The 72,089-nt window shown below is 42.8% G+C and overlaps 1 protein-coding gene across 1 annotated transcript; it reads right to left on the bottom strand.

The window, feature by feature from the left end:
• Positions 1-26,073: 26,073 nt before the first annotated feature.
• Positions 26,074-46,589, bottom strand: LOC141786438 (uncharacterized). The gene is made up of 12 exons (XM_074665083.1): positions 46,515-46,589; positions 37,821-38,080; positions 37,579-37,681; positions 37,380-37,483; positions 37,013-37,285; positions 36,780-36,873; positions 36,552-36,619; positions 36,231-36,452; positions 36,004-36,138; positions 35,856-35,918; positions 35,664-35,732; positions 26,074-35,564 (listed from the first exon to the last, which is right to left on the bottom strand). The coding sequence occupies exons 3-12, from the start codon at positions 37,679-37,681 to the stop codon at positions 27,228-27,230; spliced, it is 9,468 nt and encodes a 3,155-aa protein (XP_074521184.1). The 5' UTR covers positions 37,821-38,080; positions 46,515-46,589; the 3' UTR covers positions 26,074-27,227.
• Positions 46,590-72,089: the final 25,500 nt, after the last annotated feature.

Genomic DNA, 72,089 nt, shown 5'->3' with positions numbered 1-72,089 from the left:
TCAGTAAACAGCAGTGACTGCAAGCAGAGTATTTAATCCTAAGGCGTAAATTAATACAAGACCACATCTCTAACAAAGACATAAAAATTATGATTGCTTCGCATTATGTTGAAGAGATATAGTGTACTTTATAGTGGACGTGAGAGATTAAGTGTTGGTGAACGATAACCATGTGTGAATGATACAGCATTCATTTACAGAAGTCTGTGCTTCAGTGTAAGGGGGCCCCCAAATGAAATTTGCCTAAGGCCTCATACTCACTTGGGCCCTGTTGTATTATTTGGTTGCAAAGGTAAACTGATATCACGCAACCAAAAATATGGCCCCAATATTGTGCAGATCTACTACTCATGCTTAGCTAAACGGGTGATTCAGATAAATGTGAGGGAAGAAAAAAGCATTTCAAACAGGAATAAAGATATCGCCTCATCTTAGAAATAGAATGGACCTTCAGAGGTCTAGAAGTGTACCAAGTGTAACACAGAGATCAGTAGCTTTATACATACTATGTAGTCTTATGTGTATATACAGGAATTTTTTGGGAAAATTGTTTCAAAGTGTGCTTTTTAACAAGGATTGGAGAATGGACCCTTGTATGTCTGTTGGGGTTAAAATCAAGAACACCTATAATGAAAAACTGTGGAATGTTGACCTATGCTGCAAGAAGCCTATTGTTCCTGCTGTGTTTCTTTTTAGGGTCCTCGGCCTACGGAAGAGGGCACTTTCTAGCAAGCTAGAAAGTGCCCTCGGCCGAAGGCCGAGGGCACTATTGTTCCTGCTGTGTTTCTTTTTTCTTATTAGGGCCGAAGGCCGAGGGCACTATTGTTCCTGCTGTGTTTCTTTTTTCTTATTAGGGCCGAAGGCCGAGGGCACTATTGTTCCTGCTGCGTTTCTTTCTTATTATTAGGGTCCTCGGCCTGAGCAGAGGGCACCTTCTAGCAAGAGCTAGAAGGTGTCCTCCGCCGAAGGCAGAGTACACTATTGTTTTTCGTCCGTTTCTTTTTAGGGTCCTCGGCCTGAGCAGAGGACACCTTCTAGCAGGGCTAGAAGGTGCCCTCCGCCGAAGGCGGAGGACACTATTGTTCCTGCTGCGTTTCTTTTTTCTTATTAGGGTCCTCGGCCTGAGCAGAGGGCACCTTCTAGCAAGAGCTAGAAGGTGCCCTCCGCCGAAGGCGGAGGGCACTATTGTTCCTTGTCCGTTTCTTTTTAGGGTCCTCGGCCTGAGCGGAGGGCACCTTCTAGCAGGGCTAGAAGGTGTCCTCCGCCGAAGGCGGAGGACACTATTGTTCCTGCTGCGTTTCTTTTTCTTATTATTATTCCGCCCTACGCGTTTCGTCTAATTTGAACCCCTAAACATGCTCCAAAACTCACCAAAATTGGCACACATATTGTATAGCTCCGAAAATTTTAGAAAATAAAAAAATTAACCCCCGACATCCCATAATAAGCTCTGTAGCGCCACCTAGGCACACGCTAAGGGCCCTAGCTCGGGCCAGGAATGTCGTAGAGAGATGAAACCAACACCAAAACGCTTGTGTCATCGAGACGCAAAAATCATACGCTGCTACCCTGGACCTATCTCCAACAGGAAGCATGCTATTTGCCTCACAAAATAAAAAAAAAAAAATTTTAACCCTTTCTGCAAAAATTTTCTCCTCTGAAACCAAAAATGGTACAGGTTTGAGACTACCATCACATGACAGACCAGACCCTGCTCTACAAAAGTTGTGAAGGAAGTTGTTGTTTCGGGCCCGGTTTTCGAATGGCGAGCCCTCAAAGTCGCCGACCGCTTTTGGCCAATTTAGGATTTCTCCATGTTAGCAGATGAGGAGAACAGATTTCAGGTCAAAACACTCACTACTAGTACTTCTACTAGTGCCGCATTTGGGCCTCTAGACAAAAAACTAAAAGTCATAGAGCTTTAAAAATTACATGGTTGGATTCCTGACAAAATTCTCTACAACCATATGATATTTTTACACAGATTAAGCCAACATTGTGGCCTACAGGACAAGTAGTTGGGAAGTTTCTCTAAAATACAAAATCCATTTCTAGTACTTTTCCACCGGTGTTGTGACGCATTTGTGCTTCTAGTGAAAAAAGTATAACTCGTACTGCTTTAAAAATGCCAAAAATGGATTCCTCACAAGCCCTTCTATCAAATATGATATTTTTGACACAGATTGGGGTAAAATTGTGGACTCTGTGAGGATTTTTTTACATTAGATGGCTGATAAACTCTCCCTCCAGCCTGTAGTCACACTCGTGTCACGCTAATTAGAATTCCATGCATGCAGGTGGTGATGTCATTCAGCATAGCAGAGGATACGTTGCCATGGTATCAACTGATTCCCTGACATCCCATAATATTCTCTCAGAACCACAAGGCTCACTTCCACCTATGCACAGCAAAACAGCCCTAACTGGGGCTAGGAATGTCCTAGAAAGATGAAACAAATGCCAAAATGTTCGTCTCAGTTTGATGGACACATTGGAGGGAAAACCGGCAGGAGCCCGAGGACCCGTCTAACGCTGCTTGCAGCTTTAATTTCTTATTATTCCACACCGTCTTTGAATGCAATTTTGACCCCCTAAACATGCTCAAAAACTCACCAAAATTGGCACGCACATCAGGATCACCAAAAAATTCGATAAAATACCAAACATGACCCCCGACATCCCATAATACTCTCTCTAGAGCCAAAAAACCTCTAAAAAAAAATAAAAAAAACACACAAAAACGGCCCTAGCCGCCACTAGGAATGTCGTAGAGAGATGAAACCAGCACCAAAATTTTCAGCTCAATGAGACGCAAAAATCATACGCTGCTACCCTGGACCTATCTCCAACAGGAAGCCGGCTATTTTGCCTTTCAAAATAAGAGTTTTCTGCATTTTTTCCCTTTCTGCAAAAATTTTCTCCTCTGAAACCAAAAATGGTACAGGTATGAAAATTGCATCACATGACAGACCAGACCCTGCTCTACAAAAGTTGTGAAGGAAGTTGTTGTTTCTGGCCCGGTTTTCGAATGGCGAGCCCTCAAAGTCGCCGACCGCTTTTGGCCGATTCAGGATTTCTCCATGTTAGCAGATGAGGAGAACAGATTTCAGGTCAAAACACTCACTACTAGTACTTCTACTAGTGCCGCATTTGGGCCTCTAGACAAAAAACTAAAAGTCATAGAGCTTTAAAAATGACATGGTTGGATTCCTGACAAAATTCCCTACAACCATATGATATTTTTACACAGATTAAGCCAACATTGTGACCTACAGGACAAGTAGTTTGGACGTTTCTCATAAATAAAAAATCCATTTCCAGCACTCTTCCATCTGTCTTGTGACGCATTTGTGCATCTAGAGAAAAAAGTAAAACTCGTACAGCTTTAAAAATGCCAAAAATGGATTCCTGACAAAAATTCCTATCAACATGATATTTTTGACACAGATTGGGGTAAAATTGTGGACTCTGTGAGGATTTCTTTACATTAGATGGCTGATAAACTCTCCCTCTTCACTCTGATCACACTAGTGTCACGCTAATTAGAATTCCAAGCATGCAGCAGGTGATGTCATTCAGCATAGCAGAGGATACGTTGCCATGGTATCAACTGACTCCCTGACATCCCATAATATTCTCTCAGAGCCAGTAGTCTCAGTAAAGCCTATTCACACCAAAACAGCCCTAACTGAGGCTAGGAATGTCGTAGAGGGATGAAACAAACGGCAAAATGTTCGTCTCATTTTGTCAGACACATTGGAGGGAAAACCGGCAGGAGCCCGAGGACCCGTCTAACGCTGCTTGCAGCTTTAATTATTATTATTCCGCACTCCAGTAAATCGCTTATTAGGTCCTCTTAACAAATTCGAAAACTCACCAAAATTGGCACACACATTATGGGCGCCCAAAATTTTCGTTTAATACCAAACATGATCCCCAACATCCCATAATAAGCTCAATAGCGCCACCTAGGCACACGCTAAGGGCCCTAGCTCGGGCTAGGAATGTCGTAGAGAGATGAAACCAACACCAAAACGTTCGTGTCATCGAGCCGCAAAAATCACATGCTGCTACCCTGGACCTATCTCCAACAGGAAGCCGGCTATTTGCCTCACAAAATAAAAAAAAAAAATTTTTCCCCTTTCTGCAAAAATTTTCTCCTCTGAAACCAAAAATGGTACAGGTTTGAGACTTCCATCACATGACAGACTAGACCCTGCTCTACAAAAGTTCTGTAGGAAGTTGTTGTTTCTTGCCCGGTTTTCGAATGGCGAGCCCTCAAAGCCGCCGACCGCTTTTGGCCGATTTAGGATTTCTCCATGTTAGCAGATGAGGAGAACAGATTTCAGGTCAAAACACTCACTACTAGTACTTCTACTAGTGCTGCATTTGGGCCTCTAGACAAAAAACTAAAAGTCATACAGCTTCAAAAATGACATGGTTGGATTCCTGACAAAATCCCCTACAACAACATAATATTTTTACACAGATTAAGCCAACATTGTGGCCTACAGGACAAGTAGTTAGGCCATTTCTCTAAAATAAAAAATCCATTTTGAGCACTCTTCCACCGTTGTTGTGACACATTAGGGCTTCGAGAGAAAAAAGTATAACTCGTACAGCTTTAAAAATGCCAAAAATGGATTCCTTACAAGCTCTACTATCAAATATGATATTTTTGACACAGATTGGGGTCAAATTGTGGACTCTGTGAGGATTTCTTTACATTAGATGCCTGATAAAAACTCCCTCCAGGCACAAGTCACACTCGTGTCACGCTAATTAGAATTCCAAGCATGCAGCAGGTGATGTCATTCAGCACAGCAGAGGATACGTTGCCATGGTATCAACTGACTCCCCGACATCCCATAATATTCTCTCAGAGCCATTAGACTCACTTCCACCCTATGCACACCAAAACAGCCCTAACTGGGGCAAGGAATGTCGTAGAGAGATGAAACAAACACTGAAATGTTCGTCTCATTTTGTTGGACACATTGGAGGGAAAACCGGCAGGAGCCCGAGGACCCGTCTAACGCTGCTTGCAGCTTTAATTATTATTCCGCCCTACGCGTTTCGTCTAATTTGAACCCCTAAACTTGCTCAAAAACTCACCAAAATTGGCACACATATTGTGTAGCTCCGAAAATTTTAGAAAATAAAAAAATTAACCCCCGACATCCCATAATAAGCTCTGTAGCGCCACCTAGGCACACGCTAAGGGCCCTAGCTCGGGCTATGAATGTCGTAGATAGATGAAACCAACACCAAAACGTTCGTGTCATCGAGACGCAAAAATCATGCGCTGCTACCCTGGACCTATCTCCAACAGGAAGCCGGCAATTTGCCTCACAAAATAAAAAAAATTTTTTTTTAACCCTTTCTGCAAAAAATTTCTCCTCTGAAACCAAAAATGGTACAGGTTTGAGACTACCATCACATGACAGACCAGACCCTGCTCTACAAAAGTTGTGAAGGAAGTTGTTGTTTCGGGCCCGGTTTTCGAATGGCGAGCCCTCAAAGTCGCCGACCGCTTTTGGCCAATTCAGGATTTCTCCATGTTAGCAGATGAGGAGAACAGATTTCAGGTCAAAACACTCACTAATTGTACTTCTACTAGTGCCGCATTTGGGCCTCTAGACAAAAAACTAAAAGTCATAGAGCTTTAAAAATTACATGATTGGATTCCTGACAAAATTCCCTACAACCATATGATATTTTTACACAGATTAAGCCAACATTGTGGCCTACAGGACAAGTAGTTCGGCCATTTCTCTAAAGTAAAAAATCCATTTCTAGCACTTTTCCAGCGCTTTTCCAGCGTTTTTGTGACGCATTTGGGCTTCTAGACAAAAAAGTATAACTCGTACAGCTTTAAAAATGCCAAAAATGGATTCCTGACAAGATCTTCTATCAAACATGATATTTTTGACACAGATTGGGATAAAATTGTGGACTCTGTGAGGACTTCTTTACATTACATGCCTGATAAACTCTCAGTCTCCACTCTGTTTGGGGTTCTGTCACGCTAATTAGAATTCCAAGCATGCAGCAGGTGATGTCATTCAGCACAGCAGAGGATACGTTGCCATGGTATCAACTGACTCCCAGACATCCCATAATATTCTCTCAGAGCCATTAGGCTCACTTTCACCCTATGCACACCAAAACAGCCCTAACTGGGGCTAGGAATGTCGTAGAGGGATGAAACAAACGCCAAAATGTTCGTCTTATTTTGATGGACACATTGGAGGGAAAACCGGCAGGAGCCCGAGGACCCGTCTAACGCTGCTTGCAGCTTTAATTAGGGTCCTCGGCCTGAGCCAGGGCACCTTCTAGCAAGGCTAGAAGGTGCCCTCGGCCGAAGGCCGAGGGCACTATTGTATTTCGTCCGTTTCTTTTTTTTTCTTATTATTCCACACCGTCAATGAACGCTAATTTGACCCCCTAAACATGCTCGAAAACTCACCAAAATCGGCACGCACATCAGGATCGCCAAAAAATTCGAGAAAATACCAAACATGACCCCTGACATCCCATAATACTCTCTAGAGAACCAAAAAACCTCAAAAAAAAAACCAAAAAAACACACAAAAACGGCCCTAGCCGCCACTAGGAATGTCGTAGAGAGATGAAACCAACACCAAAATTTTCAGCTCAATGAGACGCAAAAATCATACGCTGCTACCCTGGACCTATCTCCAACAGGAAGCCGGCTATTTTGCCTTTCAAAATAAGAGTTTTCTGCATTTTTTCCCTTTCTGCAAAAATTTTCTCCTCTGAAACCAAAAATGGTACAGGTATGAAAATTGCATCACATGACAGACCAGACCCTGCTCTACAAAAGTTGTGAAGGAAGTTGTTGTTTCGGGCCCGGTTTTCGAATGGCGAGCCCTCAAAGTCGCCGACCGCTTTTGGCCAATTCAGGATTTCTCCATGTTAGCAGATGAGGAGAAAAGATTTCAGGTCAAAACACACATTCTACTAGTGCCGCATTTGGGCCTCTAGACAAAAAACTAAAAGTCATAGAGCTTTAAAAATTACATGGTTGGATTCCTGACAAAATTGTCTACAACCATATGATATTTTTACACAGATTAAGCCAACATTGTGGCCTACAGGACAAGTAGTTCGGCCATTTCTCTAAAGTAAAAAATCCATTTCTAGCACTTTTCCAGCGCTTTTAAAGCGTTTTTGTGACGCATTTGGGCTTCTAGACAAAAAAGTATAACTCGTACAGCTTTAAAAATGCCAAAAATGGATTCCTGACAAGCTCTTCTATCAAATATGATATTTTTGACACAGATTGGGATAAAATTGTGGACTCTGTGAGGATTTCTTCACATTAGATGCCTGATAAAAACTCCCTCCAGCCCCTAGTCACACTCGTGTCACGCTAATTAGAATTCCAAGCATGTAGCTGGTGATGTCATTCAGCATAGCAGAGGATACGTTGCCATGGTATCAACTGACTCCCTGACATCCCATAATATTCTCTCAGAGCCACAAGGCTCACTTCCACCTATGCACAGCAAAACCGCCCTAACTGGGGCTAGGAATGTCGTAGAGAGATGAAACAAACACCAAAATGTTCATCTCATTTCGTTGGACACATTGGAGGGAAAACCGGCAGGAGCCCGAGGACCCGTCTAACGCTGCTTGCAGCTTTAATTTTTTTTCTTCTTCCCTCCTCCAGTGAATCGCTTATTAGAACCCCTAAACATATTCAAAAACTCACCAAAATTGGCACACACATTATGGATGCCGAAAATTCTCGTTTAATACCAAACATGACCCCCGACATCCCATAATAAGCTCAATAGCGCCACCTAGGCACACGCTAAGGGCCCTAGCTAGGGCTAGGAATGTCGTAGAGAGATGAAACCAACACCAAAACGCTCGTGTCATTGAGACGCAAAAATCATACGCTGCTACCCTGGACCTATCTCCAACAGGAAGCCGGCTATTTGCCTCACAAAATTAAAAAAAAAATTTTTTAACCCTTTCTGCAAAAATTTTCTCCTCCGAAACCAAAAATGGTACAGGTATGAAAATTGCATCACATGACAGACCATACCCTGCTCTACAAAAGTTGTGAAGGAAGTTGTTGTTTCGGGCCCGGTTTTCGAATGGCGAGCCCTCAAAGTCGCCGACCGCTTTTGGCCGATTCAGGATTTCTTCATGTTAGCAGATGAGGAGAACCGATTTCAGGTCAAAACACTCACTACTAGTACTTCTACTAGTGCCGAATTTGGGCCTCTAGACAAAAAACTAAAAGTCATAGAGCTTTAAAAATTACATGGTTGGATTCCTGACAAAATTGTCTACAACCATATGATATTTTTACACAGATTAAGCCAACATTGTGACCTACAGGACAAGTAGTTTGGACGTTTCTCATAAATAAAAAATCCATTTCCAGCACTCTTCCATCTGTTTTGTGACGCATTTGTGCTTCTAGAGAAAAAAGTAAAACTCGTACAGCTTTAAAAATGCCAAAAATGGATTCCTCACAAGCCCTTCTATCAAATATGATATTTTTGACACAGATTGGGGTAAAATTGTGGACTCTGTGAGGATTTCTTTACATTAGATGCCTGATAAAAACTCCCTCCAGCCTCTAGTCACACTTGTGTCACGCTAATTAGAGTTCCAAGCATGCAGCTGCTGGTGATGTCATTCAGCATAGCAGAGGATACGTTGCCATGGTATCAACTGACTCCCTGACATCCCATAATATTCTCTCAGAGCCACAAGGCTCACTTCCACCTATGCACAGCAAAACCGCCCTAACTGGGGCTAGGAATGTCGTAGAGAGATGAAACAAACGCCAAAATGTTCGTCTCATTTTGTTGGACACATTGGAGGGAAAACCGGCAGGAGCCCGAGGACCCGTCTAACGCTGCTTGCAGCTTTAATTATTATTATTATTCCGCACTCCAGTAAATCGCTTATTAGGTCCACTTAACATATTCAAAAACTCACCAAAATTGGCACACACATTATGGGCGCCCAAAATTTACGTTTGAAACCAAACATGACCACCGCCATCCCATAATAATCTCTCTAGAGCCCAAAAACCTCTAAAAACCACTCAAAAACACACAAAAATGGCTCTAGCTCGGTCCAGGAATGTCGCAGAGAGATGAAACCAACAGCAAAACGTTGGTCTCATTGAGACGCACAAAAAATATGGGAGGTATTTTTGCGTAGCTCCAACAGGAAGCCAGCAATTTGCCCGCCAAAATAAGAGTTTTCAGAATTTTAAGCCTTTCTACAAACATTAACTTGTCAATAACCAAAAATGGTACAGGCTTGAAAATTGCCTCACATGACAGACCAGACCCTGTTCTACAAAAGTTGTAGGGGAAGTTGTTGTTTCGGGCCCGGTTTTCGAATGGCGAGCCCTCAAAGTCGCCGACCATGCAATGTTAACAGATGGGAGAGCAGCCCTCCCCGAGCAGTTGGGCCTCTAGACAAAAAAGTAAAAGTCGCACAGCTTTAAAAATGACATGGTTGGATTCCTCGCAAAATTTCATACAAGACATATATATTTTTACACAGATTAGGTCAACATTCTGGCCTACAGGATGAGAAGTTTCTCCTTTTGGGAATTTGATCCTCCTGCACTTCTGTGATAATGTCACACACTGATTAGGGGTTCCACACAGCTGGTCACATGACTCAGCAGAGGAAACAATGACTCTCTCCTCCATTAAAGTGCTTATTAGACCCCCTGAACATGCTCAAAAACTCACCAAAATCAGCACACACATTTCAAGCATCAAACTCTTCAATAAAATACCAAACATCCCATAATATTCCCTCTGTCCACATTCTGACACATTAAAACAGCCATAGCGGCCAGTAGGAATGTCCTAGAGAGATCAAACCAACATCAAAATGTTCATCTCATTAAGACGAACAAATTACTTGCTGACACCCTGACCTTTCCCAGACAGGAAGTTGGCTATTTCTCTTCAGCATAGCAGAGGATACATTGCCATGGTATCAACTGACTCCCTGACATCCCATAATATTCTCTCGGAGTCAGTAGGCTCACTTCCACCTATGCACAGCAAAATAGCCCTAACTGGGGCTAGGAATGTCCTAGAGAGATGAAACCACCACCAAAATGTTCGTCTTATTCTGTTGGACACAGTGGGGCCAATACCATGATAGTAGGGCAAAACCGGCATGAGCCCCGAGGACCCGTCTAACGCTGCTTGCAGCTTTAATTAGGGTCCTCGGCCTGAGCAGAGGGCACCTTCTAGCAAGAGCTAGAAGGTGCCCTCCGCCGAAGGCGGAGGGCACTATTGTTCCTCGTCCGTTTCTTTTTAGGGTCCTCGGCCTGAGCCAGGGCACCTTCTAGCAGGGCTAGAAGGTGCCCTCGGCCGAAGGCCGAGGGCACTATTGTTCCTGCTGCGTTTCTTTCTTATTAGGGTCCTCGGCCTGAGCCAGGGCACCTTCTAGCAGGGCTAGAAGGTGCCCTCGGCCGAAGGCCGAGGGCACTATTGTTCCTGCTGCGTTTCTTTTTTTAGGGTCCTCGGCCTGAGCCAGGGCACCTTCTAGCAAGGCTAGAAGGTGCCCTCGGCCGAAGGCCGAGGGCACTATTGTTCCTGCTGCGTTTCTTTCTTATTAGGGTCCTCGGCCTGAGCCAGGGCACCTTCTAGCAGGAGCTAGAAGGTGCCCTCGGCCGAAGGCCGAGGGCACTATTGTATTCCGTCCGTTTCTTTTTTCTTATTATTCCACCCGCCCCGAGAACGCAAATTAGACCCCCTGAACATGCTCGAAAACTCACCAAAATTGGCACGCACATCAGGATCGTGTGAAATTGCGATTTGATACCAAACATGACCCCCGACATCCCATAATAAGCTCAATAGCGCCACCTAGGCACACGCTAAGGGCCCTAGCTCGGGCTAGGAATGTCGTAGAGAGATGAAACCAACACCAAAACGCTCGTGTCATCGAGACGCAAAAATCAAACGCTGCTACCCTGGACCTATCTCCAACAGGAAGCCGGCTATTTGCCTCACAAAATTAAAAAAAAATTTTTTTAACCCTTTCTGCAAAAATTAAACCCACTGAAACCAAAAATGGTACATGCTTGAAAATACCATCACATGACAGATTAGACCCTGCTCTACAAAAGTTGTTCAGGAAGTTGCTGTTTCGGGCCCGGTTTTCGAATGGCGAGCCCTCAAAGCTGCCGACCGCTTTTGGCCGATTCAGGATTTCTCCATGTTAGCAGATGAGGAGAACCGATTTCAGGTCAAAACACACATTCTACTAGTGTCGCATTTGGGCCTCTAGTCAAAAAACTAAAAGTCATAGAGCTTTAAAAATGACATAGTTGGATTCCTGACAAAATTCCCTACAACCATATGATATTTTTACACAGATTAAGCCAACATTGTGGTCTACAGGACAAGTAGTTCGGCCATTTCTCTAAAGTAAAAAATCCATTTCTAGCACTTTTCCACCGCTTTTCCAGCGTTTTTGTGACGCATTTGGGCTTCTAGACAAAAAAGTATAACTCGTACAGCTTTAAAAATGCCAAAAATGGATTCCTCACAAGCTCTACTATCAAATATGATATTTTTGACACAGATTGGGCTAAAATTGTGGACTCTGTGAGGACTTCTTTACATTACATGCCTGATCAACTCTCAGTCTCCACTCTGTTTGGGGTTCTGTCACGCTAATTAGAACTCCAAGCATGCAGCAGGTGATGTCATTCAGCACAGCAGAGGATACGTTGCCATGGTATCAACTGACCCCCAGACATCCCATAATATTCTCTCAGAGCCATTAGGCTCACTTTCACCCTATGCACACCAAAACAGCCCTAACTGGGGCTAGGAATGTCGTAGAGAGATGAAACCCACGCCGAAATGTTCGTCTTATTTTGATGGACACATTGGAGGGAAAACCGGCAGGAGCCCGAGGACCCGTCTAATGCTGCTTGCAGCTTTAATTATTATTCCCTCCTCCAGTAAATCGCTTATTAGGTCCTCTTAACATATTCGAAAACTCACCAAAATTGGCACACAGATTATGGATGCCCAAAATTTTCGTTTGATACTAAACATGACCCCCAACATCCCATAATAAGCTCAATAGCGCCACCTAGGCACACGCTAAGGGCCCTAGCTCGGGCTAGGAATGTCGTAAAGAGATGAAACAAACACCAAAATGTTCGTATGATCGAGACGCAAAAATCATACGCTGCTACCCTGGACCCATCTCCAACAGGAATCCGGCAATTTGCCCCCCAAAATAAAAATTTTTTTTTTTTTAGCCTTTCTTTAGAAATTATACCCTCTGAAACCAAAAATGGTACAGGTTTGAGACTACCATCACATGACAGACTAGACCCTTCTCTCCAAAAGTTGTGAAGGAAGTTGTTGTTTCGTGCCCGGTTTTCGAATGGCGAGCCCTCAAAGCCGCCGACCTCTTTTGGCCGCTTTAGGATTTCTCCATGTTAGCAGATGAGGAGAACCGATTTCACCTCAAAACATACATTCTACTTGTGCCGCATTTGGGCCTCTAGACAAAAAACTAAAAGTCATAGAGCTTTAAAAATTACATGGTTGGATTCCTGACAAAATCCCCTACAACAACATGATATTTTAACACAGATTAAGCCAACATTGTGGCCTACAGGACAAGTACTTCGGATGTTTCTCATAAATAAAAAATCCATTTCCAGCACTCTTCCATCTGTCTTGTGACGCATTTGAGCTTCTAGACAAAAAAGTAAAACTCGTACAGCTTTAAAAATGCCAAAAATAGATTCCTCACAAGCTCTACTATCAAACATGATATTTTTGACACAGATTGGGGTAAAATTGTGGACTCTGTGAGGATTTCCTCACCAGAACTTTTCTTAAACCCCCCTCTCCACTCTACTTCTCCTCTGTCACGCTAACTAGAACTCCACGCATGCAGCTGCTCATGTCACTCAGCATAGCAGAGGATACGTTGCCATGGTATCAACTGACTCCCCGACATCCCATAATATTCTCTCTGAGCCATTAGACTCACTTCCCCCCTATGCACACCAAAACAGCCCTTACTGGGGCTAGGAATGTCGTAGAGAGATGAAACAAACACCAAAATGTTCGTCTCATTTTGTTGGACACATTGGAGGGAAAACCGGCAGGAGCCCGAGGACCCGTCTAACGCTGCTTGCAGCTTTAATTAGGGTCCTCGGCCTGAGCAGAGGGCACCTTCTAGCAAGAGCTAGAAGGTGCCCTCCGCCGAAGGCGGAGGGCACTATTGTATTTCGTCCGTTTCTTTTTTTTTCTTATTATTATTCCCTCCTCCAGTGAATCGCTTATTAGGTCCTCTTAACATATTCAAAAACTCACCAAAATTGGCACACACATTATGGATGCCGAAAATTTTCGTTTGGTACTAAACATGACCCCCGACATCCCATAATAAGCTCTATAGCGCCACCTAGGCACACGCTAAAGGCCCTGGCTCGGGCTAGGAATGTCGTAGAGAGATGAAACCAACACCAAAACGCTCGTGTCATCGAGACGCAAAAATCATATGCTGCTACCCTGGACCTATCTCCAACAGGAAGCCGGCTATTTGCCTCACAAAATTTAAAAAAAATTTTTTTAACCCTTTCTGCAAAAATTAAACCCACTGAAACCAAAAATGGTACATGCTTGAAAATACCATCACATGACAGATGAGACCCTGCTCTCCAAAAGTTGTTCAGGAAGTTGTTGTTTCGGGCCAGGTTTTCGAATGGCGAGCCCTCAAAGCCGCCGACCGCTTTTGGCCGATTCAGGATTTCTCCATGTTAGCAGATGAGGAGGCCGGATTTCAGGTCAAAACACACATTCTACTAGTGTCGCATTTGGGCCTCTGGACAAAAAACTAAAAGTCATAGAGCTTTAAAAATGACATGGTTGGATTCCTGACAAAATTCCCTACAACCATATGATATTTTTACACAGATTGAGCCAACATTGTGGCCTACAGGACAAGTAGTTAGGCCATTTCTCTAAGGTGAAAAATCCATTTCTAGCACATTTCCAGCGGTTTTGTGACGCATTTGTGCTTCTAGAGAAAAAAGGATAACTCGTACAGCTTTAAAAATGCCAAAAATGGATTCCTCACAAGCCCTTCTATTAAATATGATATTTTTGACACAGATTGGGGTAAAATTGTGGACTCTGTGAGGATTTCTTTACATTAGATGGCTGATAAACTCTCAGTCTCCACTCTGTTTGGGGTTCTGTCACGCTAATTAGAACTCCACGCATGCAGCTGCTCATGTCATTCAGCACAGCAGAGGATACGTTGCCATGGTATCAACTGACTCCCCGACATCCCATAATATTCTCTCAGAGCCATTAGGCTCACTTCCACCCTATGAACACCAAAGCAGCCCTAACTGGGGCTAGGAATGTCGTAGAGAGATGAAACAAACACCGAAATGTTCGTCTCATTTTGTTGGACACATTGGAGGGAAAACCGGCAGGAGCCCGAGGACCCGTCTAATGCTGCTTGCAGCTTTAATTTCTTATTATTCCGTCCGCGCTTTGAATGCTAATTAGACCCCCTAAACATATTCAAAAACTCACCAAAATTGGCACCCATCCCAGAAACGTGAAAAATTTTCGTTTAATACCAAACATGACCCCCCACATCCCATAATAAGCTCAATAGCGCCACCTAGGCACACGCTAAGGGCCCTAGCTCGGGCTAGGAATGTCGTAGAGAGATGAAACCAACACCAAAACGCTCGTGTCATCGAGACGCAAAAATCATACGCTGCTACCCTGGACCTATCTCCAACAGGAAGCCGGCTATTTGCCTCACAAAATTAAAAAAAATTTTTTTTAACCCTTTCTTTAGAAATTATACCACCTGAAACCAAAAATGGTACATGCTTGAAAATACCATCACATGACAGATGAGACCCTGCTCTCCAAAAGTTGTTCAGGAAGTTGTTATTTCGGGCCCGGTTTTCGAATGGCGAGCCCTCAAAGTCGCCGACCGCTTTTGGCCAATTTAGGATTTCTCCATGTTAGCAGATGAGGAGAACAGATTTCAGGTCAAAACACTCACTACTAGTACTTCTACTAGTGCCGTATTTGGGCCTCTAGACAAAAAACTAAAAGTCATAGAGCTTTAAAAATTACATGGTTGGATTCCTGACAAATTTCCCTACAACCATATGATATTTTTACACAGATTAAGCCAACATTGTGGCCTACAGGACAAGTAGTTCAGACATGTCTCTAAAATAAAAAAATCCATTTTGAGCACTCTTTCACCGGTGTTGTGACACATTAGGGCTTCTAGAGAAAAAAGTATAACTCGTACAGCTTTGAAAATGCCAAAAATTGATTCCTCACAAGCTCTACTATCAAATATGATATTTTTGACACAGATTGGGTTAAAATTGTGGACTCTGTGAGGATTTCTTTACATTACATGGCTGATAAAAACTCCCTCCAGGCACTAGTCACACTCGTGTCACGCTAATTAGAATTCCAAGCATGCAGCTGCTGGTGATGTCACTCAGCATAGCAGAGGATACGTTGCCATGGTATCAACTGACTCCCTGACATCCCATAATATTCTCTCAGAGCCATAAGGCTCACATCAAGCCTACACACACCAAAACAGCCCTAACTGGGGCTAGGAATGTCGTAGACAGATGAAACCAACGCCGAAATGTTCGTCTTATTTTGTTGGACACATTGGAGGGAAAACCGGCAGGAGCCCGAGGACCCGTCTAACGCTGCTTGCAGCTTTAATTATTATTATTATTCCGCACTCCAGTAAATCGCTTATTAGGTCCACTTAACATATTCAAAAACTCACCAAAATTGGCACACACATTATGGGCGCCCAAAATTTACGTTTGATACCAAACATGACCACCGCCATCCCATAATAATCTCTCTAGAGCTAAAAAACCTCGAAAAACCACTCAAAAACACACAAAAATGGCTCTAGCTCGGTCCAGGAATGTGGTAGAGAGATGAAACCAACACCAAAACGTTCATCTCATTGAGACGCACAAAAAATATAGGAGGTATTTTTGAGTAGCTCCAACAGGAAGCTGACAATTTGCCCGCCAAAATAAGAGTTTTCAGAATTTTTTGCCTTTCTACAAACATTAACTCCCCTGGAACCAAAAATGGTACTGGCATGAAAAGTGGCTCACATGACAGACCAGACCCTGTTCTACAAAAGTTGTAGGGGAAGTTGTTGTTTCGGGCCCGGTTTTCGAATGGCGAGCCCTCAAAGTCGCCGACCACGCAATGTAAACAGATGGGAGAGGAGCCCTCGGTGAAGCAGTTGGGCCTCTAGACAAAAAAGTAAAAGTCGCACAGCTTTAAAAATGACATGGTTGGATTCCTCACAAAATGTCATACTAGAAATCAATATTTTAACACAGATTAGGTCGACATTCTGGCCTAGAGGATGAGAAGTTTGTCCCTTTTTTGGGATCCTCCCTTGGGCTGCTGCATTCCTGTGATGATGTCACCCACTAATTAGGAGTTCCAAGCATGCAGCTGCTGGTGATGTCACTCAGCATAGCAGAGGATACGTTACCATGGTATCAACTGACTCCCTGACATCCCATAATATTCTCTCAGAGCCATTAGGCTCACTTCCACCTATGCACAGCAAAACAGCCCTAACTGAGGCTAGGAATTCTGAGAGAGATGAAACAAACGCCGAAATGTTCGTCTCATTTTGTCGGACACATTGGAGGGAAAACCGGCATGAGCCCGAGGACCCGTCTAATGCTGCTTGCAGCTTTAATTAGGGTCCTCGGCCTGAGCCAGGGCACCTTCTAGCAAGAGCTAGAAGGTGCCCTCGGCCGAAGGCCGAGGGCACTATTGTATTTCGTCCGTTTCTTTTTTTTTTTTCTTATTATTATTATTATTATTCCCTCCTCCAGTAAATCGCTTATTAGGTCCTCTTAACATATTCGAAAACTCACCAAAATTGGCACACAGATTATGGATGCCGAAAATTTTCGTTTGATACTAAACATGACCCCCAACATCCCATAATAAGCTCAATAGCGCCACCTAGGCACACGCTAAGGGCCCTAGCTCGGGCTAGGAATGTCGTAAAGAGATGAAACAAACACCAAAATGTTCGTATGATTGAGACGCAAAAATCATACGCTGCTACCCTGGACCCATCTCCAACAGGAAGCCGGCAATTTGCCCCCCAAAATAAAATTATTTTTTTTTTTAGCCTTTCTTTAGAAATTATACCCTCTGAAACCAAAAATTGTACAGGTTTGAGACTACCATCACATGACAGACTAGACCCTGCTCTCCAAAAGTTGTGAAGGAAGTTGTTATTTCTGGCCCGGTTTTCGAATGGCGAGCCCTCAAAGCCGCCGACCGCTTTTGGCCGATTCAGGATTTCTCCATGTTAGCAGATGAGGAGAAAAGATTTCAGGTCAAAACACTCATTCTACTAGTGCCGCATTTGGGCCTCTAGACAAAAAACTACAAGTCATAGAGCTTAAAAAATTACATGGTTGGATTCCTGACAAAATCCCCTACAACAACATGATATTTTTACACAGATTAAGCCAACATTGTGACCTACAGGACAAGTACTTCGGACGTTTCTCATAAATAAAAAATCCATTTCCAGCACTCTTCCATCTGTTTTGTGACGCATTTGGGCTTCTAGACAAAAAAGTATAACTCGTACAGCTTTAAAAATGCCAAAAATGGATTCCTCACAAGCTCTACTATCAAATATGATATTTTGACACAGATTGGGGTAAAATTGTGGACTCTGTGAGGATTTCTTTACATAAGATGCCTGATAAAAACTCCCTCCAGCTCTAGTCACACTCGTGTCACGCTAATTAGAATTCCAAGCATGCAGCAGGTGATGTCATTCAGCATAGCAGAGGATACGTTGCCATGGTATCAACTGACTCCCTGACATCCCATAATATTCTCTCAGAGCCATTAGACTCACTTCCAGCCTACGCACACCAAAACAGCCCTAACTGGGGCTAGGAATGTCGTAGAGAGATGAAACCAACACCAAAATGTTCATCTCATTTTGATGGACACATTGGAGGGAAAACCGGCAGGAGCCCGAGGACCCGTCTAACGCTGCTTGCAGCTTTAATTTTTTTCTTATTATTCCCTCCTCCAGTGAATCGCTTATTAGAACCCCTAAACATATTCAAAAACTCACCAAAATTGGCACACAGGTTCTGTGCGCCGAAAATTTTCGTTTGATACCAAACATGACCACCGCCATCCCATAATAATCCCTCTAGAGCCAAAAAACCTCTAAAAAACAGACAAAAACAGACAAAAATGGCTCTAGCTCGGGCCAGGAATGTCGCAGAGAGATGAAACCAACACCAAAATGTTCATCTCATTGAGATGCACAAAAAATATAGGAGGTATTTTTGCATAGCTCCAACAGGAAGCCAGCAATTTGCCCGCCAAAATAAGAGTTTTCTGAAATTTAAGCCTCTCTACAAACATTAACTTGTCAATAACCAAAAATGGTACCGGCATGAAAATTGGCTCACATGACAGACCAGATCCTGTTCTACAAAAGTTGTAGGGGAAGTTGTTGTTTCTGGCCCGGTTTTCGAATGGCGAGCCCTCAAAGTCGCCGACTTCGCAATGTTAACAGATGGGAGAGGAGCTTCAGTGAAGCAGTTGGGCCTCTAGACAAAAAAGTAAAAGTCGCACAGCTTTAAAAATGACATGGTTGGATTCCTCACAAAACGCTCTTCAAGAAAATCATATTTTTACACAGATTCGGTCAACATTCTGGCCTACAGGATGAGAAGTTTGTCCTTTTGGGAATTTGATCCTCCTGCACTTCTGTGATGATGTCACGGCCGAAGGCCGAGGGCACTATTGTTTTTCGTCCGTTTCTTTTTAGGGTCCTCGGCCTGAGCCAGGGCACCTTCTAGCAGGGCTAGAAGGTGCCCTCGGCCGAAGGCCGAGGGCACTATTGTTCCTGCTGCGTTTCTTTTTTCTTTTTCTTATTATTCCACACGCTCCGAGAACGCAAATTAGACCCGCTAAACATACTCGAAAACTCACCAAAATTGGCACGCACCTCACAATTGCGAAAAATCGCGATATGATACCAAACATGCCCCCCGACATCCCATAATAATCTCTCTAGAGCCAAAAAACCTCTCAAAAACACACTTAAACGGCCCTAGCTCAGGCTAAGAATGTCGTAGAGAGATGAAACCAACACCAAAACGTTCCTCTCATTGAGCCGCACAAAAAAGGTAGGGGTCACTATGGCTCTATCTCCAACAGGAAACCGGCAATTTGCCCGCCAAAATAAGAGATTTCAGAATTTTTAGCCTTTCTACAAACATTAACTTGTCAATAACCAAAAATGGTACCGGCATGAAAATTGGCTCACATGACAAACCAGACCCTGTTCTACAAAAGTTGTGGGGGAAGTTGTTGTTTCCAGCCCGGTTTTCGAATGGCGAGCCCTCAAAGTCGCCGACCACGCAATGTTAACAGATGGGAGAGCAGCCCTCGCTGAGCAGTTGGGCCTCTAGACAAAAAAGTAAAAGTCGCACAGCTTTAAAAATGACATGGTTGGATTCCTCACAAAATGCTCTTCAAGAAAATCATATTTTTACACAGATTAGGTCAACATTCTGGCCTACAGGATGAGAAGTTTGTCCTTTTGGGAATTTGATCCTCCTGCACTTCTGTGATGATGTCACACACTGATTAGGAGTTCCACACAGCTGGTCACATGACTCAGCAGAGGCAACAATGACTCTCTCCTCCATTAAAGTGCTTATTAGACCCCCTGAACATGCTCAAAAACTCACCAAAATCAGAACACACATTTCAAGCATCAAACTCTTCAATATAATACCAAACATCCCATAATATTCCCTCTGTCCACATTCTGACACATTAAAACAGCCATAGCAGCCAGTAGGAATGTGCTAGAGAGATCAAACCAACATCAAAATGTTCATCTCATTGAGACGAACAAATTACTTGCTGACACCCTGACCTGTCCCAGACAGGAAGTTGGCTATTTCTCTTCAGCATAGCAGAGGATATGTTGCCATGGTATCAACTGACTCCCTGACATCCCATAATATTCTCTCAGAGCCATTAGGCTCACTTCCACCTATGCACAGCAAAATAGCCCTAACTGGGGCTAGGAATGTCGTAGAGATATGAAACAAACGCCAAAATGTTCGTCTTATTCTGTTGGACACAGTGGCCAATACCATGATAGTAGGGCAAAACCGGCATGAGCCCCGAGGACCCGTCTAACGCTGCTTGCAGCTTTAATTTTTTCTTATTATTCCGTCCGCGCTTTGAACGCTAATTAGACCCCCTAAACATGCTCAAAAACTCACCAAAATTGGCACGCACCCCAGAATCGTGAAAAATTTTCGTTTAATACCAAACATGACCCCTGACATCCCATAATAAGCTCAATAGCGCCACCTAGGCACACGCTAAGGGCCCTAGCTCGGGCTAGGAATGTTGTAGAGAGATGAAACCAACACCAAAACGCTCGTGTCATCGAGACGCAAAAATCATACGCTGCTACCCTGGACCTATCTCCAACAGGAAGCCGGCTATTTGCCTCACAAAATTAAAAAAAATTTTTTTTAACCCTTTCTGCAAAAATTTTCTCCTCTGAAACCAAAAATGGTACAGGTATGAGACTACCATCACATGACAGACTAGACCCTGCTCTCCAAAAGTTGTGAAGGAAGTTGTTGTTTCGGGCCCGGTTTTCGAATGGCGAGCCCTCAAAGCCGCCGACCGCTTTTGGCCGATTTAGGATTTCTCCATGTTAGCAGATGAGGAGAAAAGATTTCAGGTCAAAACACACATTCTACTAGTGCCACATTTGGGCCTCTAGACAAAAAACTAAAAGTCATAGAGCTTCAAAAATGACATGGTTGGATTCCTGACAAAATTTCCTACAACCATACGATATTTTTACACTGATTAAGCCAACATTGTGGCCTACAGGACAAGTAGTTGGGAAGTTTCTCTACAATACAAAATCCATTTCTAGTACTTTTCCAGCGCTTTTCCAGCGCTTTTCCAGAGTTTTTGTGACGCATTTGGGCTTCTAGACAAAAAAGTATAACTCGTACAGCTTTAAAAATGCCAAAAATGGATTCCTGACAAGATCTTCTATCAAAAATGATATTTTTGACACAGATTGGGGTACAATTGTGGACTCTGTGAGGATTTCTTTACTTTAGATGCCTGATAAAAACTCCCTCCAGGCACTAGTCACACTCGTGTCACGCTAATTAGAATTCCAAGCATGCAGCAGGTGATGTCATTCAGCACAGCAGAGGATACGTTGCCATGGTATCAACTGACTCCCAGACATCCCATAATATTCTCTCAGAGCCATTAGGCTCACTTTCACCCTATGCACACCAAAACAGCCCTAACTGGGGCTAGGAATGTCGTAGAGAGATGAAACCCACGCCGAAATGTTCGTCTTATTTTGATGGACACATTGGAGGGAAAACCGGCAGGAGCCCGAGGACCCGTCTAACGCTGCTTGCAGCTTTAATTTTTTTTTATTATTATTATTCCCTCCTCCAGTAAATCGCTTATTAGGTCCTCTTAACATATTCAAAAACTCACCAAAATTGGCACACACATTATGGATGCCGAAAATTTTCGTTTGGTACTAAACATGACCCCCGACATCCCATAATAAGCTCAGTAGCGCCACCTAGGCACACGCTAAGAGCCCTAGCTCGGGCTAGGAATGTCGTAGAGAGATGAAACCAACACCAAAACGCTCGTGTCATCGAGACGCAAAAATCATACGCTGCTACCCTGGACCTTGCTCCAACAGGAAGCCGGCTATTTGACTCACAAAATAAAAAAAATTTTTTTTTAACCCTTTCAGCAAAAATTTTCTCCTCTGAAACCAAAAATGGTACAGGTTTGAGACTACCATCACATGACAGACTAGACCCTGCTCTCCAAAAGTTGTGAAGGAAGTTGTTATTTCGGGCCCGGTTTTCGAATGGCCAGCCCTCAAAGCCGCCGACCGCTTTTGGCCGATTTAGGATTTCTCCATGTTAGCAGATGAGGAGAACCGATTTCACCTCAAAACACACATTCTACTAGTGCCGCATTTGGGCCTCTACACCAAAAACTAAAAGTCATAGAGCTTTAAAAATTACATGGTTGGATTCCTGACAAAATTCCCTACAACCATATGATATTTTTACACAGATTAAGCCAACATTGTGACCTACAGGACAAGTAGTTCGGCCATTTCTCTAAAATACAAAATCCATTTTGAGCACTCTTCCACCGGTGTTGTGACACATTAGGGCTTCTAGAGAAAAAAGTAAAACTCGTACAGCTTTAAAAATGCCAAAAATGCATTCCTCACAAGCCCCTCTATCAAATATGATATTTTTGACACAGATTGGGGTAAAATTATGGACTCTGTGAGGATTTCTTTACATTAGATGCCTGATAAAAACTCCCTCCAGCTTCTAGTCACACTGGTGTCACGCTAATTAGAATTCCAAGCATGCAGCTGGTGATGTCATTCAGCATAGCAGAGGATACGTTGCCATGGTATCAACTGACTCCCCGACATCCCATAATATTCTCTCAGAGCCATTAGACTCACTTCCACCCTATGCACACCAAAACAGCCCTTACTGGGGCTAGGAATGTCGTAGAGAGATGAAACAAACGCCAAAATGTTTGTCTCGTTGAGACGCACTATATGACGGACTGGCAAGGAAATGATACATTGTATCAACTGTCATAGCACTAAGAGGGCCAGATTGGGTTATAACCCTGACTGTTGAGGGGAAACAGGTATGATAGACCGGCGAGAGCATCAAAACTCATCCAACACTGCTTCCACCTTTTTCCTGACACACTTGGTCAATATTGTACCACCCATCAGCACCTTTTCCTCAGCTCTGCAGCAGTTGTGTGATCATATCACAAACTCATTCAGAGTTCAGTGCAGCAGCTTATTTTATTTTACTAACAAAAGCTGGAAAAATGCTATGTTATCCCCGCACACACATTATAAATGTGGTATATATAATACATGCATTAACCCTAACATCCCATAATTCCCCATCTAATGCCAACTAGGCACAATTAAATTTCTCTGGATCCCACTAGGAATGCCTTAAAGATATCAAACCCACGTCAGAGTGTTTGTCTCATTGACACAAAGCTTTACACATTCTCCCATATATCCCTGGCATAGTTAATTTACAGCAATAAAACAGAAAATCTTTGGTTTATGTTGAGTCTTCAAACCGCTCTTATTTCAAAGTATGGTAGTTAAGGAGCTTTTTTTTCAGCGCAGTAATTGCTGCTCGTCAATTTTCAGGGTTTTTCAGGATTAGTCTGTAGTCAGTAGAAAGTAGGGAATGAGCAAGTGATTTCAGACACAAATGCACATTATTAAGTCTGAGGCTCCTCACAGATCTGCACAACCTGACCTAAGGCCTCCACCCTGTGAGAGGAGGCCACCCATGAGTAGTTTCAAACAAATCCTACAAACATGAAGCACGTCAAACTATGTCTTTTTGGCCATGTCTTCCTGAAGGGAGGACCACTCTCTCTGACAAATGCTTAAACACCTACAGGTAACAAGTATATAAAATTTACATATGTATGCCCACATCCATGTTTTAGAAGTAAAACAATTACCCTGAACACTTTAAATGTGAATTATTCAAATCATAACCATGAAAAATTGACATCTGCAAATTTATGTCCTCATCTCTAAGGTACAATCAAGGTGGAGTAGTGAAAAAATTAAAATTCCCTAACTGTCATGCCTCTTGAACACTAAGAGATACCATAATTATGTCGTTTGGTCATTTGTATGTCCATCTCCTCCCAAACGGGGATCATTCATTAGTAGTACAGAAAACTCTGAACACTTCCCTGTAATATAGCTAAAATATTAACGCATCACATGTAAAACTCAGGAAGTTAAAAGCTTTAGGCCTAAAAATTTACATTTGAAACAAGCAAACTAAAAGGCTTGTCTCTTCTTACTATGATCAAATTGAGCCCCCTAAAAATACCACAATGTGCTCTCTCGCGTCAGCCACAGATACCACTAAAACACAACTAGATGATCAAAAAATGATGTGAAACCAAAATGTCATCTAAAACAGGCAAGCATAAACAGGGCTGTTGCCCTGAGGATTCTGTGATAAATTTTTAACAGAAACAACTAGCACAAACATGTAGTTTTTAAGTCCATGTACTGATGTACTCACAGCTGCAGCTTTACACGTCAGTGTAAGTTTGAGAAGGTCACAGGGCCTCCACTGAATTTTGATCTAGCATGTGAATGCACACTGTTTGTTTGAACGTACTTTTCATAAACAAAAACACTGTACAGTGGAACTTAACACTTATTGTATCCATTGAAATTAAGTCTTTTGTCTCTGGTTGCAGCCTTTTTTTTCTACAACGCTGCAAGTACAGGTGTGAAACAAACATATTGGGTGTGATGAGATTGAATGAATGGGCAAATCTAATTTTAAATGAAACACATTTGTCTGCTTTACTACAGATACTTTTTTTCTCATCCAGGGTTTATGCTGGAATCCTGAGGTTAAATTCAATACCTTTTTAAGACTTTTTAAAAAACCTTTCAAAAAGTCTTCAGACCTTATCGCGACTTTAAGCTGTTGTTAGCAACCAATCTTTAACAGTTGTAGTTTGCATTTTAACATAAATTAGGTAAACTGAGAAGAAATAAAGCTTGAAATAATAAATGAAACAAAAGGCAGGTTAATTGACAGTCCCATTCCCACAAGAAGTAACAGCAGTAATTTAAGGCAAACTTGCAGAAAAAAAACAATTTTATTTCATCATAGTTAAAATTTAGGACGTGCTTGAGATTGTGTCATTTGCTTTCCATCAGCGCTACATACGGACGGCTACTAAACTACAGTACGAACTGTCACAAAATTACAACTTTGCTTGTTGTTATTTAACTTATCTCATAGCGTTGTATCCAGAAGAAAGGTGATTCGATCAAAGAAAATTTGTTCCAAAACAACTGCGATCAGGGGAAGCTTTCTCTAAATCGCAAGAATCCAAGATCCCAGGTCATCAAAACCCTGAGAAATTTTCTCAGGAGCCTTGAGAAACTCATGATCTAAAGAGAAATATTTTGAGATGCTAAAGCTTTTTCTGGATCCTCACGCTGGTCTGTGATAGAGTGATCGTCCAATCACCAGATGTGGTTATTTTTGAAGGTTCAGACCCTGAAAACATTTTCAAACCAGGTGAACTATTTCCGTGGCGGATATATGGAGCTGTCTGTCTGGCGTGTCAGGTTACTTTTTAACAGTCGCAAGGAGAAAAATAAATATTCATGGATATGTTTGGAGTCAAAGCTTGAATACCAATACAATTTAATACCTCATAACATTACCATTAAGACTTTTTCATACTTTTTAAGGGCCTTAATTTCCCCACAACTGATTTAACTTTTAATACTTTTTAAGACCCCGCGGACACCCTGTCATCACGTCAATCACGCTTTCACAACTTTGTAGCTTATGTCTACAACTTTATATTGAAAAAAAAACCACCACTTATAAAATTGGAATCTTACTTATCATAAATAACATCATTTCCTCTATACCCAAGTCATCAAGAACTTTTAAATTTTTCACTAGACTACATTAACAGATTTGTTTTTAAAGAACTCACGTCTGGGTGACTGGTGTAGGACCAAGATAGTAAAATCTCACCTTTTCTCATCCTCACTCAGCTGACACTTAAACGTTTGACCCGCCTACATTACACTGTAAACCAGGAGAACAGTCATCACTCACCTTTGTTTTTTCACACTACATGGAAAACATTTTAAGTTACTATTAACAACATGACAGACCACACTAATGTTTAGCATTATATGGTTTATTTTGAAAAACAGTTTCACATTTAAATGTCTGGTTTGTAGGTCAAATGTATTTCCACATACTTTAATCGTATCTATACATTTTACTGATTTCTCTTTTGAATATGAAAAAGTTAGTCAACATAAAGACTAATAAAACCATAATTTTATTTTACAATTCATCCAACACTTAGGAATCCAAACTTTCATGCTTTTCCTGCTGTCAAACTAACATTAACATATCTTCAATTTCTTTATCTTTAACTTTTCACATTTTAATGTCATGGACATAGATGCTTTGACTACAGTTCATCTCAACGACTCTGGCTGATGACAAAACAAACACGTGTTGCTGCGAATCCAAAAGTCTCTTGCTGCTTCCCCATCCACAGCTCATTGCTGGTGAGGATGTTGGGGATCACTGCAGCACCTTCCACTAGACAGTTTACCTCAGAGACACAAAGATTCATTTTAAGAACAAAATCATCTAAGTTTGTGCACCGTCTGCAAAACTCACTCTAAACACAGATTTACATGACCAGAATGTTGTAATAAGTTTCAGAGGGACAGAGAGAGAGAAAAAACAAAAGACTGAAGGACACAAAAAGGAGGAGACATGGAAAATAACAATAACAATAATAACTATTTCTTTTTAAAGCTGTCCTGTCCTGGCAGTCAGGCATGCAGAATGGGGAGTCTGAGCCTTGTGGTGCCAGAACAGATTTGCTCTTACTTCATGTTCACAAACAAACAGTTTTCATATGAACTGTTGAAAGTGAAGTTATGAAGATTTAACACAACTATACTCAATCATGCACTCAATAACACATATTTTCACTTTAATACATGAAGAAACAGACAGTTAATGAGCAGCAAGCAAAGACTAGCAGCTGAAGATACTAACAACTATGACATACATGATTAACTGAAACGCCTGCCTACATGATCAACATTTAAAAAAAAACCTTTCCTCTTTCACTGAGACATGATTATTTTATGAACAATAACATCATAATTACTATTTACATTTTCAGTTACAGCTATACAAAATTTACACAACGAATGCCTACAACCCTAAAACCTCATAAAAAATAAATATATAAATACAATAAATACACAAATAGAGAAAACAAGCTATTCCTCTTTATACCCCGCAGATAACTAATGCTAATATTTGCACCCTGGCAGAGCGATGTAGCTGTGTTTGACTCAGACAAAGAACTCACACTGCCACTGTGAATCCTTTGTGTGCCTCCTTTGCCAAACCAACCACACTAATCATCATCTAGACTAAACTCTGCATCAAAAAGCTCCTCTAACTCACCTACACTAACATCTACCTGCCCCTGATCATCTTTAACTCTAAAACTACACAGAATTCCTTCATGATCACTGAAGTACGTGGGCATCACTGCACATTCCACATCATACTGTGCTGTTTTCACATAAACATGATCAATCAAAGTCCCCTTTTCTGTGGTTTCCTGTGTTACATGCTGTATAAAACCTTTTGTGCCCATGAATTTACAAATTGATGAGTTTTTCAAGATGTTTTCGTTAAAATCTCCCATTACTACAATTGTGTGACTGATTGGATTCAACCAATCAAGTAACTTCCCCAGATTTTCTTTTAGTACTAAATTTGGGTAACATGGTGGACAATAGATTACAGCCAAAACTATGTTTACTTTTGGAAACAGGCACACCAAACACTCCAGATTCAAATCGGGTACCTGCAGAACATCACAGTCCAATTGGTCTTCACTATACAAACCAACTCCACCATGTTCTAGCTGCTGAAGCTCTAACAATTTGGTGTGACTGCTGCTGCTGCTGTAACACACACCACGAGGACGACTGTGGAAAGTGTAACCTTCAATTTGGACACTGTCCAATGAGGATTGTGCAGTGAGCCACGTTTCTGTGACAGCAATACAGTTAGGCTGTAAATGCTGCGTGCAAGACACCAGATCCACCAAGTGGCGGCTTAAACTTTGAACGTTCATCAGATACACAGAGAAGCTGGGTGCATCTGATGAAGGTTTCTGCTGTCCAATCAAAAATGGAGGCATGCCCTCCAAGGCCTCCCTGATGGCAGTCTTGCTGAAAATGGCCTTCTCATTAAAATCCCTGATGATCAGTCCCGACAAAGCCCTGACTCGACTAAGTGCTACATACGCCTGCCCGGGTGCAAACACCTTCTTAAAACAGACCACAGCCTGGTCCACGGTCAAACCCTGCACTTTGTGTACCGTACACGCCCACGCTAACCTAAGAGGAAACTGAACACGCAAACCCCCCCACTTTGTGGCCTTCTCCTGCTCTGGATCAATAGCAGTAGAATCCCTGCATTCTACTGCTGCATGTACACGCTGTTTCCTCCTCTGTAAGCCAATTCTAGGATCGTCAAATTTAACATAAACTGTTTGAGGAAACTTGTCTTTCACATTCTTAAACTCAATGTGAGTGACTGTGCCACATGCTCCATTGACCAGACCATCCCCGACATCTACATTCTTACACAACATTACGCGCGCGTTCCTCGCTAAACACAGCCGCTCTTGCAAACATGTGTCTGATGCTGCTCTATGATGCCCGGCCATCTTTTCCAATTTGCCTGGTCTGCTACTGTTTTGGTAGTCCTGAGCATCAATAGTGACATAATCAGGACACGAGGCAAAGAGCTGCTGCAGATTGTGCTCAGCTACTTGCATATTTGTCGGGAAAATATGCAAGGCTGAGCTCTCCTCGCCGGTCTCACGTGACTTTAAAATTTGGATGTCCGTTTCTAACAGGGGCGTGTCCTTGGAACGCACTCTCAACCTGTTCAACAACTCAGCAAACACACTATCCTTCTGCCTAACTACCGTTGTGAGCTCCACTACGCTAAAGTTACACCACAGATCCACCCCGATGGGACTGCTATACAGAGGCTTCCCTTTAACAGGAGGCAACTGATAGAAGTCACCAACGGCTATCACGCTCACACCGCCAAAAGGGGAAAAGTCGCCTGTCTGCCTAATCTGCCTCAACCTACCGTGAACATAAGCCAGCAGAATGTGATCAACCATGCTGATTTCGTCGATGATTAGAATTTGCAGGTGACCCAATTCAGCTCTGAGCGAGTTTAGTTTATCTTCACCTAAAGGGGTGTAAGGTAAACTAGCATGTGTTCCGATGCCGAATGTGTGATGAATTGTGGCTGCATTTAAATTGTATGCAGCGATGCCCGTAGGAGCAGTTAACAAAATTGTGACATCATCTGGTTGATGACACAGTGCTGACAGAAGCCTCCCTGCCTCATACTGAATGGCCCTGATTAAATGACTTTTCCCCGTTCCTGCTCCGCCTGTCACAAACACCTGCAGAGGCTCTGGGTTTTTGCCCATCACCTTCTGCAGACACCAATGTCTCACTCTATAGAAAACCGCTAACTGTGTCTCATTCAGAGACCTAACCAGACACAAACCCTCACTACGAGACATGGTGTTTCTGTTCTTCTCTAACCTAACAACCTGTCTAGCAGCACCCATCAAATCAGGAATATTCTCTAAACCTTCCACTAGCTGCTCTCCCTCCATCTCCTCTGCCTGCTGCTGCCTCCTCTCCTCTAGACACTCAACGCGCTCCGCTTCCTGCTCAGGACACAACTCACCCCACACATCCTCATCTACACCACCAAGCAGCTCAGCAATCTCCTGAGCTCGCTCCAAATCCGGACAATCAAACTCAAATTTGGCCCTATTCTCTTCGACCACGGCCTGCACCGAGTGCACGGAGTTGTCCCTGAACCTGACCTCCCCGACCTCATAGAACTGACTGAAGAACTCAAAGCCCTCAGGTTTGAGCTCAGAGTCAGTTCTGTAAGGAAGGAACAACTGCAACAGACTCTGGAAATGAGCCTCCTCCTGCTTCTCTAAGTTAAACCGCATGTACCGAACCACGGCAAACTGAGATCGTGTTCTCCTCAGAATGAAGCCCAAGTTGTTTTTCAGTTCAATCGCATTTTCTGATTTTTCATTCCTGGAGAGAACACGATACTCAGATGCAAACGTCGCCATACACATGTCGCTAAACACGTCGTCGTCGGGCCTGTTCTTAAACCTGTCCACTATGCTAGTCATCCACATGTCATCTGACCGAAGATCATGTGATGACGCCCTCTCCTGCAAAACCCTGAGAGGTAAACTCATCTTGACTATGTTGCTCCCTGTCGGCACAAAGACAACCTTTCGGGAGCATTCCCTCAGATGCATGGACGTTAGCCTATACACTGCCTCCTGGGCGCAGACGTCTCTGTTGTGTAAATATACACTCCCCAGCTTCTTCAAGCTTTCTCTAGCAGAGAGATTTCCTTCTTTGGAAGCTTCTTTTTGGGCATCGCTCAATAAAAGGCCAATTTCTCTCTCTGACTTCGTAATGTACGAAATGATGTAAATGACGACTGCGTAGGCGTCAGTGACAAAGCTAAGGTCCATGTTGGCGTTCCAGCACTTCAACAACTTCTTACTGTACTGGTTCACCCAAACACTGTTTACCTCTCTCCTATACACTACCTTCGTCTTCTTTTCTAAACGCCGATACGCCTGCTCATAGATGTCCTGATTAATGCCCAAACTTGCAAACAACTCATCTACACTTGCAGGAGGCACCTCATTTTCAACAGCTTTCTTAACAGCTGTTAAAATTGCCTCCGCTGTTTCTTTGGGCATCTCGTCCTCGTCGAAACACTTACAGATTGGCATGTTTTTTGAAGCAGATCTCTCCTCTGTGCTATATGCATTTTTACCGTCACATTTGCACTCTTTCTTGTGACAAATAAATGTCCGCTTCGTAGCTGGTTTTGGGAAATTGAAACGACATTTGCTCTTCTTTGACTTTCTACAAGTCTTAGCATGTCGTTTGGAGTGTGTTTGAACCGATGTCACAATGTCCAATAATGTGTCATCGTCAGAGGGCAACTCGCACGAGACGTATTTATCTATAAACGCAACTACCTCCTCATCTGTGTTCTTACCAATTTTGGGGGCGCCCTCGATCCAAAACAAACAGTGAACATGAGGGGAACCGCGCTGCTGAAACTCCACCCTATGAAAGTGATCAGCGATTTTGCCAATTGGTTCAGCGGGAGACATGAGAACTGCTTTCAAAAAACAATGCCATCTGTAATCAAACATCCTCGCAGCTGTCACCGGATTACGACGCAACAACTGACACCTGTCTGCCCACTCCAAATCCTCTACCGTCTGCAATCTGCCTTCCTGCCTCAGGATGCTGGTCAGCAGGTTCTGCCAGCGCATATCAGCAGACGAAAATGAACAAAACCACGTCGGGATCCCTAACTGACGAACGCAAGCCATGACTTCCTTCTGAACGGTCTGCCAAAATGCCGGAGTCCCCCTAATTGGTCTCAGGAACTTAAAACCATCATCAAACTCTAACAACTGCTTCAAAGCCTCCTCATCCTTCAACATACCCTGAGTGATTCGCTGAGACCTCTGACCTACTCTACCCTTACGCAACGCCACAGAAACATTAGACACTACCTGATCTAACTCCGACATGTACTGCGCAAAAAATATGTACTCTACATTATGTGCAAAACGACCGTCTGCATGCATAATCCTATTGTTAAAATAACGCGTAAGCGACAGGTGAGCTGATCGAGTGTCATGAAAGGTTTTATTACCCCGAGGAAACAACACTGGAAAACATTTAGCCTCATTCGTTTGGTCAGAAAGCATCTTCACCGGACAATTTCCCTCTGCAGGCGCAATATTGACTATATCCTCAAAATACTGATCTAATGCTTCCTGACCAATATCAACAGGCATAAGACAAGTGTCCTGAAACATGCAGTGCTGCTGCCTGTCATGTAACATTTCATCTTGTATTATGTCTGAAGCTTCCTCTACATCTCCCTCAACAAACTCAGCCTGTGCTCTAACCTGATCAGCTCCTTGAGCACTAACCTCACCTTGTTCTGCAACAGCCTGTTCAGAAACAGCCTCTTCCTCACCAGAATCTGCTTCTTCCCTCTCTTCATCCTCTACTCTACAAAACTCATTAACCCAGTCTTCATTAAACTCTATATCTGCATAAAGGGCATTGGTCCTCTTTAAATAATCTAGCGCCTGTCTTACACGCAAAGTATCTACAAACTGATATTCGTAATACCCTTTATATGTCAGTTTACGCTTCAGCTTAACCTGTACTAACGACCCCTCCATACTGGACCGGGGCAACACACGAGTCGACTGCACGATGTCGGCTGGAACACATGTCACAGGTCCATGTACCCCGTTCTGCCCCCCTTTCGGCAGTGCCAACATCTTCATAAACGGAATATGCAACGCTATCAAATGCTGCTCTAAGCTATTCAGGCATCCCAGTTCAGGTGGAATGGGATCCAGCTCCAGGTTATTGATCCAGCATTCAGCTGGCATCTCACCTTTACTAATCTTACCCTGACAGGAGTGACAAATCCACAGCTGACCTCTAGAAACTGCCAATTGACACGGCACAACACACCCTTCATTACACTGATGCAGGAAACACTCACTGACACACTCCTCAGCAAGTTCAGCTGTTCTGCTGGTTCTGCTGTAGGCGTTCCTATCACAACTAACAACCTGATTTCTAAACAATAACCTGTGACAAACACAGCAGACAAAATCAGGTCCATCTTTAACCTGCTCTAAAAACTCATTCATAACAAAACAAAAGTTTTTAGACTGCTCTACCCTCTGTTTCCTGCTCAGCCTAACACGACCAATAACCCGCTGCCTGTGCTCTAAACTACCGTACTGACTCTTACTTGATTTCCTTCTTCTGTGTTTAACTTTCTCCCTATGCTCCTCACTACCCCTGTATTTAACCATTATCCTGTCTATAACTTTCTCCCTATGCTCCTCACTACCCCTGTATTTAACCATTATCCTGTCTATAACTTTCTCCCTATGCTCCTCACTACCCCTGTATTTAACCATTATCCTGTCTATAACTTTCTCCCTATGCTCCTCACTACCCCTGTATTTAACCATTATCCTGTCTATAACTTTCTCCCTATGCTCCTCACTACTCCTGTATTTAGCCATAACCCTGTCTATAACTTTCTCCCTATGCTCAACACTCCCCCTATATTGTGCCCTACGCTCTGCTTTAACCCTATCTCTATGCTCAGCACTCTTTCTATACTTGCCTACACTCATTCCTTTAACCCTCTCTCTGTGTGACTCATCTTCACTGTACTTTTCAACACTTTTTAACTTTTTCTGTTCCCTATAAATCTCATTTTCTTCATATCTCTGTCTAAACCTCAACTGACATCTCTTCCTAAGCAACTTTGTTTTAGTTTTCTGTGCCCACTCCTTACGCCTGATATACTGCGATGATATGGACCGCCTACCTGACTCTACTTTCTTAGCACCTACAGCCTCTTCATTATCTAAACCCAAATCTGAAATTTCAATGGCCTCACTGCACCAAAGTGCTGTTTCCTCCCTCCCTACACCTTCCTGACATCTAGCCCTAAAGCTGTAACCTGAAACCTCACTGACTTTACAATAATCATAACAACTCTGCAGTCCAGGCTCATAAACACAAACTACATTCTCAAAATGGTTCCCTGAGACATTCTCTAAATAAATGCACTCTGCCGACAAACACGCACTGCTACAGCTGTACTTGAGCCAACGGCCATCATAAAACGTACAAACACTAACGCCTAACATATCTGCTGTAGCCTGAATTTCCACCTCTGAGGCCCAAGAATTAACACTTGCCATCCTGGACTGCTGAATGTACTCGGACACTGAAGAATACTCACTCCTAATCAAACTAGAATAATGACTACCGTTTCTCTGGAGATGTTTGCAAACAGCAAGCCTAACTCTACGATGGTGCTTCTGAGAACCACTCACAGCCTGAGAGATGGCTCTGAAGAAGCAGTTACCATCGGCCACGATCCTCTCATTTCTACATGGTACCCCTAACAAACCAACACGCGTGGACGCCGGTCCACCAGTCTTCACAAACTCTAAGTTAAAGCTACTGCACACAGCCTTGCAGACATCTACACTGAGAGGATGGAAGACTAACTCTGCATTTTTAACGGTACCTACAAACTCTACATCTAAATTTGCGTCGCCAACATCAAAGCGCTTGGATTTCTTTGACACACGAGGGCCAGAAGCAATCCTACGCTTCTCTGCTGCTGAGACACTGCTAACTTCACTAGCTAAAGACGCTCCTGAAGACGCTGGACTGTCATCAAGACTAACACAAACCTCAGGCTCGCAACTGCCTTCAGAAGCCACATCGCTCAACCTGCCCTCACTGACTACACTAGGCTCTGGTGTTGGAGCATTGTTCACCTCAGTGACCCGCCTCTCCACGGAAACACCAGACAGCACTGGACTGACATCTGCGTAAGCACTAAGACCAAGCGGAGGGAAATCTTCATCATACCTAAAACGAAAGCCGGATCGTCTTGATTTCTTCGACCAACAAGTGTCAGAAGAAATGCCCCACATACTGCCACCAGTAACGCTCGGTCCTGCCGGTGAGCCGCTGCTCACCACACTGGCATAAGACCGCAGAGAAATGCCTGACAGTGCTGGACTAACATCTGAACTGACACAACGCTCAGACACAACACTACACTCTGGTGCTGGAGCAGCAGTCACCCCTGTGACCCTACCCTCCACAGAAACACCAGGCAGCACTGGACTTGCACCCACATGGACAGTGATGCCACACAGTTCAAAGAGCTTCTCCCTTGAACTGAGACTGTCGGCCAAGCGACAGATGTAGTGGTGCAGGTCATCCAGGCATGCAAAATGCAAAACCACGCTTGTACCGTTAAAGTGTAACAAGCCCTCGTTACCCCGTGAGTGACTGTCCACCACAGCAAACCGTCCATCCTCACAGATGATGGCAGAAGTGTTGCCACACATCGTCAGAAGACCTGTGTGGTACTGACCGAAGATCCTGTTCAGTCCGTCACGCAAACTGATGAACACACCGCTGTCGATGTGTTCACCCTCGGTCACGCCGACATCACCGAACGCCGAGTCGCCAAAAACAAAGCGAACCACCGCATCATCAATCATCAACCGCTGAGGCAAATCTGGGACAGAGAGCAGATTTGTCACGTGGTTGAAGATGCCTCGATCGCGCAAATTACTGTACAACTCGTCGCCGCAAATCACCGCGCGATCAAGCTGACGTCTGTCCCAGGAAAAAACACTGCTCAGCGTGTGTTTGGCTAAGCTGACCAAAGCTATAGCCATACACTGCTGTCCTCCGTAAAAAAAGCGCTCGTCAGCCTGATGAAACGACCCGCGCACAACCCTGACTGGCCTCCCAGCTCTGCTAGCCTCTGCTGCTACATCACTACTGTCACAATCTAACCCAGCATCAGAAACACAAGCAGAAGAAAAAGAGTGGTCCTTAGCTTTGCTGATCTTCTGGGGCCTCTGGGTTCCCTCGGCGACAGCAGGGCACGGTGCAGCCACCTCCTCCGCGACGACCTGCGGCACCTCGGACTCCAGCGATGTCTCCTCCACGACGACCTCCGGGACCACGGACTCCTGGGCTGCTGCCTCCGCCTGACACAAATCAAAAATTCAGTTTAACTGCATGACAAACCAGGAAAAATGCAGGTGTAAAAACAATAAGTCATATAATATGTTCAAACAAAAACACACCTGGCGCTGGACCGGACTGGGGCCGGAGGCAGACTCTGTCTCCTGGGCAGGTGAAGGTGTTGCCGCCACCTATAAAGAACAGGAAAACATGAAAAAAAAAAAAAAAAAAAAATCAAGTCGCAACTCTTATCAAAACATGTGTCACAATGCATTGGTCACTCTTCAAAACGAACAAAAAAGAAAAAAACACACCTGCCGCTTTCCTCCACTGCGCTTCTTGGCAACACCTCGTGGCCGACGCTTCGCACGCGAAGCCTAGAGGAAGAAAAAGAAACTTTATAACAGCTGTTTACCACTTGTGTTCTCAACTATTTAGACATATGACTTGTGTGCACTTTACCTGGCCAGCTGGTGGCTCAGCGATGCAGCCGGAGCCAGAAGAAGGACTGACCTTCTCCATGGCATCCAACATGTCACCGCTGAACCACACAGGGTTGGGCGGGATGACAGGCCGAACCACAGCAGGTGTTCCGGCCTTCAAAACAAAAAACAAACATTGTTTTAAAAAAAACTTCACATGCAGGCTTTGCACAAACTTCTACACACTCAATCAGAAAAACACTTTACCTTGTCCTCCTTTCCAACCACAGTCCACTCCCAGGGGTCGCTGTGACGGGTCACGGGGAGGTGACCTGTCACAACTAGCCTGGGAGACACCGTGGCACGCGGCGATGTCCGGCGGGACACCGCGGGCGTGGGCGAGGGCGGACGCTGGGTCAGCTGCTGGACAGCAGCGTTCCACAGCAGATCCACCAGCACAGGGGTCCCATCGGTGTCGCTGAGGTGCACCTGAAAAACAGTCAGACACAGCAGACATTTCACCTTGTTAGCTGGATGTTTTCTTTGGTGTCACATAAAGCGTCGTGTAAATTTTAGGACAGTACTTACGCCGTCGGGGCACCACAGCTCCAACCGATGGAGGGGGAGGTGCTCAGCCACAGACACGTAAGGGAAACCTGAAATAAGTGTCACAAACCACACACAAAAAAATACTTAAATACTTGAAGTAAACATTAACACATGCATTTACATGTACATGTCCATCCATGCATGCGGTCACACAAATATAAAATTCTCAAATCTCAGATTTTGCAGAAAAACTCGATTGAAACGTACCCATGCGTGCTGCGACTCGGTGGAATTCCTGACGCAGCGCCAACTGCAGGCCCGGGTGGATGTTCAGGCGTGGAGGGAAGTCCAGCACGAACACCTTACAGAAAAAAAACCTTTGTCATCAGATCGCATTCATTTCTCTAAAATAAGTGCATGACAATACAAAGGCTGCTCACAGCAGCTTTGCTGACACAAAACCAAATGGTGAGCAACAAAAACTTGAAACAAACACACACCTTGGGCCAGCGGCTGGCGATGGAGGTCAGGAGAGCACCGAAGTCCAACGCTGCCTCGCCAACCGTCCGGCTGGCCGTGAGGTTGTTGCTCGGGGCGAGCACGCAGACGGCGTCGGGGGTCCACGGGACGTCTGCGTGCAGGGCCTCTGTCCTCAGCTCGGCTGCCGATGCACCTGGAACAGACAGAAAAGCAAAGGACAGAGAACCTACCGGCATGGGCACGAAGCCGTCCACCATGGCCCGGAGGTGGGAGTCTCCGACGACGAACACCAGCTGCAAAAACACAGACGTTCTTTAACAACAGAGAAACCTACCAACAGACACCTTACTCGCTGCAATTTTTCGATGAATTAAACAAAAATCATACCTTCTGGTCCGGACGATGCGCTGGAGTGACCAACTTGCGGCTCCGGTGGGTCAGTGCAGAGGTTGGCCATCTCCGCGTTTGGTGGCGGTACCCGGTACCGCGGCCTGTAAAGGACATTGAAGTTTGTCAGAACATCATTAAGGGACATTACATCCAAACCATATCAGTGAACATTCTGAAATGAAAGTTTGACACATACGAGCAACGAACTCGGGGACAGGCTCGAGGGCAGTCCAGGGGTGGTCCTCTGCCCTCTTCCTCTTCAAGGCCAACGCCCTCCGATGGCCTTTCGCTCTAGGCATCTGAACAGGAAGATTAAAGAGAAATTTTTGAGTCCACGCTCACAGAGAAAACACCAGTCAATCTGTGCCAATCATACTCACAAGGCTTCACATAGCAACGCTTCACCTAACATTACAATGTAGAAATGTTTTAACTCACCTTGGCTGAGGGCAAGTGTGTGTGTGTCTGTGTGTGTGAGTGTGTGACTGTGTGTGTCTGCCTGAGTGAATGTGTATAAAATCAATTAAAGTGTGTGCAGATTAGCAGTTACTCTAGGTGTGTGTCGGTTTAAAGAGATGTATAAGTGTCAAGATGTGTGTGTCCTGGATCAAAAGATCGCAGAAATGCAGCAGTCTCAGTCGCAGTCAGTCTCCAAAGCACAGGTGAGCACAGGGAAGCAAATCACACAGCCAAGGAATCTGCAAATTAATACCATTTAAGAGTAATCAAGATAATTGTAGGAGAAAAAAGCAACAAAAAGTGTATGCAAAATGTATTAAAACATGCACCAAAAAGCACAGGAGAGTACTGAAGGAAAAAAGCCACAAAAATGCATGCACATGTAATCTATACATTAAGATCATGCCAGGAAAACCACACAACACAACTTTAAAATGTCCTAAACAATCACTTTATTCACTCACACATTATTGATCTATAACCCTCACAAAATGCCAGTAAGCTCAGGCCTGCTAACCAGGACAGATACACAACTGATGAACAGCTTAAACTAAGATTAAAACATTGGCAGACAAACCTCACACATACTCTCACACAACAATAAGTCTTTTCTCTCAGCAAAAAAGGAGCAAAAAGATACAGCTAACGTTGCTATCAAGTAGCTTTCACAGAAAAAAAAAGGCTGAAACAGCACAGCTATAACTTTAAAGCACATATCAAACCAAGTAATAATCTACAAAATGTATTCAAAATGCAGCAAAAAAGCACAGGAGAGAATAAGATCACGCAGCTGAGAATTTTGCAAATCAATACCATTGAAGATTAATCAAGTTTATTGTGGGAAAATAAAAAGCTACAAAAAATGCCAATCTAGTCTACACATTTAGATCAAGCCAGGAATGCCACAAAACACAACTTTAAAGGACCAAAACAAGCACTTCAATCACTCACACATTATGTATTTTTAACCCTCACAAATTGCCATGAAGATCTGGCCTGCTTACCAGGACAGATACACAACTGATTAACAGCTTAAACTAAGATGAACAACATTGGAAGACAAACCTCACACACACTCTCAAACAATATGTATTTTTTTATCAGAAATACCCAAAAAGAGGAAGAGCTACATAATGTGGCTGACAAGTAGCTATCACAGGAAAAAAGGCCGACACAGCGTAGCTATATCTACAACCTTAAAGCACCTATCACACCAAGTAATAGTTTTTCAACATATATATTTAAAATGCATGAACAAAGCACAGGAGAGCATTGGAGCACACAGCCAAGGAATTTTCAAATACCATTTAAGAGTAATCAAGATCATTTTTGGGGGAAAAAAGCCACAAAAAATGCACGCAAACCTTATCTACACATTTAGATCATGCCAGGAATCCCACAAAACACAACTTTAAAGGACCCAAACAATCACTTTTATCACTCACACATTATGGATCTTTAACCCTCACAAAATGCCAGTAAGCTCTGGCCTGCTTACCAGAACACACACACAACAGATTAACAGCTTAAACTAAGATGAACAAGCCACATAATGTGGCTAACAAGTGGCTTTCACAGAAAAAAAAGCCAACATAGTATAGCTATATCTACAACCTGAAAGCACATATCAAACCAGGTCATAATCTTCAAAATATATTCAAAATGCAGCAAAAAGCACAATAGAGCATAAGATCACACAGCCAAGAAATTTGCTAATCACTACCATTTAAAAGTAAGCAAGATTATAGTGGGAGAATAAAAAGCCACAAAACACAACATTAAAGCACCCAAACAATCACTTTCATCACTCACACATAATGGATCTTTAACCCTTACAAAATGCCAGTGAGCTCTGGCCTGCTAACCAGGAAGGATACACAACTGGTTAACAGCTTAAACTTAATTGAACAAGCTACATAAATTGGCCAACAAGTAGCTATCACAGGGAAAAAGGCTGGCGTGGAATAGCTATATCTAAAACCTTAAAGCACATATCACACCAAGTAATAACCTTCAACATATATTTAAAATGCACCAAAAAGCACAGGAGAGTACTGAAGAGCTCACAGCTAAGGAATCTCCAAATCAATTCCATTTAAGAGTAGGCAAGATTATAGTAGGAGAAAAAAGCCATCAAAAATGGATGCAAATCTAATCTAAACATTAAAAGCATGCCAGGAATGCAACAAAACACAACTTTAAAAGTCCCAAACAATCACTTTAATCACTCACACATTATGGATCTATAACCATCACAAAATGCCAGTCAGCTCTGGCCTGCTGACCAGGACAGATACACAACTAATCAACAACTTGGACAAACAACAACATAGGCAGACAAACCTCACACACACAATAAGTCTTTTCTCTCAGCATGACCCAAAAAAAGAGCAAAAAGCTACAGCTAACATGGCTAACAAGTAGCTTTCACAGAAAAAAAAGGCTGACGCAGGATAGCTATATCTAAAACCTTAAAGCACATATCACACCAAGTAATATTCTTAAAAATGAATTCAAGATGCAGCAAAAAAGCTCAGGAGAGTACATTAGAGCGCACAGCTGAGGAATCTTCAAACGATACCATTAAAGAGTAATCAAGATTATTGTAGGAAATAAAAAGCGATCAAAAATTCCAATTTAATCTACACATTAATATTAGGGCTGCACGATTATCGCAATCGCAATGTCAGCACATGCAATTACGTAATCGCAAAAGAGGATATCGCAATCGCAATGTCAGCACATGCAATTCAGATTTTTCTCCATGATAACCAAGCAAATCTGTAGACTCATCATGACACAACCTTTTTTATTAAATCGCAAGCACAATCGCAATCGCAATATTTTCCACCTAATCGCAAATCGCACCTTTTCCCCAAATCGTGCAGCTCTAATTAAGATCAAGCCAGGAATGCCACAAAACACAACTTTAAAAGTCCTAAACAATCACTTTAATCACTCACACATTATGGATCTATAACCCTCACAAAATGCCAGTCGGCTCTCGCCTGCTAACCAGGACAGATACACAACTGATCAACAACTTGGACAAACAACAACATAGGCAGAGAAACCTCACACACACAATAAGTCTTTTCTCTCAGCATGACCCAAAAAAGGAGCAAAAAGCTACAGCTAACATGGCTAACAAGTAGCTTTCACAGCAAAAAAAAGGCTGACGCAGCATAGCTATATCTAAAACCTTAAAGAACATATCACACCAAGTAATATTCTTCAAAATGAATTCAAGATGCACCAAAAAAGCTCAGGAGAGTACAGTAGAGCGCACAGCTAAGGAATCTTCAAACGATACCATTAAAGAGTAATCAGGATTATTGTAGGAAAATAAAAAGCCATCAAAAATGCCAATTTAATCTACACATTAAGATCAAGCCAGGAATGCCACAAAACACAACTTTAACAGTCCTAAACAATCACTTTAATCACTCACACATCATGGATCTATAACCCTCACAAAATGCCACTAAGCTCTGGCCTGCTAACCAGGACAGATACACATCTGATCAACAGCTCAAGCTAAGATTTAAAACAAAGGCAGACAAACCTCACACACACACTCACACAATAAGTCTTTTCTCTCAGCATGACCCAAACAAGGAGCAAAAAGCTACAGCTAACGTGGCTCACAAGAAGCTAACACAGGGAAAAAGGCGGACACATCATAGCTTTGTCTCAAACCTAAAAGCACACATCATACTTAGTAATAATATTCAATATGTATTCAAAATGCCCCAATAAAAAACACAGGAGAGCATAAGATCACACAGCCAAGAAATTTGCAAATCAATACCATTAAAGAGTAATCAAGATTATAGTAGAAGAAAAAAAGCAATCAAAAAATGCATGTACATGTAATCAATATGTATCTTTTATCAGAATTACCCAAAAAAGAGCAAAAATATATAGGTAACATGGCTAGCAAGTAGCTTTCACAGAAAAAAAAAGTCTGACACAGCGCAGCTATATCTATAACCTTAAAGCACATATCACACCAAGTAATAATATTCAAAATGCACCAAAAGCACAGGACAGTATAAGATCACACAGCAAAGAAATTTTCAAATCAGTACTATTTCAGAGTAATCAAGATTATTGTGAGGTATAAAAAGCCACAAAAAATGCATGCAAATGTAATCTACACATTTAGATCTTGCCAGGAATGCCACAAAACACAACTTTAAAGGACCCAAACAACCACTTCAATCACTCACACATTATGGATCTTTAACCCTCACAAAATGCCAGTCAGCTCTGGCCTGCTAACCAGGACAGATACACAACTGATCAACAGCTGAAATAAACATTTAAAACAAAGGCAGAAAAACCCCCCACACACACTCACACAATAAGTCTTTTCTCTCAGCATGACCCAAAAAAGGAGCAAAAACTACAGCTAACTTGGCTAACAAGTAGCTATCACAGGGAAAAAGGCTGGCGTGGAATAGCTATATCTAAAACCTTAAAGCACATATCACACCAAGTTAAAAACTTCAACATATATTTAAAATGCACCAAATAGCACAGGAGAGTACTGAAGAGCACACAGCTAAGGAATCTCCAAATCAATTCCATTTCAGAGTAGGCAAGATTATGGTAGGAGAGAAAAGCCATCAAAAATGCATGCAAATGTAATCTGTAGATTTACATCATGCCAGGAATGCCACAAAACACAACTTTAAAAGTCCCAAACAATCACTTTAATCACTCACACATTATGGATCTATAACCCTCACAAAATGCCAGTCAGCTCTCGCCTGCTAACCAGGACAGATACACAACTAATCAACAACTTGGACAAACAACAACATAGGCAGACAAACCTCTAACACACACACTCACACAAAAAGTCTTTTCTCTCAGCATGACCCAAAAAAGGAGCAAAAAGCTACAGCTAACGTGGCTAACAAGTAGCTTTCACAGGAAAAAAAGGCTGACGCAGCATAGCTATATCTAAAACCTTAAAGCACATATCACACCAAGTAATATTCTTCAAAATGAATTCAAGATGCACCAAAAAAGCTCAGGAGAGTACAGTAGAGCGCACAGCTAAGGAATCTTCAAACAATACCATTAAAGAGTAATCAGGATAATTGTAGGAAAATAAAAGCCATAAAAAATGCCAATTTAATTGACACATTAAGATCTTGCCAGGAATGCCACAAAACACAACTTTTAAAGACCTAAACAATCACTTTAATCACTCACACATCATGGATCAAAACTTCAACAAAATGCCAGTAAGCTCTGGCCTGCTAACCAGGAAAGATACACAACTGATCAACAGCTCAAACTAAGATTTAAAACAAAAGCAGACAAACCTCACACACACACTCACACAATAAGTCTTTTCTCTCAGCATGACTTAAAAAAACAGCCAAAAGCTCCAGCTAACGTGGCTAACAAGAAGCTAACACAGGGAAAAAGGCAGACCCATCATAGCTTTGTTTTAAACCTAAAAGCACATATCACACTTACTAATGATCTTCAAAATGTTTTTTAAAATGCACCAATCAAAAGCACAGAGGAGCGTAAGATCACACAGCCAAGAAATTTGCAAATCAATACCATTAAAGAGTAATCAAGATTATAGTAGAAGAAAAAAAGCCATCAAAAATGCATGCACATGTAATCAAAATGTATCTTTTATCAGAACTACCCAAAAAAGAGCAAAAATATATAGGCAACATGGCTAGCAAGTAGCTTTTACAGAAAAAAAAGGCTGACGCAGCGCAGCTATATCTAAAACCTTAAAGCACATATCACACCAAGTAATAATATTCAAAATGCACAAAAAAAAGCACAGGACAGTATAAGATCACACAGCAAAGAAATTTTCAAATCAATACTATTTCAGAGTAATCAAGATTAATATGATAAAGAGCCACAAAAAATCCATGCATATGTCATCTACACAATAAGATCATGCCAGGAATGCCACAAAGCACAACTTTAGAAGACCCAAACAATCAATAAAATCACACACACACATTATGGATCTTTAACCCTCACGAAATGCCAGTATGCTCTGGCCTGCTACCCAGGACGGATACACAACTGATCAACAGCTCAAGCTAAGATTTAAAACAAAGGCAGAAAAACCTCACACACACACTCACACAATAAGTCTTTTCTCTCAGCATTACCCAAACAAGGAGAAAAAAGCTACAGCCAAAGTGGCTAACAAGTAGCTTTCACAGAAAAAAAAGGCTGACACAGCGCAGCTATATCTAAAACCTTAAAGCACATATCACACCAAGTAATAATCTTCAAAATGTATTCAAAATGCCCCAATAAAAAGCACAGGAGAGCATAAGATCACACAGCTAAGGAATCTTCAAATCAATACTATTTAAGAGTAATCAAGATTATGGTAGGAGAAAAAAAGCCACAAAAACAGCATGCTGTCATTTTCTAAACACAAATGCTGAATGTTGAATTTCAGAGCCCATAACCTCTAACTCTAAGGGCAACAGTCCTATTAATGACCTCTGTTCACTGAATAAAAATGTGAAAAAGCAGGACAAAGAAGACAATACTTCCACATTTAAAAATTTTAAGTTTGAACGTAAACAAACAGAGCCCTAGCCTGCCCTCTGAGAGTTCCACTTCTATTTGGAACCTCTGTCAAGAGTTCCAGAAGCCTAAGCTCAAATCCTTATGACATATTAATTTCACAAATTTGAAAGTAAACAGGCACAACAAAGAAGAAGGTTTCCATGGTGACAAATCATTGAATATTCATTTATTAGTTTATTACTACTATCATTAATAATTTATATTAATATCAACTTGTTATTTCATATTTCAATATCCTGTGTTCACTCTTTAAAAACATTTTTCCTACTGTTAAACAAGACTACAACACTACAGGAATATTAAAGCCACAAAAACAGCATGCTGTCATCATTCTCTAAACACAAATGCTGAATGTTGAAATTCAGAGCCCATATCCTCTTACCCTAAGAGCAACAGTCCTATTTATGACCTCTGTTCACTGAATAAGGACACTGCATAGCCATATCTACAATCTTTAAGCACATATCACACCAAGTAATAATCTTCAAAATGTTTTCAAAATGCACCAAAAATGTTTCATAATGTCTAAAATACATATATTTAATTTATTTTGAAGCCAATCATTGTACTTGGAGGTAACAAGCATTTCTCTCAGTATTACAGAAAAGCAACACACCAACCAACCAAGTAAAACTCATAAAAATCTTGTTAAATTCACCAAAAAAGTACCCAAGTATCTTAAATATATATCTTAATTGTGTTAAGGGGAGACTTTCTAGCATTTCTTTCAATATTAAACAAAACCAAGCACTGAGCAGGCCGAGGCTGGCACACCATGGTGGCTAACTAGTAGCTATGACACAGCATTATTAAACCTAAACCCACAAAGCAAATATCACACCAAGCAATACTCTCCAAAATGCACCAAAAATGTTTCATAGCATCTAAAATTCATATATTTGATTAGTTTAGAAGCCAATTATTGTACTTGGGTTTAGGAATATCAAGCACTTGTCTTAATACAACAGAGCAGGCTAACGTGGCTAACACAAAGCAATTATTGAACAAAGGCCGAGCTTACATTAGCATATGTATGCACACAACTTTTGCCAACCGAGTAAAAGCCATCAAAATGTATTCAAAATGTACCAAAAATGTACAATTCTTTCATCAATATATATATTTTATTTGTTTAAAGGGTAACCACTGCACCATGATCGAAGTTCATCGAGTATGTGTTAACATGACACAAAAGACAGCACAGAGTAGCTAGCGTGCTAACACAAAGGCTGAATGCAGATCAAAGGCTGAGATTTCCATAACATTAGCATACGTTTAGCGTCGGAGCACCAACCACAAATGCTAACTAAAAGTCATCAAAATGTTCTTCAAATTCACCACAAATGTAACATAATATCTACCATATATAAAACTTATTTAATTTAGGACAATTATCGTCTTTGGAGCAAAGACTACCGAGCATTTCTCTCAACAGGACACAAAGCCACACACGGAGCAGGCCTCGCTAGCGGGCTAACACGCACAAAGGCTGAGATTTCAATAACATTAGCATACGTTTAGCGTCGGAGCACCAACCACAAATGCTAACTAAAAGTCATCAAAATGTTCTTCAAATTCACCACAAATGTAACATAATATCTTACATATATAAAACTTATTTAATTTAGGACAATTATCGTCTTTGGAGTAAAGACTACAGAGCATTTCTCTCAACAGGACACAAAACCACACACGGAGCAGGCCGCGCTAGCGGGCTAACAGAACAAAGGCTGAGATTTCCATAACATTAGCATACGTCTTGCATTGAAGCACCACCCACAAATGCTGATAAAAAGTCATCAAAATGTACTCAAAATGCGCCAAAAATGTATCACACTATCTTAATTATGTATATCTTATTTGATAGGAAGGCTAACATCGTTTCACTATCAAAGTAGTTCAGAAAACACACCTCACAGAAGCTTCTAGAAAGTTTTAAATCTCACCGCAGAGCAGCAAAATCTTACTTATACATGATAGCGTTCTTTCATTCCACCTTAAATCACGTTTAACATTGCTCAGGTTCAACACAACATATGCTTACATCAAATTAAGAGACAACGAAATGGGTCTTACCTCCAGAGTCTGTGAGAAGAACGCCAGATCGATCGTTTTATACCCCGCTGGTACCTCACGTCACTCTGGCGTACATCCCCCTTCGGCAGAAGAGGCAGCAGAGAATGCTACCATTAGCTGTGCATTCTAATCACATTGACATTGAATGATACCACACAAAATGTAATTGAACATAACCGAATCGTTTAATCATGCATTTAACGCAACTGTAGTGTTTTTAACGTCTTTGGAGTCAGCTATAACGAATAACAAAGCACCACATCTACAGTATTTGTCCAAGAGTCACCAGTTATATGGTCGCGATTAACTCCAAAATACTGGGTTGCTCGGTAGCCGTTAAAACTTGATCAACGTTGCCTCTGTTGTGAAGTACAATCTCTGGTAACTCACCACGAAACAACCGTACATTTTGATGCTGCTACCAGGTTGAATTTATTGTTTAAAAATGCCAACTCGTCTCAATGAATGCAGATAAATGCAGCAAAATACGTGCGCATCTTTATGATATGTAGACTGATAATCTCCCTTTAAATGCAGAAGCTTGTATAGTCTTGCATTACACCACAATTATATTTCCCACCCCTTTTCTACAATAAATTGCTTGTAGCTAAGTAAGCAACAGACGTTTAGCTTCTGTTAGCTTCTGTTAGCTACACGGTCCAACTTGCCTTTCACGTTCAAAAATACTGCTGATAACTAAGATGACAGGTAGTAAAATAAACAGTACTGAAGCCTAGAAACTTTAATTTTCCGTACCTGTTCAAACCACAGACGGAATCCGTTGTTTGAGAGCGCCCGACGTTAGCGCTCTCTCCTGGCTTGTCCCCTGTTTCAATCAGTCTAATCCACTTCATGTCATCTTGCGGGATCTCTGGGGATACGGTGAATCCTCTCCCTCCTCCCATGTGCTGGAGCAAAGCAGCTGTGTACAATAAGTTGACCGACCGACAGAGAAACAGACTCATATCTTCCTCTGCATCCGCTCGTGTTTTGGTGAGATCAGCTGTCCTCCCAGACCGTATACTGTTGACAGGTCGCGTGATGAATGCTGGGACGTGTGACGTCATCCCCCGCCGCTCCATTGATCCCCACGGATGTTTTACAAACCGCGTACGACAGTAGTAGTGCCTGCTATTTTGCCCCAAATTCAGTATTTGTTAGGCAGAATGGTAAAAGTTGTAAAATCTACTGTATACATCCCAGGATGTCCCACTGATACTAGAGAACGTTTCTATCTGTGTCTGCATCTGACAGGTGTTCTTGGCATACAGTTCCCACAATGCACGGCGCTAACGCCTGTGGCAAGTATTACTGAATTACCGCCATCTACTGGAATGAGTTGCCGTGATAAATACAACACAGTCCTTGAAATACAAGGGAAGTGATGCCAAACACTGGTAAATCCTGTAACTTTCATTTGTAAAACAGGTGTTTAATTCTACTAATTTATTAAAGCCCATATAAACCAATGAATACTCGTTTTAACCAAACGTGAATGATATATAAAAGTTTATTTTTGAACCAGCTGTAAAAATAAAAAGTCAATCCCTTCCACATTGTAATTTTGAGTGTAAGATTAAAAAGTCAATTATGATGATTCTACTGTGATATGATAAACGAAATAAATAAGATTTTTACATCTGCCCATAATTTTTTAGTACATTAAAAATAATGCAAAAAAAAAACAAAAAACATTTTTTTCTTTTTTTGTAAAAAAAAATTCCATCACCTATAATGTTGCTTACCAGACCTCTCTGGACACACTAAAATGGCCACCACAGCCGGTACATTTTTTACCCTTGCTACACCCTTTTGACATTCTCCCATCGCTTATTACACCCCCTAAGCATGTTCAGAAATCCACCAAAATTGGCACACACATTATTTGCGTCCAAAAAATGAGAAACATATCAAACATGAACATGAACCAAACATGACCCCAAACATCCCATAAAATGCTGTCTAGCGCCACCTAGGCACACTAAAACGGCCATAGTGGCCAGTAGGAATGTCGTAGAGAGATGAAACCAACACCAAAATGTTCGTCTCATTGAGACACACAGTATGACAGACTGTGGGGGGACAGGAGCTGGCATGAGCCCCGAGGACCCGTCTAACGCTGCTTGCAGCTTTAATTAGGGTCCTCGGCCTACGGAAGAGGGCACCTTCTAGCAAGCTAGAAGGTGCCCTCGGCCTTTGGCCGAGGGCACTATTGTTCCTGCTGCGTTTCTTTTTAGGGTCCTCGGCCTGAGCCAGGGCACCTTCTAGCAAGAGCCGAAGGCCGAGGGCACTATTGTATTTCGTCCGTTTCTTTTTTTTTCTTATTATTGCTGTGAATGCAGTAATGCATTCACAGCATATGTTCTTCTGTGACAAAAAAATTTATTGCTGTGAATGCAGTAATGCATTCACAGCATATGTTCTTCTGTGTCAAAAAAATTTATTAGGGGCTCGGGCTTCGAACGAGCCCCTCTCCTGCATAGCAAGCTATGCAGGAGAGGGGCTCGTGGCGAAGCCACGAGCCCCTAATGCTCTCCCGTTTCGCCTTTTTGCTGTGAATGCAGTAATGCATTCACAGCATATGTTCTTCTGTGTCAAAAAAATTTATTCTTCTTCTTCTTCTTCTTCTTCTTCCGCCCGCTTTTTTGGACCGCTAAAACTTCTGCAAACTTCAACCGATTTTCACCGTTAAAACTTCAAAACGTGTGTTTCAGTGGGGACAAGGGGGCTATGACTCTTCAGAAACTTTTCATAAATACTCCCCGAGATATTCAACGTTTTACGAGATTTCGGTCCCATAGAGATGAATGCGGAATTTTCAAAATTTCCTCCCTTCAGGACATTATTTCAGCCTGCTTCAAACCCTCCTCATTCAGTCATACATTCAGCTACAAACTCCATTCAAACTTCAAAATATTCAGCTATCTTTTGGCTCCATTCAGTGGGTTTCAAATGTTTCCTAGCATTCATAGTTACTTCACAATGACCCTTCAAAGGTCATGATGCATTTCAGCTCTTCAAGCCATTTAACATTGGTGTGTATTGGACGGAATGTTTCAGCTCAGAGTGGGAGATTCAAACGACAGAGCAGGGAGAGGGGGAAACAAGACCTGAGAAACTTCTGGGTAAACTGCTCTCTTGGCCACATTTTTTGAGCTATCAACACAAATAAGCCCTCAACATGTAAGTAGTCTTGTCCTGCTTCTGACAAAGTGGTTTTTAAAGCAAAAGGATGGAGCACTTTTTCACAAAATGGCCAACTGTCGGGCAAAGTCAGCTCCGGCACCCATGTACTCCAATGTTAATTCCTGAGGGGTTTTCTCAGAGATCAGTAAAATTTCCCTCATCTATATATCGCTGTCATGGGCCTATTTCTGCATCTTTAGACATGAAATTAACACAGACAGCTTCCTCAGGGTCTCAGGATTCCTACGGTGTGATCACTTTTCTTATCGGCCCTTTGGTTTAGTCACAGTTGTAGGCAGTTTGACACCCTGATTTCAGTGGAAATGTGTTGGGAATCAACAGACTCCACCAGCTCTCTGATGGCAGTTGGTAAACAATGATCACCATGGCAACATCTGGCTTCAGATGAGCCTCAGCTAAAAGGCTTACATGATTAAAAACTTACACACAGGACACACAGAATTTCATTTTAACAGCGTTTCAGAGATGAGACTTGCATTTTCCCTCAGTCAGGTCATTATTTCCATAACTGTTCTTTAAAATTTAATTCATTGCTTCAAATTTTGAAAAGATGCAGCCATTTCAACTTTAAATTCATTTATCCATTAAACTGATTCATCCATTAGTTTCCTTTCATCCAAGAGTTCATGGCAGGTTAATTTAGCATTCTGCATTAGCAGTTGAGTGCCAGCTTTTCATGAATTATTTCAACCATTTTCAGACATAAATTCAGTCATTCATGTTTAGCATTCTGCTTTTGCAGTTGAGCACAAGCTTTTCAAGACTTAATTCAAATGATTTCAGACATAACTTTAGCCATTCTTGTTCAGAATTTTGCTTTAGCAGTTCAGCGCAAGCATTTTAAGACTTCATTCAGCCACTTTCAGACAAACCTTCAGTCATTAATGTTTAGCATTCTGCATTAGCAGTTGAGCGCAAGCTTTTCAAGACTTTTTCAACCATTTTCAGACATATCTTTAGTCATTCAGGTTCAGCTTTTGTTGCATTAGCAGTTCAGCGCAAGCTGCTTCAGCATTCTGCATTCACAGCGCAATTTCTTCAGAAATTGCTTTTCTAGTTTCTTCATCATCTTCCGGCCAAAATTTTGGCTCGCTACTCCTCCAAGGGCTTTGAGAAAACCCCCACAAATTATACATCAAAATGTGCGGCTCGGCCGGGAATGGTGTGCTATTATTTTTTTCACCGATACGCCAAATTTTGGCCGACTTATTGGCCAAAAACGGCGAAAAATCCCTCATAGAGAATGAATGGGGAACCTAGGAATCTCTCCCTCTCGCTGCCCAAAATTTCCACTAACTTTGAGATGCTAAGGCTTTGGCATACTTCCACTTACAGGCATCATTTTCGCTTTAAAATGTTCACTGATCTTTCAGCTCTATGAGTATGACTTTACTTTTTTGATGTCTATTTCAGTTTTTGAGATTTTACTGTTGAAGCAACATAAACTTTTTGGTTTTTGCCCTGAAACCTCAGCTCCTCCAGTGCGGAATGTCTGAAAGTAGAGTGAGAGAGGCGGCTGATGACAGGTTGCAGCATTCTCCAATGAATTGTCATAACTTCCAAAATCTTCACAGCAGATAAATAAAAACTACATTACGAAGTTCCCTGACATCTCCTGCTTCTTACAAAGGGAGTATTCTACCCCAAAAATGTACTGTTTTGCCAAAAAACGCCTCAGTGTGAGTGAAACCGTCACATCCCTGTAATCTGAAGTAATGTTAAAATCTGACCTATATTTCTCATCAACTTGATTCCTAACTACTTTTATACATCACCCTCCTGCGGTCAGTTCTAATCCTACCAGCTTGTAAAGCATATCATCTTGTTCATCAGAGTCTCCAGATTCTCACAATGTTTTTGTTTTTCTTCTAGCCCTTAGGGTTTCAGCGTAAATGCAGTTTGTTCGGACCTATGTCTAGCCCAAAAATCCAGCTTAAGATCAGTGGATACAAAGGAGTTCCAAAGTTCAACTGCCACTTCACACTCATTATGACATCATGATGATCACCATGGTAACCACACAGCTGTGGGTAATCACTGATTAGGTCTTTGAGGGACAGGGAAACACATGTGTTTCTTTATTATGCCTAAACAGCCAACCCAAACTTTCTTATACACACATACACACATACAGCCAACCCACACACACACACACACACACACACACACACACACACACACACACACACACACACACACACACACACACACACACACACACACATACAGCCAACCCATACATACTGAAATGCACACACACACACACACACACACACACACACACACACATAAACCCCCATCTCTTCTCTCTCTCTCTTTCTCTCTTTCTCTCTTACTCTCTCCCTCCCTCTCCCTCACGCACACACAGGTGCATGATTTTGAAGATATCATTTGGCTGCCTTGTATTTAAGTCTTTTTTTTCCTCTGAACAGTTACATTTCCATTAGTTATGAGAGGTTAAAAACAAGGTACTATGTCACATTTTATGATAATTGACAGCTGCCATTCTTGTGTATTTTTTTCCTGGGATTGTAAAATATGTCAGGACGTAGAGTCAAGAAGTGATTAGACTCGCAAAAGTTTAGTTTAGTTTTGTTACCTATCGCCACTCAGATTCTCCCAGAATCCCTCACAGTCTGTACTGCGCAGACTCTGGCTGCACAACTGCTGCCAATGACTGCGCCTTTGACAGAGGTTTTTTGGCTTCAGAACTGTACACTGGTTAATGGCAGAGCCACGCTGTCCACTAGGCAGTCTATGTTTGTGACCTATTGCTTTGGGGCTAGAATAGTATAGATATGAAAGTGGGTAGACACACACACACACACACACACACACACACACACACACACACACATGAACCCCCTTTCCTTTCAATACTCTCTTTCTCTCTCTCACCCTCGCTCTTTCTCTCCCTCTCTCTCCCTCTCTCCCTCTCTCCCTCTCACACACACACACACACACACACACACACACACACACACACACACACACACACATACAAGTACTTTAACAAGTTCTCAAGAGCTTATTTGGGGTTAAGGATTTGTAACCAGCCACTCTCCCATGTCTTGTGATATTTGGTGTATATTTGTGACATAATGTTTTGGGACTAGAACAGTAAAGATATGAAAGTGTGCGCGCGAAGCGCGCTTCATTGTGCATGAGGTAATTTTATACCTGCTGAATCAGAAATAAGAAATGTAAAGAAGTGTTTCGCTATGTCAGTCCAAAACAAGATCTGGTGACATCTGTGTTTCTGAACATTTTCAAGATATGAAAGTACGCGCGCGAAGCGCGCTTCATTGTGCATGGGATACTTTGACACCTATTCGATCAGAAGTCAGTCCAAAACAAGGTCTGGTCACATCGGTGTTTCAAAACTATTTAATGAATGCAAAAAGCCCGGCCGCCGCCCGAGCCCCTCTCACGATTTCCGTGGAAATTGTCTAGTTCTTCTTCTTCTTCTTCTTCTTCTTCTTCTTCTTCCGCCCGCTTTTTTGGACCGCTAAAACTTCTACAAACCTCAACCGATTTTCACCGTTCCAACTTCAAAACATGTGTTTCAGTGGGGACAAGGGGGCTATGACTCTTCAGAAACTTTTCACAAATACTTTCCGAGATATTCAACAATTTACGAAATTTCGGTCCCATAGAGATGAATGCGGAATTTTCAAAATTTTCTCCCTTCAGGACATTTTTTCAGCCTGCTTCAAACCCTCCTCATTCAGTCATACATTCAGCTACAAACTCCATTCAAACTTCAAAATATTCAGCTATCTTTTGGCTTCATTCAGTGGCTTTCAAATGCTTCCTAGCATTCATAGTTTCTTCACAATGACCCTTCAAAGGTCATGATGCATTTCAGCTCTTCAAGCCGTTTAACATTGGTGTGTATTGGACGGAATGTTTCAGCTTAGACTGGGAGATTCAAACGACGGAGCAGGGAGAGGGGGAAATGAAACCTGGAAACCTCCTGGGTAAATTGCTCTCTTGGCCACATTTTTTGAGCTATCAACACATATAAGCCCTCAACATGTAAGTAGTCTTGTCCTGCCTCTGACAAAGTGGTTTTTAAAGCAAAAGGATGGAGCACTTTTTCACAAAATGGCCAACTGTCGGGCAAAGTCAGCTCTGGCACCCATGTACTCCAATGTTAATTCCTGAGGGGTTTTCTCAGAGATCAGTCAAATTTCCCTCATCTATCTATCGCTGTCATGGGCCTATTTCTGCATCTTTAGACATGAAATTAACACAGACAGCTTCCTCAGGGTCTCAGGATTCCTACGGTGTGATCACTTTTCTGATCGGCCCTTTGGTTTAGTCACAGTTGCAGACAGTTCGACACCCTGATTTCAGTGGAAATGTGTTGGGAATCAACAGACTCCACCAGCTCTCTGATGGCAGTTGGTAAACAATGATCACCATGGCAACATCTGGCTTCAGATGAGCCTCAGCTAAAAGGCTTACATGATTAAAAACTCACACACAGGACAAGCAGGATTTCATTTTAACAGGGTTTCGGAGATGAGACTTGCATTTTCCCTCAGTCAGTTCATTATTTCCATAACTGTTCTTTAAAATTTAATTCATTGCTTCAAATTTTTAAAAGATGCAGCCATTTCAACTTTAAATTCATTTATCCATTTAACTGATTCATCCATTAATTTCCTTTCATCCAAGAGTTCATGGCAGGTTAATTTAGCATTCTGCATTAGCAGTTGAGTGCCAGCTTTTCATGAATTATTTCAACCATTTCAAACATAAATTCAGTCATTCATGTTCAGCATTCTGCTTTTGCAGTTAAGCACAAGCTTTTCAAGACTTAATTCAAATGATTTCAGACATAACTTTAGCCATTCTTGTTCAGAATTTTGCTTTAGCTGTTCAGCGCAAGCATTTTAAGACTTCATTCAGCCATTTTCAGACAAACCTTCAGTCATTAATGTTCAGCATTCTGCATTAGCAGTTGAGCGCAAGCTATTCAAGAATTTTTCAACCATTTTCAGACATATCTTCAGTCATTCAGGTTCAGCTTTCGTTACATTAGCAGTTCAGCGCAAGCTGCTTCAGCATTCTGCATTCACAGCGCAATTTCTTCAGAAATTGCTTTTCTAGTTAGGGTCCTCGGCCTGAGCCAGGACACCTTCTAGCAGGGCTAGAAGGTGTTCCTGCTGCGTTTCTTTTTAGGGTCCTCGGCCAACGGAAGAGGGCACCTTCTAGCAAGCTAGAAGGTGCCCTCGGCCGAAGGCCGAGGGCACTATTGTATTTCGTCCGTTTCTTTTTTTTTCTTATTATTATTAGGGTCCTCGGCCTGAGCAGAGGGCACCTTCTAGCAGGGCTAGAAGGTGTCCTCCGCCGAAGGCGGAGGACACTATTGTTTTTCGTCCGTTTCTTTCTTATTATTATTCCCTCCTACGCGTGTCCTCAAATTTGACCCCCTAAACATGCTCAAAAACTCACCAAAATTGGCACGCACATTCTGCAAGTCCGAAAATTTGATTAAATGAAAAAATTATCCCCTGACATCCCATAATATGCTCAATAGCGCCACCTAGGCACACGCTAAGAGCCCTAGCTCGGGCTAGGAATGTCGTAGAGAGATGAAACCAACGCCAAAACGCTCGTGTCATCAAGACGCAAAAATCATACGCTGCTACCCTGGACCTATCTCCAACAGGAAGCCGGCTATTTGACTCACAAAATAAAAAAAAATTTTTTTTAACCCTTTCTGCAAAAATTTTCTCCTCTGAAACCAAAAATGGTACAGGTTTGAGACTACCATCACATGACAGACTAGACCCTGCTCTCCAAAAGTTGTGAAGGAAGTTGTTGTTTCTGGCCCGGTTTTGGAATGGCGAGCCCTCAAAGCTGCCGACCGCTTTTGGCCGATTTAGGATTTCTCCATGTTAGCAGATGAGGAGAACCGATTTCACCTCAAAACACACATTCTACTAGTGCCGCATTTGGGCCTCTAGACCAAAAACTAAAAGTCATAGAGCTTTAAAAATTACATGGTTGGATTCCTGACAAAATTCCCTACAACCATATGATATTTTTACACAGATTAAGCCAACATTGTGACCTACAGGACAAGTAGTTCGGCCATTTCTCTAAAATACAAAATCCATTTTGAGCACTCTTCCACCGGTGTTGTGACACATTAGGGTTTCTAGAGAAAAAAGTACAACTCGTACAGCTTTAAAAATGCCAAAAATGGATTCCTCACAAGCTCTACTATCAAATATGATATTTTTGACACAGATTGGGGTAAAATTATGGACTCTGTGAGGACTTCTTTACATTACATGCCTGATAAACTCTCAGTCTCCACTCTGTTTGGGGTTCTGTCACGCTAATTAGAATTCCAAGCATGCAGCAGGTGATGTCACTCAGCCTAGCAGAGGGATACGTTGCCATGGTATCAACTGACTCCCTGACATCCCATAATATTCTCTCAGAGCCATTAGGCTCACTTTCACCCTATGCACACCAAAACAGCCCTAACTGGGGCTAGGAATGTCGTAGAGAGATGAAACCAACGCCGAAATGTTCATCTTATTTTGATGGACACATTGGAGGGAAAACCGGCAGGAGCCCGAGGACCCGTCTAATGCTGCTTGCAGCTTTAATTTTTCTTATTATTATTCCGCACCGTCTTTGATCGCTAATTAGACCCCCTAAACATGCTCAAAAACTCACCAAAATTGGCACGCACCCCAGGATCGCGAAAAATTGCGATTTGATACCAAACATGACCCCAAGACATCCCATAATATGCTCAATAGCGCCACCTAGGCACACTCTGAAGGCCCTAGCTCGGGCTAGGAATGTCGTAGAGAGATGAAACCAACACCAAAACGTTCGTATGATCGAGACGCAAAAATCATACGCTGCTACCCTAGACCTATCTCCAACAGGAAGCCGGCTATTTGCCTCACAAAATTAAAAAAAAATTTTTTTAACCCTTTCTGCAAAAATTTTCTTCTCTGAAACCAAAAATGGTACAGGTTTGAGACTACCATCACATGACAGATTAGACCCTGCTCTCCAAAAGTTGTGAAGGAAGTTGTTATTTCGGGCCCGGTTTTTGAATGGCGAGCCCTCAAAGTCGCCGACCGCTTTCAGCCGAATTAGGATTTCTCCATGTTAGCAGATGAGGAGAACCGATTTCAGGTCTAAACACACATTCTACTAGTGCCGCATTTGGGCCTCTAGACAAAAAACTAAAAGTCATAGAGCTTTAAAAATTACATGGTTGGATTCCTGACAAAATCCCCTACAACAACATGATATTTTTACACAGATTAAGCCAACATTGTGACCTACAGGACAGGTAGTTCAGACGTTTCTCATAAATAAAAAATCCATTTCCAGCACTCTTCCATCTGTCTTGTGACGCATTTGTGCTTCTAGAGAAAAAAGTAAAACTCGTACAGCTTTAAAAATGCCAAAAATGGATTCCTCACAAGCCCTTCTATCAAATATGATATTTTTGACACAGATTGGGGTAAAATTGTGGACTCTGTGAGGATTTCTTTACATTAGATGCCTGATAAAAACTCCCTCCAGCCTCTAGTCACACTCGTGTCACGCTAATTAGAATTCCAAGCATGCAGCAGGTGATGTCATTCAGCACAGCAGAGGATACGTTGCCATGGTATCAACTGACTCCCTGACATCCCATAATATTCTCTCAGAGCCATTAGGCTCACTTCCACCTATGCACAGCAAAATAGCCCTAACTGGGGCTAGGAATGTCCTAGAGAGATGAAACCACCACCAAAATGTTCGTCTTATTCTGTTGGACACATTGGAGCTAATATCGTGACAGTGGGGTAAAACCGGCATGAGCCCCGAAAAACCCGTCTAACGCTGCTTGCAGCTTTAATTAGGGTCCTCGGCCTGAGCCAGGGCACCTTCTAGCAGGGCTAGAAGGTGCCCTCGGCCGAAGGCCGAGGGCACTATTGTTCCTGCTGCGTTTCTTTTTTTTTTTTTCTTATTATACCACCCGCCCCGAGAACGCAAATTACACCCCCTAAACATGCTCGAAAACTCACCAAAATTGGCACGCATGTTCTATGCGCCCAAAATTTTCGTTTGATACCAAACATGACCCCCGACATCCCATAATAATCTCTCTAGAGCCAAAAAACCTCTAAAAACCACTCTTAAACACACAAAAATGGCTCTAGCTCGGTCCAGGAATGTCGTAGAGAGATGAAACCAACATCAAAACGTTCGTCTCATTGAGACGCACAAAAAATATAGGAGGTATTTTCGCGTAGCTCCAACAGGAAGCCGGCAATTTGCCCGCCAAAATAAGAGTTTTCTGAAATTTAAGCCTCTCTACAAAATTTAACTTGTCAATAACCAAAAATGGTACCGGCATGAAAATTGGCTCACATGACAGACCAGACCCTGTTCTACAAAAGTTGTGGGGGAATTCGTTGTTTCGGGCCCTGTTTTCGAATGGCGAGCCCTCAAAGTCGCCGACCACGCAATGTTAACAGATGGGAGAGCAGCCCTCGCTGAGCAGTTGGGCCTCTAGACAAAAAAGTAAAAGTCGCACAGCTTTAAAAATGACATGGTTGGATTCCTCGCGGAATTTCATATAAGATATGTATATTTTGACACAGATTAGGTCCACATTCTGGCCTACAGGATGAGAAGTTTGTCATTTGGGAATCTCATCTGTGATGATGTCACACACTGATTAGGAGCTCCACACAGCTGGTCACATGACTCAGCAGAGGCAACAGTGACTCTCTCCTCCATTAAAGTGCTTATTAGACCCCCTGAACATGCTCAAAAACTCACCAAAATCAGTACACACATTTCAAGCATCAAACTCTTCAATATAATACCAAACATCCCATAATATTCCCTCTGTCCACATTCTGACACATTAAAACAGCCATAGCAGCCAGTAGGAATGTCCTAGAGAGATCAAACCAACATCAAAATGTTCATCTCATTAAGACGAACAAATTACTTGCCGACACCCTGACCTTTCCCAGACAGGAAGTTGGCTATTTCTCTTCAGCATAGCAGAGGATACATTGCCATGGTATCAACTGACTCCCTGACATCCCATAATACTCTCTCGGAGCCAGTAGGCTCACTTCCACCTATGCACGGCAAAATAGCCCTAACTGGGGCTAGGAATGTCCTAGAGAGATGAAACCACCACCAAAATGTTCGTCTTATTCTGTTGGACACAGTGGGGCCAATACCATGATAGTAGGGCAAAACCGGCATGAGCCCCGAGGACCCGTCTAACGCTGCTTGCAGCTTTAATTAGGGTCCTCGGCCTGAGCCAGGGCACCTTCTAGCAGGGCTAGAAGGTGCCCTCGGCCGAAGGCCGAGGGCACTATTGTTCCTGCTGCGTTTCTTTCTTATTATTATTATTCCACACGCGCTTTGAACGCTAATTAGACCCCCTAAACATGCTCGAAAACTCACCAAAATTGGCACACATATTGTGACTGCCAAAAAATTTGATAAAATAAAAAAATTAACGCCCAACATCCCATAATAAGCTCTCTAGATCAAAAACCTCTAAAACACACACTTAAACAGCCCTAGCTGGGGCTAGGAATGTCGTAGAGAGATGAAACCAACACCAAAACGTTCCTCTCATTGAGACGCACAAAAAATATAGGAGGTATTTTTGCGTAGCTCCAACAGGAAGCCAGCAATTTGCCCGCCAAAATAAGAGTTTTCTGAAATTTAAGCCTCTCTACAAGCATTAACTTGTCAATAACCAAAAATGGTACGGGCATGAAAATTGGCTCACATGACAGACCAGACCCTGTTCTACAAAAGTTGTAAGGGAATTCGTTGTTTCGGGCCCGGTTTTCGAATGGCGAGCCCTCAAAGTCGCCGACCACGCAATGTTAACAGATGGGAGAGGAGCTTCAGTGAAGCAGTTGGGCCTCTAGACAAAAAAGTAAAAGTCGCACAGCTTTAAAAATGACATGGTTGGATTCCTCACAAAACGCTCTTCAAGAAAATCATATTTTTACACAGATTAGGTCAACATTCTGGCCTACAGGATGAGAAGTTTGTCCTTTGGGGAATTTGATCCTCCTGCACTTCTGTGATGATGTCACACACTGATTAGGAGCTCCACACAGCTGGTCACATGACTCAGCAGAGGCAACAATGACTCTCTCCTCCATTAAAGTGCTTATTAGACCCCCTGAACATGCTCAAAAACTCACCAAAATCAGTACACACATTTCAAGCATCAAACTCTTCATTAAAGCTGCAAGCAGCGTTAGACGGGTCCTCGGGGCTCATGCCGGTTTTGCCCTACTATCATGGTATTGGCCCCACTGTGTCCAACAGAATAAGACGAACATTTTGGTGGTGGTTTCATCTCTCTAGGACATTCCTAGCCCCAGTTAGGGCTATATTGCTGTGCATAGGTGGAAGTGAGCCTAATGGTTCTGAGAGAATATTATGGGATGTCAGGGAGTCAGTTGATACCATGGCAACGTATCCTCTGCTATGCTGAAGAGAAATAGCCAACTTCCTGTCTGGGAAAGGTCAGGGTGTCAGCAAGTAATTTGTTCGTCTCAATAAGATGAACATTTTGATGTTGGTTTGATTTCTCTAGGACATTCCTCCTGGCTGCTATGGCTGTTTTAATGTGTCAGAATGTGGACAGAGGGAATATTATGGGATGTTTGGTATTATATTGAAGAGTTTGATGCTTGAAATGTGTGTACTGATTTTGGTGAGTTTTTGAGCATGTTCAGGGGGTCTAATAAGCACTTTAATGGAGGAGAGAGTCAATGTTGCCTCTGCTGAGTCATGTGACCAGCTGTGTGGAGCTCCTAATCAGTGTGTGACATGATCACAGAAGTGCAGGAGGATCAAATTCCCCAAAGGACAAACTTCTCATCCTGTAGGCCAGAATGTTGACCTAATCTGTGTAAAAATATGATTTTCTTGAAAAGCGTTTTGTGAGGAATCCAACCATGTCATTTTTAAAGCTGTGTGACTTTTACTTTTTTGTCTAGAGGCCCAACTGCTTCACTGAAGCTCCTCTCCCATCTGTTAACATTGCGTGGTCGGCGACTTTGAGGGCTCGCCATTCGAAAACCGGGCCCGAAACAACGAATTCCCCCACAACTTTTGTAGAACAAGGTCTGGTCTGTCATGTGAGCCAATTTTCATGCCTGTACCATTTTTGGTTATTGACAAGTTAATGTTTGTAGAGAGGCTTAAATTTCAGAAAACTCTTATTTTGGCGGGCAAATTGCTGGCTTCCTGTTGGAGCTACGCAAAAATACCTCCTATATTTTTTGTGCGTCTCAATGAGATGAACGTTTTGGTGTTGGTTTCATCTCTCTACCACACTCCTGGCCCGAGCTAGAGCCATTTTTGTGTGTTTTTGAGTGGTCTTTAGAGGTTATTTGGCTCTAGAGAGATTATTATGGGATGTTGGGTTTTATTTTTTGTATTTTATGAAATTTTTTGGCAGTCACAATGTGTGTGCCAATTTTGGTGAGTTTTTGAATATGTTAAGTGGACCTAATAAGCCTTCAAAGCGCGTGTGGAATAATAATAATAAGAAAAAAGAAACGCAGCAGGAACAATAGTGCCCTCGGCCTTCGGCCGAGGGCACTTTCTAGCTTGCTAGAAAGTGCCCTCTTCCGTTGGCCGAGGACCCTAAATATAATACCAAACATCCCATAATATTCCCTCTGTCCACATTCTGACACATTAAAACAGCCATAGCAGCCAGTAGGAATGTCCTAGAGAAATCAAACCAACATCAAAATGTTCATCTTATTGAGACGAACAAATTACTTGCTGACACCCTGACCTTTCCCAGACAGGAAGTTGGCTATTTCTCTTCAGCATAGCAGAGGATACGTTGCCATGGTATCAACTGACTCCCTGACATCCCATAATATTCTCTCAGAGCCATTAGGCTCACTTTCACCCTATGCACACCAAAACAGCCCTAACTGGGGCTAGGAATGTCGTAGAGAGATGAAACAAACGCCAAAATGTTCGTCTCATTTTGTTGGACACATTGTAGGGAAAACCGGCAGGAGCCCGAGGACCCGTCTAACGCTGCTTGCAGCTTTAATTAGGGTCCTCGGCCTGAGCCAGGGCACCTTCTAGCAGGGCTAGAAGGTGCCCTCGGCCAAAGGCCGAGGGCACTATTGTTCCTGCTGCGTTTCTTTTTTTTTCTTATTATTATTCCGCCCCGTCAATGATCGCTAATTTGAACCCCTAAACATGCTCAAAAACTCACCAAAATTGGCACGCACCTCACAATCGCGGAAAAATTCGATAAAATACCAAACATGACCCTCGCCATCCCATAATAATCTCTCTACAGCCAAAAAACCTCTAAAGACCACTCAAAAACACACAAAAATGGCTCTAGCTCGGGCCAGGAATGTCGTAGACACATGAAACCAACATCAAAACGTTCGTCTCATTGAGACGCACAAAAAATATAGGAGGTATTTTTGCGTTGCTCCAACAGGAAACCGGCAATTTGCCCGCCAAAATAAGAGTTTTCAGAATTTTTAGCCTTTCTACAAACATTAACTTGTCAATATCCAAAAATGGTACTGGCATGAAAATTGGCTCACATGACAGACCAGACCCTGCTCTACAAAAGTTGTGAAGGAAGTTGTTATTTCGGGCCTGGTTTTCGAATGGCGAGCCCTCAAAGTCGCCGCCCGCACAATGTTAACAGATGGGAGAAGAGCTTCTCTGAAGCAGTTGGGCCTCTAGACAAAAAAGTAAAAGTCGCACAGCTTTAAAAATGACATGGTTGGATTCCTCACAAAATGATCTTCAAGAAAATCATATTTTTACAGAGATTAGGTCAACATTCTGACCTACAGGATGAGTAGTTAGGCATTTTGGAAATTTGATCCTCTCCCAGGGCTGCTGCATTCCTGTGATGATGTCACACACTGATTAGGAGTTCCAAGCATGCAGCTGCTGGTGATGTCACTCAGCATAGCAGAGGATACGTTGCCATGGTATCAACTGACTCCCCGACATCCCATAATATTCTCTCAGAGCCATTAGGCTCACTTCCAACTATGCACAGCAAAATAGCCCTAACTGGGGCTAGGAATGTCGTAGAGAGATGAAACCACCACCAAAATGTTCGTCTTATTCTGTTGGACACAGTGGGGCCAATACCATGACAGTGAGGCAAAACCGGCATGAGCCCCGAGGACCCGTCCAACGCTGCTTGCAGCTTTAATTATTATTATTCCCTCCTCCAGTAAATCGCTTATTAGGTCCACTAAACATATTCGAAAACTCACCAAAATTGGCACACACATTGTGACAGCCAAAAAATTTTATAAAATGAATAAAATTCAACCGGACATCCCATAATAATCTCTCTACAGCCAAAAAACCTCTAAAAACCACTCAAAAACACACAAAAATGGCTCTAGCTCGGTCCAGGAATGTCGTAGAGAGATGAAACCAACATCAAAACGTTCGTCTCATTGAGACGCACAAAAATATAGGAGGTATTTTTGTGTTGCTCCAACAGGAAGCTGGCAATTTGCCCGCCAAAATAAGAGTTTTCAGAATTTTAAGCCTTTCTACAAACATTAACTTGTCAATAACCAAAAATGGTACAGGCTTGAAAATTGCCTCACATGACAGACCAGACCCTGTTCTACAAAAGTTGTGGGGGAATTTGTTGTTTCGGGCCCGGTTTTCGAATGGCGAGCCCTCAAAGTCGCCGACCATGCAATGTTAACAGATGGGAGAGCAGCCCTCCCCGAGCAGTTGGGCCTCTAGACAAAAAAGTAAAAGTCGCACAGCTTTAAAAATGACATGGTTGGATTCCTCACAAAATGTTCTTCAAGAAAATCATATTTTTACACAGATTAGGTCAACACTCTGGCCTACAGGATGAGAAGTTTGTCCCTTCGGAAATTTGAATCTCCCCCAGGGCTGCTGCATTCCTGTGATACTGTCACACACTGATTAGGAGTTCCTTGCAGCTGGTCACATGACTCAGCAGAGGTAACAATGACTCTCTCCTCCATTAAAGTGCTTATTAGACCCCCTCAACATGCTCAAAAACTCACCAAAATTGGCACACACATTTCAAGCATCAAACTCTTCAATATAATACCAAACATCCCATAATATTCCCTCTGTCCACATCTAGACACACTAAAACAGCTATAGCAGCCAGTAGGAATGTCCTAGAGAGATCAAACCAACATCAAAATGTTCATCTCATTAAGACGAACAAATTATTTGCTGACACCCTGACCTTTCCCAGACAGGAAGTTGGCTATTTCTCTTCAGCATAGCAGAGGATACGTTGCCATGGTATCAACTGACTCCCTGACATCCCATAATATTCTCTCAGAGCCATTAGGCTCACTTCCACCTATGCACAGCAAAATAGCCCTAACTGGGGCTAGGAATGTCCTAGAGAGATGAAACCACCACCAAAATCAATCAATCAATCTTTATTTATATAGCGCCAAATCATAACAAATGTTATTTCAAGACACTTTACAAAAACATTTACAGGTCTAGACCCGTAAATGTTAATAAAATTTTATTAGCAGAAACCCAACATCAAGACAAGATAAGGAGTCTTATCTTATCTTAATCCACCATGAGTACAGGACTTTGCAGCATTTAGCAAGTTACAATGGCAAGGAAAAACTTCCCTTTAACGGGCAGAAACCTCGGACAGAACCAGACTCATGTTAGACAGACATCTGTCTCGACTGTGTTGGGGTTAGAGAGAGACAGATAGAGGAGAGAGAGTGGGAGAGAGAGGGGGGGGGGGGGGAGAGAGAAAAAAGGAGGGGGGGGGGGGGGTAGGGATACACACACACGCACACAGACACACACACAGATACACATACACACACACACACACACACACAGAAAGGGAGAGAGAGAGAAACAGACGGAGTCTGAAGTTTGGCGCTGTGGCGACAGTTAAGGAGAAACCAGCAGGCCAAATCCAAAGCTGTAGTAGCTGGTGTCGGACAGGAGCACAGCAGCAGGCCGTCTTCTTCACCGATCCCCAGGAACCTACAAGACAAACTCAGACCCTCCCAGAGAGGTGTATGGTCAGTAACTCTAACAGGACAGTAAGACTAGAAGTTAGACTGACAGAAAAAGAGGGAAACAGGAGCCCTGTGTGTCAGTTCCCCCCAGCAGTCTAAACCTATAGCAGCATAACTAAGAGCTGGTTCAGATCTGATCCAGCTCTAACTGTAAGCTTTATCAAAAAGGAAAGTTTTAAGTCTACTCTTAAAGGTTGAGACCGTGTCTGCTCCCCGGACCTCAACCGGTAAGTTATTCCAAAGTAGAGGAGCCTGATAACTAAAGGCTCGACCTCCCATACTACTTTTAGAGACCCTAGGTACAACGAGCAGACCAGCATGTTGAGAACGCAAAGACCTAGACGGATTATACGGAACAATTAAGTCTTTAAGATACGATGGCCCGATGCCATTAAGCGCTTTATAAGTCAAAAGAAGAATTTTAAACTCTATCCTAGATTTTATAGGTAACCAGTGTAGAGACGCTAACACTGGAGAGATGTGCTCTCTCCTCCCAGTCCAAGTCAGTACCCGAGCGGCAGCATTCTGAACCAGCTGAAGAGTCCTAATAGACTTATTAGGACAGCCGGATAAAAGAGAGTTACAGTAGTCCAGCCTAGAAGAAACGAAAGCATGGACCAGTTTCTCAGCGTCGCTCCGAGACAAGATGTGTCTAATTCTCTTGATATTGCGAAGATGAAAAAATGCCGTCCTTGAGACCTGTTGGTCTCAAATGTTCGTCTAATTCTGTTGGACACAGTGGGGCCAATACCATGATAGTAGGGCAAAACCGGCATGAGCCCCGAGGACCCGTCTAACGCTGCTTGCAGCTTTAATTAGGGTCCTCGGCCTGAGCAGAGGGCACCTTCTAGCAGGGCTAGAAGGTGTCCTCCGCCGAAGGCGGAGGACACTATTGTTCCTCGTCCGTTTCTTTTTAGGGTCCTCGGCCTGAGCAGAGGACACCTTCTAGCAGGGCTAGAAGGTGTCCTCCGCCGAAGGCGGAGGACACTATTGTTCCTGCTGCGTTTCTTTTTTATTATTCCGTCCGCGCTTTGAACGCAAATTTCACCCCCTAAACATGCTCAAAAACTCACCAAAATTGGCACGCACATTGTGACTGCCAAAAAATTTGATAAAATAAAACAAATAAAATCTGACATCCCATAATAATATCTCTACAGCCAAAAAACCTCTAAAAATCACTCAAAAACACACAAAAATGGCTCTAGCTCGGGCCAGGAGTGTGGTAGAGAGATGAAACCAACACCAAAACGTTCGTCTCATTGAGACGCACAAAAAATATAGGAGGTATTTTTGCGTAGCTCCAACAGGAAGCCAGCAATTTGCCCGCCAAAATAAGAGTTTTCTGAAATTTAAGCCTCTCTACAAACATTAACTTGTCAATAACCAAAAATGGTACCGGCATGAAAATTGGCTCACATGACAGACCAGACCCTGTTCTACAAAAGTTGTGGGGGAATTCGTTGTTTCGGGCCCGGTTTTCGAATGGCGAGCCCTCAAAGTCGCCGACCACGCAATGTTAACAGATGGGAGAGGAGCTTCAGTGAAGCAGTTGGGCCTCTAGACAAAAAAGTAAAAGTCGCACAGCTTTAAAAATGACATGGTTGGATTCCTCACAAAACGCTCTTCAAGAAAATCATATTTTTACACAGATTAGATCAACATTCTGGCCTACAGGATGAGAAGTTTGTCCTTTGGGGAATTTGATCCTCCTGCACTTCTGTGATGATGTCACACACTGATTAGGGGTTCCACACAGCTGGTCACATGACTCAGCAGAGGCAACAATGACTCTCTCCTCCATTAAAGTGCTTATTAGACCCCCTGAACATGCTCAAAAACTCACCAAAATTGGCACACACATTTCAAGCATCAAACTCCTTAATATAATACCAAACATCCCATAATATTCCCTCTGTCCACATTCTGACACATTAAAACAGCCATAGCAGCCAGTAGGAATGTCCTAGAGGGATCAAACCAACATCAAAATGTTCATCTCATTAAGACGAACAAATTACTTGCTGACACCCTGACCTTCCCCAGACAGGAAGTTGGCTATTTCTCTTCAGCATAGCAGAGGATACGTTGCCATGGTATCAACTGACTCCCTGACATCCCATAATATTCTCTCAGAGCCATTAGGCTCACTTCTACCTATGCACAGCAAAATAGCCCTAACTGGGGCTAGGAATGTCCTAGAGAGATGAAACCACCACCAAAATGTTCGTCTTATTCTGTTGGACACAGTGGGGCCAATACCATGATAGTAGGGCAAAACCGGCATGAGCCCCGAGGACCCGTCTAACGCTGCTTGCAGCTTTAATTAGGGTCCTCGGCCTGAGCGGAGGACACCTTCTAGCAGAGCTAGAAGGTGTCCTCCGCCGAAGGCGGAGGACACTATTGTTCCTGCTGCGTTTCTTTTTTCTTCTTCCCTCCTCCAGTGAATCGCTTATTAGAACCCCTAAACATGCTCAAAAACTCACCAAATTTGGCACACATGTTCTATGTGCCCAAAATTTACGTTTAATACAAAACATGACCCCCGACATCCCATAATAATCTCTCTACAGCCAAAAAACCTCTAAAAACCACTCAAAAACACACAAAAATGGCTCTCGCTCGGTCCAGGAATGTCCGAGAGAGATGAAACCAACATCAAAACGTTTGTCTCATTGAGACGCACAACTTTGGGGGTGGTCTTTTTTCGCGTATCTCGCACAGGAAGCCGGCAATTTGCCCGCCAAAATAAGAGATTTCGGCATTTTTACCGTTTCTGCCAAAATTATCTCCTCTGGAACCAAAAATGGTACTGGCATGAAAATTGCCTCACATGACAGATCAGACCCTGTTCTACAAAAGTTGTAGGGGAAGTTGTTGTTTCGAGCCCGGTTTTCGAATGGCGAGCCCTCAAAGTCGCCGACCACGCAATGTAAACAGATGGGAGAGCAGCCCTCGCTGAGCAGTTGGGCCTCTAGACAAAAAAGTAAAAGTCGCACAGCTTTAAAAATGACATGGTTGGATTCCTCACAAAATGTTCTTTAAGAAAATCATATTTTTACACAGATAAGGTCAACATTCTGGCCTACAGGATGAGAAGTTTGTCCCTTTGGAATTTGATCCTCTCCCAGGGCTGCTGCATTCCAGTGATGATGTCACACACTGATTAGTAGTTCCACACAGCTGGTCACATGACTCAGCAGAGGACACAATGACTCTCTCTTCCATTAAAGTGCTTATTAGAACCCCTGAACATGCTCAAAAACTCACCAAAATCGGCACACACATTTCAAGCATCAAACTCTTCAATATAATACCAAACATCCCATAATATTCCCTCTGTCCACATTCTGACACATTAAAACAGCCATAGCAGCCAGTAGGAATGTCCTAGAGGGATCAAACCAACATCAAAATGTTCATCTCATTAAGACGAACAAATTATTTGCTGACACCCTGACCTTTCCCAGACAGGGAGTTGGCTATTTCTCTTCAGCATAGCAGAGGATACGTTGCCATGGTATCAACTGACTCCCTGACATCCCATAATATTCTCTCAGAGCCATTAGGCTCACTTCCACCTATGCACAGCAAAATAGCCCTAACTGGGGCTAGGAATGTCCTAGAGAGATGAAACCACCACCAAAATGTTCGTCTTATTCTGTTGGACACAGTGGGGCCAATACCATGATAGTAGGGCCAAACCGGCATAAGCCCCGAGGACCCGTCTAACGCTGCTTGCAGCTTTAATTAGGGTCCTCGGCCTGAGCCAGGGCACCTTCTAGCAAGGCTAGAAGGTGCCCTCGGCCGAAGGCCGAGGGCACTATTGTTCCTGCTGCGTTTCTTTTTTTTTTTTTTAGGGTCCTCGGCCTGAGCGGAGGGCACCTTCTAGCAGGGCTAGAAGGTGTCCTCCGCCGAAGGCGGAGGACACTATTGTTCCTGCTGCGTTTCTTTTTTAGGGTCCTCGGCCTACGGAAGAGGGCACTTTCTAGCAAGCTAGAAAGTGCCCTCGGCCGAAGGCCGAGGGCACTATTGTTCCTGCTGCGTTTCTTTCTTATTAGGGTCCTCGGCCTGAGCCAGGGCACCTTCTAGCAAGAGCTAGAAGGTGCCCTCGGCCGAAGGCCGAGGGCACTATTGTATTTCGTCCGTTTCTTTTTTTTTCTTATTATTATTATTATTCCCTCCTCCAGTAAATCGCTTATTAGGTCCTCTTAACATATTCGAAAACTCACCAAAATTGGCACACAGATTATGGATGCCGAAAATTTTCGTTTGATACTAAACATGACCCCCAACATCCCATAATAAGCTCAATAGCGCCACCTAGGCACACGCTAAGGGCCCTAGCTCGGGCTAGGAATGTCGTAGAGAGATGAAACAAACACCAATATGTTCGTATGATCGAGACGCAAAAATCATACGCTGCTACCCTGGACCCATCTCCAACAGGAAGCCGGCAATTTCTCCCCAAAGTAAAATTCCCCACATTTTTTCACCCTTTCTGCCAAAATTTACTCCTCTGAAACCAAAAATGGTACATGTTTGAAAATTGCCTCACATGACAGACCAGACCCTGATCTACAAAAGTTCTGAAGGAAATTGTTGTTTCGGGCCCGGTTTTCGAATGGCGAGCCCTCAAAGTCGCCGACCGCTTTCAGACGAATTTAGGATTTCTCCATGTTAGCAGGTGAGGAGAACCGATTTAAGGTCAAAACACTCACAACTAGTACTTCTACTAGTGCCGCATTTGGGCCTCTAGACAAAAAACTACAAGTCATAGAGCTTTTAAAATTACATGGTTGGATTCCTGACAAAATTCCCTACAACCATATGATATTTTTACACAGATTAAGCCAACATTGTGACCTACAGGACAAGTACTTCGGACGTTTCTCATAAATAAAAAATCAATTTTCAGCACTCTTCCATCTTTTTTGTGACGCATTTGTGCTTCTAGACAAAAAAGTATAACTCGTACAGCTTTAAAAATGCCAAAAATGGATTCCTGACAAAAATTCCTATCAAATATAATATTTTTGACACAGATTGGGGTAAAATTGTGGACTCGGTGAGGATTTCTTTACATTAGATGCCTGATAAAAACTCCCTCCAGGCTCTAGTTACACTTGTGTCACGCTAATTAGAACTCCACGCATGCAGCTGCTCATGTCACTCAGCATAGCAGAGGATACGTTACCATGGTATCAACTGACTCCCCGACATCCCATAATATTCTCTCAGAGCCATTAGACTCACTTCCACCCTATGAACACCAAAACAGCCCTAACTGGGGCTAGGAATGTCGTAGAGAGATGAAACAAACACCGAAATGTTTGTCTCATTTTGTTGGACACATTGGAGGGAAAACCGGCAGGAGCCCGAGGACCCGTCTAACGCTGCTTGCAGCTTTAATTATTATTATTATTCCGCACTCCAGTAAATCGCTTATTAGGTCCACTTAACATATTCAAAAACTCACCAAAATTGGCACACACATTATGGGTGCCCAAAATTTACGTTTGATACCAAACATGACCACCGCCATCCCATAATAATCTCTCTAGAGCCAAAAAACCTCTAAAAACCACTCAAAAACACACAAAAATGGCTCTAGCTCGGTCCAGGAATGTGGTAGAGAGATGAAACCAACACCAAAACGTTCATCTCATTGAGATGCACAAAAAATATAGGAGGTATTTTTGCGTAGCTCCAACAGGAAGCTGACAATTTGCCCGCCAAAATAAGAGTTTTCAGAATTTTTTGCCTTTCTACAAACATTAACTCCCCTGGAACCAAAAATGGTACTGGCATGAAAAGTGGCTCACATGACAGACCAGACCCTGTTCTACAAAAGTTGTAGGGGAAGTTGTTGTTTCGGGCCCGGTTTTCGAATGGCGAGCCCTCAAAGTCGCCGACCATGCAATGTTAACAGATGGGAGAGGAGCCCTCGGTGAAGCAGTTGGGCCTCTAGACAAAAAAATAAAAGTCGCACAGCTTTAAAAATGACATGGTTGGATTCCTCACAAAATGTCATACTAGAAATCAATATTTTAACACAGATTAGGTCAACATTCTGGCCTACAGGATGAGAAATTGTCCCTTTGGGGAATTTGATCCTCCCCTTGGGCTGCTGCATTCCTGTGATGATGTCACCCACTAATTAGGAGTTCCAAGCATGCAGCTGCTGGTGATGTCACTCAGCATAGCAGAGGATACATTGCCATGGTATCTACTGACTCCCTGACATCCTATAATATTCTCTCAGAGCCATTAGGCTCACTAAAGCCTATTCACACCTAAACAGCCCTAACTGGGGCTAGGAATGTGGTAGAGAGATGAAACAAACGCCGAAATGTTCGTCTCATTTGTTGGACACATTGGAGGGAAAACCGGCAGGAGCCCGAGGACCCGTCTAACGCTGCTTGCAGCTTTAATTAGGGTCCTCGGCCTGAGCAGAGGGCACCTTCTAGCAAGAGCTAGAAGGTGTCCTCCGCCGAAGGCGGAGGACACTATTGTTTTTCGTCCGTTTCTTTTTAGGGTCCTCGGCCAACGGAAGAGGGCACTTTCTAGCAAGCTAGAAAGTGCCCTCGGCCGAAGGCCGAGGGCACTATTGTTCCTGCTGCGTTTCTTTTTTTTTCTTATTATTATTCCGCCCCGTCAATGATCGCTAATTTGAACCCCTAAACATGCTCGAAAACTCACCAAAATTGGCACGCACCTCACAATCGCGGAAAAATTCGATAAAATACCAAACATGACCCCCGCCATCCCATAATAATCTCTCTACAGCCAAAAAACCTCTAAAGACCACTCAAAAACACACAAAAATGGCTCTGGCACGGGCCAGGAATGTCGTACACACATGAAACCAACATCAAAACGTTCGTCTCATTGAGACGCACAAAAAATATAGGAGGTATTTTTGCGTTGCTCCAACAGGAAACCGGCAATTTGCCCGCCAAAATAAGAGTTTTCAGAATTTTTAGCCTTTCTACAAACATTAACTTGTCAATAACCAAAAATGGTACCGCCATGAAAATTGGCTCACGTGACAGACCAGACCCTGTTCTACAAAAGTTGTGGGGGAATTCGTTGTTTCGGGCCCGGTTTTCGAATGGCGAGCCCTCAAAGTCGCCGACCACGCAATGTTAACAGATGGGAGCGCAGCCTTCGCTGAGCAGTTGGGCCTCTAGACAAAAAGTAAAAGTCGCACAGCTTTAAAAATGACATGGTTGGATTCCTCACAAAACGTTCTTCAAGA

The sequence above is a fragment of the Halichoeres trimaculatus genome, unplaced genomic scaffold (genome assembly GCF_033239565.1).
Source record: "Halichoeres trimaculatus isolate MK-OKI-2021-1 unplaced genomic scaffold, fHalTri1.1 fHalTri1_scaffold_28, whole genome shotgun sequence".
Lineage (NCBI taxonomy): Eukaryota > Metazoa > Chordata > Actinopteri > Labriformes > Labridae > Halichoeres > Halichoeres trimaculatus.
Note: the sequence above shows the minus strand (reverse complement) of the source record. Positions and strands in the feature narration are given on the sequence as shown.

Bases quoted from the DNA above. Each gene is read 5' to 3' on its own strand.
- LOC141786438 (XM_074665083.1), bottom strand. From the start codon at position 37,681: ATGCCTAGAGCGAAAGGCCATCGGAGGGCGTTGGCCTTGAAGAGGAAG. The intron at 36,874-37,012 runs GTGTGTGTTTGT...TTTTTCTGTAAG, and splicing joins TCGCCAGCCGCTGGCCCAAG to GTGTTCGTGCTGGACTTCCC. The intron at 36,453-36,551 runs GTAAGTACTGTC...ACTGTTTTTCAG, and splicing joins AGCTGTGGTGCCCCGACGGC to GTGCACCTCAGCGACACCGA.